Source organism: Panicum virgatum, chromosome 4K, assembly GCF_016808335.1.
Source record: "Panicum virgatum strain AP13 chromosome 4K, P.virgatum_v5, whole genome shotgun sequence".
Taxonomy (NCBI): Eukaryota; Viridiplantae; Streptophyta; class Magnoliopsida; order Poales; family Poaceae; genus Panicum; species Panicum virgatum.
The window spans coordinates 34,267,520-34,339,063 of NC_053139.1; the positions used below are offsets into that span (position 1 = coordinate 34,267,520).

The following is a 71,544-nucleotide window of genomic DNA, read 5'->3' on the forward strand; positions in this document are numbered from 1 at the left end:
CCTACTAGCTGTGCTCGCGCCGCCTCCACCCTCCCATGCTCCCGCGCGCGCCACCGTGTCGACAGATACCACCTCGGCCCCGCCGGACGCGACTTCCTCGCCGGCCATATTGCAAAGTTGAACCGGATCGCTCCTCCGGGTCGAATGCGGTGCTCTCGTCGCCGAGCATCGCGAACTCCAGGTCGAAGAGGGATGCGTCGTCCTCCACGTCCCCACCGCCGCAAGCTCCACCACCTCCTCCACCGCCGTCTTCGCATGCCGACGAGCCCCCTTCATTGCTTCAAGTGCTCACTGACAGGGCTAGACACGGCACTGGTCGTTTCTTCCCCTGCGCCGGGTCATGTCTCGCCGAGGAAATCGAATTCCTTTCTCCGTCATGGTCCAGCTAGGCGCGGCGCCACCTCAGACCATTCTGGTGCCCGCAGATTCGTCACCCCCATCGCCAACTGGTCCATTGTGGCCTGGATGTGGAGTTTGCAGCGGTGAGCCACCGTAGTCCAGTCTCTGGAGAACGTAGATATGCTTGTTAGCTGTGCTCAGTAGCTGTTTTGCGAAAATGCCTCTGTGCACTGGTGGAGCCACGTATCGGCAAAATGTCCGCTAGCACCTGGTAGAAATTCTTAGCACGATCAGGCAACATAGGAGAAGCATTATTTTAGCACTAGCAAGAATCAGTAGCACTTCATTGAACCTTCAGTTCGTGGGCTCTGCCACTGTCCCTGTGAATTTTGTCCATTACATATGGTTAGTTGCATACAAATATGAAGTTAAATGAATCATATTCTAGTGTGTTGTTCTACAAATGGTTACAATGTTCATATGGCACATTTGATCACATAACCATTGTACTATTTAATGCTACAGTCTGTCTATGAAACTGTGTCATGAAACTGTGCACTGAAGATTCTTGGCTTGAGGCCTCGTAGGATCATGCCGTTGGCGCGCTCCACTTGGGCATTCATTTGTGAGTGTGCCACAGCCGACCAATCCACACGTATGTGGTAGTCGTCGCAGAACCTCAAGAACTTCTTCCCTGTGAACTGGGTGCCATTATCCGTGATGATTGAGTTCGGTACCCCGAATCTGTAGATTATGTCGGTGAAGAATTGCACGGCCTGCTCGGACTTGATCTTGGTGATGGGTCGAGCCTCGATCCACTTAGAGAACTTGTCGATTGCCACCAGCAAGTGGGTGTAGCCCCCGGGCACTTTCTGCAACGGCCCGACGAGGTCCAGTCACCACACGGCAAAAGGCCATGTGATTGGGATGGTTTGCAGAGCGTGCGCCGGAAGGTGCGTCTGACGGGCGTAGAACTGGCAGCCCTCGCAAGTCCACACGATCTCCGTGGTGTCGGCGACTGCTGTGGGCCAATAAAAGCCCTGCCTGAACGCGTTGCCCACCAGGGTTCGTGGTGCTGCGTGATGGCCGCAAGCTCCGGCGTGGATGTCCCGAAGTAGCTCCCTACCCTCGGGAATAGGGATGCAACGTTAGAGGATTCCCGAGGGGCTGCGTTTGTACAGCTCCCTGTCGATTAAGACAAAAGACTTGGCCCGCCTGACGACGCGCCGCGCCTGTGCACGATCCGAGGGTAGCACCCCTCGGTTGATCCAGTCGAGGTATTGGTCGCGCCAATCTTGCTGAAGCGGAGCCTCGTCGATTTGCATTGCCTCGGCTTCGTCCGCCGAGGAGGTCTCGGTCTCTGTCTCCATGGCCTCGGGCTCGTCCACCGAGGGATTCCCGTCTGAGGGCTCGGCGGACGAGGTGCCCGACTCCACCAGGTCTTTGAAATCGACGGATGGTTTGGCGAGGTCGCGGGCAAAGACGTTCGGGGGAACGGTAGTCCGCCCAGATGCGATTTTAGCTAGCTCGTCCGCATCCTTGTTGTACTTACGTGGGACCACGTGGGTGAGTTCTAGGCCGTTGAACTTGTCTTCGAGGCGGCGCACCGCATTGCAGTATGCCTCCATCTTCAGGTCGTGGCAACTAGACTACTTCATCACTTGATCGATGACGAGTTCAGAGTCGCCCCGCACGTCGAGGCGCTTGACTCCAAGTTCGGTGGCGATGCGGAGGCCACAGAGGAGGGCCTCGTACTCCGCCATATTGTTGGACGCTGGGAAGTGGAGGCGAATCACATAGCGCATGTGCACACCGAGGGGCGAGATGAAAAGGAGGCCATCGCCTGTGCCGGTTTTCATCATCGACCCATCGAAGTACATGGTCCAACACTCTGCTTAAATTTGTGGTGGGGGCAGCTGAGTGTCGGTCCACTCAGCGACGAAGTCAGCCAAGATCTGGGATTTGATCGCCTTACGAGGCGCATAAGTTAGAGTTTCTCTCATTAGCTCCACTGACCACTTGGCGATCCTACCCGTGGCTTCCTGATTGTGGACTATCTCTCCCAAGGGGAAAGACGAGACCACGGTGACAGGATGGGCCTCAAAGTAGTGGTGAAACTTGTGCCGTGCCAAGACCACTGCATATAGCAGCTTCTGGATCTGTGAATACAGTGTCTTGGTCTCGGACAGTACTTCGCTGATGTAGTACACTAGCCGCTGGACAGGCAGAGCGTGACCTTCCTCTTGTCACTCCACAACAATTGCGGCGCTGACCACTTGGGTCGTCGCCGCAACGTATAGGTAGAGGGACTCGTCGTCTATCGGTGGTGTTAAGATGGGGGCATGAGTGAGTGACGCCTTTAGCCTGTCGAGGGCTTCCTGAGCCTCGGGGGTCCACGAAAAGCGCTTGGTCTTCCTCAAGAGTCGATACAGAGGCAAGCCTTTTTCACCGAGGCGTGAGATGAAACGGCTAAGGGCTACCAGGCAGCCCATGACCCTCTGTACCCCCTTCAAGTCTCGGATCGGCCCCATCCATCTGATGGCCTCGACTTTCTCAAGGTTGGGCTCAATGCCTCGCTGGGAGACAATGAAGCCCTAGAGCATGCCTCGAGGCGCCCTGAACACGCATTTCTCTGGGGTGAGCTTTACCTCCTTAGCCCTTAGGCAGTCAAACGCGATCTTGAGATTGGTTACCAGGTCATCGGCTTTCTTGGATTTTACAACGATGTCATCAACATATGCTTCTACGTTCCGCCCGATATGGTTTCCGAATACGTTGAGCATACATCGCTGGTATGTAGCTCCGGCGTCTCTGAGGCCAAATGGCATCGTGACATAGCAGTACATGCCGAAAGGTGTGATAAAAGAAGTCGCGAGCTGGTCGGACTCTTTCATCTTTATTTGGTGGTAACCGGAATAAGCATCAAGAAAGGATAAAAGTTCACATCCTGCAGTTGAATCAACGATTTGATCAATACGTGGCAAAGGAAAAGGAACCTTCGGACATACTTTATTTAAACTAGTGTAATCTACGCACATCCTCCAATTTCCATTCTTTTTCTTAACTAACACAGGATTAGCTAGCCACTCGGGACGAAATACCTCCTTGATGAATCCAGCCACCAGAAGCTTCTGTACTTCCTCGCCGATTGCCCGGCGTTTGAGTTCGTCGAAGCATCGCAGGCGCTGCTTCACCGGCTTGGAGTTGGGTCGGATGTCAAGGGAGTGCTCTGCTCTCGGTATGCTAGGAATATTCGAGAGGCTCCACACGAAGATGTCTGCGTTGGCGCGGAGGAAGTCGACAAGCACCACTTCCTATTTGCTGTCGAGGGTGGCGCTGACCTGCAACGCCTTGTTGTGAGGGTGGCTCAGGTCGAGGGACACCTTTTTGATACCCTCAGCAGGTTCGAAGCTGCCCGTGTGCCAGTGCGTGGAGTCCATGGCTTCGCTTGCCATCTTATCTAGGCTGGCTGCGAGGGCCTCATCCTTTGCTTGGGCCTCGGCGCGTTCGACGCACTCAACGTCGCACTCGTAGGCGTGCTCGAACGACGGGCCGACGGTAAAGACGCCCTTCGGACCCGGCATCTTCATCTTGAGGTAGGTGTAGTTAGGGACCACCGTGAACTTGGCGTAGCATGGTCGTCCTAGTATGGTGTGGTACGCTCCTCGAAACCCTACTACCTCGAAGGTGAGTACTTCCTTGCGGAAGTTGACTGGCGTGCCAAAGCAGATGGACAAATCGATCTGTCCGAGGGGTTGGACTCGCCGACACCAAAGCAGACTGGCGACACGCTGGGACATAGCTTGTCCAAGCCGATCCCCACGAGCTCCAATGTGTGCGCGTACAGTATGTTGAGGCTGCTGCCCCCGTCCATAAGCACCTTGGAGAACCGGGTGTGGCCGATGATGGGGTCCACGACGAGCGGGTACTAGCCTGGATTCGGGATGTAGTCAGGATGATCCTCGCAGCTGAAGGAGATGGTGTCCTCCGACCAGTTGAGGTAGGATGGTGTAGCCTTGGTAACGGAGAAGACCTCTCAGCACTCTCGCTTGCACTGCCGAGCGGTCATTTTCGCCGTTGGCCCGCCGAAGATGAAGAACACGTTCCCCACCGAGGGGAAACTGTCGCTACCCTTGTCATCCTCATCCTTCTCCTTCTTGGCTTCGTGCTTATGGCCGAGATGGTTGAAGTACTTGCGGAGCATATCACATTCCTCGAGGGTGTGGTTAACCTTGCCCTTATGATAAGGACACGACTTCTTCAGCATGACGTCGAATAGACTGCCGCCTCGAGGGGGTCCCCAGGGACCTTTGTGATCAGGGGTGACGACGAGGGCCTCGTTGGAGTCCTCGTCCTGTCCCTGACCGCGCTGGATCGGCAGGCCCTTCTTCTTTCCCTTCTTTCCCCTCTTGGGCTTCTTCGTGGGGCTCTTGGTCTTGTTGCCCTCCGCGGGCGCCTCCACCTTGCGTATGCCTTTCTCGCCATCGAAGATAGCACTGACTGCCTCCTCACCGGAGGCGAAGTTGGTTGCCACGTCGAACAGATCGTTCGCACTGGAAGGAGGGTTCCGTCCCAGCTCGCGCATGAGATCCCTGCACGTCATACCCAAATGAAAGGCACTAATGACTTCGGAGTCGGTGACGCTGGGGAGCTCGGTGCACTGCATGGAGAAGCATCAGATGTAGTCTCGCAGGGGCTCATTAGGTTGTTGACGGCACCCTCGGAGATCCCAAGAGTTTCCAGGACGCACGTACGTGCTCTGGAAGTTGCCCACGAAGGTTCTGACCAGGTCGGACCAGTCATGGATCTGCTTGGCGGGAAGATGTTCGAGCCACATGCGCGCTGAATCCGCAAGATGCAGAGGAAGGTTGCGAATAATGATGGCATCATCAGTCGCACCGCCCAGCTGGCATGCTAGGCGGTAGTCGTTGAGCCAGAGCCCAGGATCTGTTTTTCCCGAGTACTTGATGAGAGTGGTGGGCTACCAAAAGCGTGGGGGAAACGGAGCAGCGCGGATTTCCCGACTGAACACACGGGTGCTCGGAGGCTCCGGTGATGGGCTCCTATCCTCCTTGCTGTTGTTGCGACCACCACGTCGAGGTTGGTAGCCGTAAACGACACCATCCTTCTTCTTCTAGTTGAGGATGTTACGGGTGTCGCCGTCATGGGCGTTGCCGCGTGTGTCCCAGAGGCGATCCTTTGCAGGAGTCAGCTTGACACATTCGTGTATCGTGAGTGCCTTTGCCCCGCCGGTAGGGTGCGCACTGAGGCCACAAGGTCCTGCTGTGCCGCCCCATCGGCTCTCGCTGAGGCCACCGAGTGCATACGAGATGCAAAGATCTCGGCCTGCTGCACCGCGGCATCCTCGAGGAGGGCTTGTGCTTCCTTGCGCAGGTTGCGACCCTCTGGCGTAGATGGCTCGGGCATAGCACGGCGTAGAAGTACCGCAACAGTGATCTTCTGGCTAGCCCTGTTCAGGGCCAGGGGACTTCCTTCGCGACCTTCCGCCATGATCCGTTCCCAAGCCACGCGTCCAGCCTCTCGAGCCCCCGTACCGTGGCCGGTACGTTCCTCCTCGAGTTTGGTTTCAAGCTCCTGGAGTTGTGCCAGCCGCGCTTGCTGTAGCGCTACGTTTGTCGGGGTAGACGGTCCAGGTGCCGCAGTTGCTCCTGCTGCGGGCGTCGCGGCATGTGCCGCGTCTACGGCGTCATTGTCATCGTGTTCCCCTAGCACGGCGACGAAGCATTCCCGAGTTGGGTCGTAATCCCCCTTGCTGGAGTCGTTGGAACAGGTGAGGCAGTAGTCTGCCGCAGCCTGAAATGACAAGAAGGCTCCGAGATCACAGATTCCAGAGTAGTTTCATTCCAGGTTCACACGATCGTACGCGGGAGCGGGTCCCTCGCCAGCGGAATCGGGGTACGAGCTGTCAGGTGTTGACACGATGAGGTTGCGAGTCGAGAGCAGATGATGCCTGGGCGAATCTTCGTACGCGCTCATGTTGGTGCTGACAGAGGACGTGTAGGTCACGGCATAGGCTCGCATCTAGTACGGGTAGGGCGGTGGCCTAGACGTGTCCCCCTCCGTCAACGTCGCGGTTGCTTTTGGTGATGAAGAGGTGGCGCTTCGCGTCGTGGCGCCAGGTTGTGGCACGCTAGCCTCAACCCACGTGGGGGAGCTGAGGCGTGCCACCCTGTGCCATTCCATGCGCGCTTGTCGCGCGCGCCCCTGGAGCGTCGGGGTTGGTTCTGGGCGAGAGGAGCTCCAGAAGGTAACCGCTGCCGATTGCCCTAAACTCGAGACTCCCGAACCAGATCACCGTGCCTGCCGGGAGCGGGTCCGATCTGCCCGCCATCTATAGAGCAAACGGGAATGGAGGATGATTGTCACGCGGCGTGCCCCTACTTGGCACGCCAACTATCGGTGTCCGGACCTTACGGTCTAGCATCAACTAGTAATAATGCTGCGTGTCCCAGTCTCTAGATGGTTGATGCAAGAGAAAACACAATGGCGCCGGGTTTATTCTGGTTCCGGCCGATGAGGCCGTACATCTAGCAGAGAGGGAGGCACTGTATTATCTTACACCTGAGTGCTTGTAGTAGGGGGTACAAGCTTGAGCGAGAGAGGGAGAGAGGCTCCCAAGTCTCTAGATGCGATAGAGCTGATTGAGGCAAGTGGTAATATGTGGAGTGTTTAGTGTGAGTGACTATCCGCGTATGTCCGCTTGTGTCCGAACGTGTGGCCCTCCCTCCTTTTATAGACTCAAGGAGGGAAGGTTTACATGCGTGCGTGATCTTCTGGAGTTGTCCCTTTCCCCCTGAATCGGGGGAGAACAGTTGAGGGCCTCTAGCGCCGGGCACTATGGAGCATGGCGCCGGGCACTATGGAGCTTGGCGCCGGGTGTGGTCATCGTCCTGGGACACCTTTTGACCGTGCCCGGGCGTGTCCTTGCCCTGTGGCGCCAGTCAGCGGCGTGGCGATTGCTGTGGAGATGCGCTGTGCTCTGCGTTGATGGGGCGGAGCACCGAGGGTGCTTCCGATGGCGGTCTTGCCTCGGTCAAGGGCCGTACTGCGTCCAAGGGTCGCCGCCCATGCCTGTCGAGGGTCCTGCAGAGGAGAAGAGTACAAGGAGTAGACGGCACAGTGGCGAGGCATTGTCAGACCTGTTCGCACAGTGCTCCGCAGATCCACACCGTGCCGGGAATAGCGCACAGTGGTCGGTGCAGGCGGATGGGACGCCAGTCACGTTCGCTGTGCGGTGTGGTGGCTGATGCCGGCTGACGCCGTCTGACTTCCGCCCCATGCCGCGGAGTGGTTGCAATAAATGCGCTTGTCCCGTCGAGTGGTTGTGCCGCAGCTCCAGTCTACCGAGGGGACTCTCGAACGAGGTGGAATTCCCCTCGAGCCGAGGCCCCCGCAGAGAGCTCGGCTGAGTGGGCCTCGGGCGAGGCGGAGATTGCCTGCGCGCCGAGGGGCCTCGGTATGGAGCCCTCGGGCGAGGCGGAGTTTGCTCCACGGCTGGTGAAGCCTCGGAAGGGCCGTACGGTGGTGTTGGGCCGTGGGCCGAGCGTGTTTGTGGGCTTTTTAGACCTGGAGAGGATTTTGGGCATCCAAGTATAGATGAAGGCTCCGCCTCAAGGGCGGATTTGGCTCGAGTGTCTAGTTGTGTTTTGCGTGTTTTGGGGCATTTTTAATCCGTAACTAGGTTGCTCCTAATTACAGTACCCAACAGAAAATGCCTCAATCCGTAACTAGGGTGCTCCTAATTACGGTACCCAACAGAAAATGCCTCTCTGCACTGGTGGAGCCACGTATCGGCAAAATGTCCGCTAGCGCCTGGTAGAAATTCTTAGCACGAGCAGGCAACATTGGAGAAACATTATTTTAGCACTAGCAAGAATCAGGAGCACTTCATTGAACCTTCAGTTCGTGGGCGGCTCTGCCACTGCCCCCTGTGAATTTTGTCCATTACATATGAAGTTAAATGAATTATATTCTAGTGTGTTGTTCTACAAATAGTTACAATGTTCATATGGTATATTTAATCACACCACTATTGTACTATTAATGCTGCAGTCTGTCTATAAAACTGTGTCATGAAACTGTGTACTGAGAGTATTTTATTTCAGTGTTAAATTGATGAGACACTTTTAATAATTGTGCGATGAAACTCTCAAATGAGACTGGTCTAAACTGGTATGGCCAGGACGCCGTCGCCGTGGAGCGAGCGGATAGGCATCGGCGTGCAAATTTAAGGCAAACATTCTCGGGCCGATCACCCGCTCCGCCACCTACAAGTTGATTGCTCCCCTGGATTCCAAGTAGCCACCGCTTTGCTATTCAGTAGTGATTTCCGATACAGTTCGCCGAGGCCAAACTAGCAAACTCCATGTAAAAAAGTTTAAAATTGAGTTATCAAAGTAAAAGTTGGAACTTTTTTTAAAAAAATAGTAAAACTTGCAAATGCATTTGGGCACGCATGTTGCGTTCTACTAGTACTAAACTATGTGTTTTGTACTTCTGAATAATTTTATCCTTTCCGTGAAGGCTTTGTCGCTTTGATCCATTGTTCTCTGTGCCTCTTGGTGAACTCCGAGACAATACCAAATCGTCAAATTGCAGTGGTCACAATCGTCGTTTTCGTTTAAGTCAAACTTCTTTTCTTCATGATGCAGCTTTATCTTATTATTTAGCCAATAAACAGAGTCTTCATGTTCGTTCTTATGATCTAGAAATTCCCACATTAATCGGAGAAAATAAAAATTACCCACCAGTACCATTACGATAAAAATTAACCTAAAATACTCTTGTGCCTAATTAAAAATCACCCACCAATACCATTATGAAAAATTAAATATAAAATACCATTTAGCTATGTATCAGTTACAAATATATACTATTAATAAAAACTAAAGCTAACAACAATCAATCAAAATAAAATGAAAATGAAATAAAATAATTATTTGCATAATATTATTAAAGCTCAACTAATCAAATTGTTATTATAGGTAGATCATAGTTAAATTATTTTAGTAAACAATAAGACATAATTTACGAGATAATGAACATGATGATGTGTGGTAAAAAAATAGTATAACTTTTAAGAATACAACGACATATAAATTTTTAAATTTTTAATACTAGCCGCGCAAATACGCGGGCTATACGTCTAGTTACATATATATATATATATATGTGTGTGTTGGCAACGTGGCTTCTCTCTCTGAAACTGGTAGTATTGTCACTAGGATCTTCGATTCATTGCTCAGCATATACGCGAGATGCTCTTTTTTTTGTGTATATAGAAAAATAGAGTCGCATATGACAATGATGCTGACACGAAACAATTTTTTTTTGCCTGTCGATAAGGCAGTGACATGACATGAGGAGCCGATTGCTTATGGATGCACTGAATTGATGGTGGATGGACGACAGATAGATCATTTGAACTAGATCAGATGTTAAATTACTGAGGACTAAATATGAGTTAACATTAAAAATAATTGCTTAAGCTGGGGCTAATTCACTAGATAAATTTATTAAATCTAATTAATTCACAAGATAAATTATGGACTAATTAGACTTAATAAATTCCTATCGAGGATTAGCCAACATTTATGTAATTAGTTTTATAATTAGCTTATATTTAATACCTTTAATTGGTACCCAAACATGTATATGACGGTGACTAAACTTTATTTACCACATCCAACATCCCCTGGGATGCTCTTGGGATGAAGACGTTTTTTTTTAGATTAAAGATAGAGTGTGTATCCGACTTCATTGTCTCAAGAGACAAAATCAGGCCAACTTATTACAAGACTCGAGTTCTCGTCATGGCACAAGCGCCATAGACTACACGACCACAAGTCGTAGCACCAATCAAACGAACAAACACACTAAAAATCATTTTTTTTTGAAAAAATAAAGCAAGCCGACAAAATCCTAAAAGAAGAAGACAATCCAGTCGACGAGAACAACTAAAGACTCGAAATCTCGAGGAGACGACAAGCGTTCTCTAACACTTGTCTTCGCTCTTCAAGCCGCCGTAGCTGTGCCCACTGGCTCTGCCAGTAGGTTCTCCGAACTAGTACCTACAAAAAAGATTTAGACTGACATTTATCAAACACTATTTCATTCTTTGTTATCCACATAGACCAATATAATGCTGATGTGGCAACCCATAAACTTGACGAAGACTTGATGCACAAATGGATGAACTAGCAGCAAACAACAGTATAGTGTCCTACGAAGCTACGAGCCTCCTCAGTGAAATCCAGACGGCATTATTAAAAAGGAAAAACCGCCAGAATCATTTACACTAGAAATAAAAATTGCCATGTGATGGGTTCAGTTCTCAAGTGACTGCACACTAAAAAGTCATCGACCCTGTCCTAAACTCCTACGGCTTGTTTATAGCAGTAGGCATATGAAGTGCAGTCATAACAAGACAGAACACAAAAATGAAGCACAAAACAAAATGGAAATAGTACATTACTCCTAGTATAACATGTAGGAGCAGTGACTAAGCTAGTGAGATGATTAGCTTGGTCGCCACTATCAGAACAATACTCGATATTTTTTTTTTTTGAGAAAGAACAAGACTCGATTGGGCATCCATCAACTTGTGTCCTTCTAACCCCCACCACCACTAATCTCTGTGCGAAGACCGTTGACCCGTTGACTGAAGACTCCGCCCCCTTTCACACGTAGTATAACAGGCTCCCCCGTTCGTCACTCTCATCCATCACGGTCACGGGCTCACTCCCCTCCTCCCCTGCCCACCTCAGCTGCTCTGCTCGGCAGCTCAGCTCAAGCTCACCTCACCGCCCAGGAAGCTTCCAAGTAAAATAATGTCAGGCTCCACCGCCTGCTGCCGCTTCCCCGTGCTCCTCGTCCTGCTCCTCTTCCTCCTCCTCGCCGGCGACGGCCGCTCCCAGCCCCAGCCCGCTGCCGCCGGCGACCGCGACACCCTGCTCGCCGTCAAGAAGGATTGGGGCAGCCCCCCGCAGCTCGCGTCCTGGGACCCCGCCGCCGCCCCCGACCACTGCACCTGGCCCGGCGTCGCCTGCGCCACCGCCAGCGGCGGCGGCGGCGGCGGGGCCGTCACGGGACTCGCCCTGTCCCGCCTCCACCTCACCGGCTCCGTCCCGGCGTCCGTCTGCGCGCTCAAGAGCCTCGCCCGCCTCGACCTCTCCTACAACAACCTCACCGGCGCCTTCCCCGCCGCCGCGCTCTACGCCTGCGCGGCGCTCCGCTTCCTCGACCTCTCCAACAACCAGCTCTCCGGGCCGCTCCCGCGCGACATCGACGGCCTCTCGCCGGCGATGGAGCACCTCAACCTCTCCACCAACGCCTTCGCCGGCGAGGTGCCGCCCGCGGTGGCGCGGCTCCCGGCGCTCAGGTCCCTGCTGCTCGACACCAACCGCTTCACGGGCGCGTACCCGGCGGCCGGGATAGGCCGGCTCGCCGGGCTCGAGGTCCTCACGCTGGCCGACAACGCGTTCGCGCCGGCGCCCGTGCCCGCGGAGTTCGCCACGCTCACCAACCTCACCTACCTCTGGATGGACAAGATGAACCTCACCGGGGAGATCCCGGAGGCCTTCTCCGGCCTCACGGAGCTCACCGTGTTCTCCCTGGCGTCCAACAAGCTCACCGGCTCGATCCCCGCGTGGGTGCTGCAGCACGGGAAGCTCCAGAACCTCTACCTCTTCGACAACAGCCTCTCCGGCGAGCTGCCGCGCAACGTCACGGCGGTGAACCTGATTGAGCTTGACCTGTCGTCGAATCAGCTCACCGGAGAGATTCCGGAGGATTTCGGGAAGCTCGAGAACCTCGGCTTGCTGCTTCTTTACCAAAACCAGCTCACCGGCGCAATCCCGGAGAGCATTGGGCTGCTAACCCAACTCAAGGACATCCGGTTGTTCAACAACCGGCTCTCCGGTGAGCTCCCGCCGGAGCTAGGAAAGCACTCGCCGCTCGGCAACCTCGAGGTGAACAACAACAACCTCTCCGGCCCGCTGCGGGAGGCGCTCTGCGCCAACGGGAAGCTCTACGACATCGTCGTCTTCAACAACAGCTTCTCCGGCGAGTTCCCTGCGAAGCTCGGGGACTGCGCCACGATAAACAACCTCATGCTCTACAACAACCGCTTCTCCGGCGAGTTCCCGGAGAGGATATGGTCGTTCCCGAAGCTGACCACGGTGATGATCCAGAACAACAGCTTCACCGGCACGCTGCCGTCAGAGATCTCCTTCAACATCTCACGGATCGAGATGGGATACAACATGTTCGCAGGCTCCGTCCCCAAGCTGGCGACGGGGCTCAAGGTGTTCCACGCCGAGAGCAACCGGCTTGCCGGCGAATTGCCGTCCGACATGAGCAAGCTCGCCAACCTCACCGATATGTCGGCGCCCGGCAACCGGATCACCGGCTCCATTCCGGCATCGATCAAGCTGCTGCAGAAGCTCAACACGCTGGACCTGAGCGACAACCGGATATCCGGCGCAATACCGCCGGAGACCCTCGGGACGCTCCCAGCGCTGACGACGCTCGATCTGTCCGACAATCTGCTCACCGGCGGCATCCCGGCGGACATCAGCAACCTGATCAACTCGCTCAACCTATCGTCGAACCAGCTCACCGGCGAGGTGCCGGTCCTTCTCCAGATTGCGGCGTACGACCGCAGCTTCCTCGGCAACCCGGGGCTGTGCGCGAGGCCGGGCGCAGGCACGAACCTCCCGGCGTGCCGGGGCGGCGGCGGCGCCCGCGACGAGCTGTCGAGGGGCCTGGTCATCCTCTTCGCGGCGCTCGCCGGCATCGTCCTCGTCGGCAGCGTCGGCATCGCGTGGCTGCTCTTCCGGCGCCGTAGGGAGAGCCACGAGGTGACGGACTGGAAGATGACGGCCTTCACCCAGCTGGACTTCGCCGAGTCGGACGTGCTGAGCAACATCCGCGAGGAGAGCGTGATCGGCAGCGGCGGGTCCGGGAAGGTGTACCGCATCCACCTCGGCGGCGGCGAGGAGGGCGGCCGGACGGTGGCCGTGAAGAGGATCTGGAACTCGAGGAAGGTGGACGAGAAGCTGGACAGGGAGTTCGAGTCGGAGGTGAAGGTGCTGGGCAGCATCCGGCACACCAACATCGTCAAGCTGCTCTGCTGCATCTCCAGCCAGGAGGCCAAGCTGCTGGTGTACGAGTACATGGAGAACGGCAGCCTCGACCGGTGGCTCCACCACCGGGACCGCGCCGGCGCGCCGGCGCCGCTGGACTGGCCGACGAGGCTGGCCGTTGCCGTCGACGCCGCCCGGGGGCTCAGCTACATGCACCACGACTGCGCCCAGCCCATCGTGCACCGCGACGTCAAGTCCAGCAACATCCTGCTCGACCCGGACTTCCAGGCCAAGATCGCCGACTTCGGCCTCGCCCGGATCCTCGTCAAGTCCGGCGGGCCGGAGTCCGTGTCCGCCATCGGCGGCACGTTCGGGTACATGGCCCCAGGTATACAAACAAGCAACTCGAATTCCATTCGAATTCAATTTGAGAGAATTTGCGAAGCTGATTGGTTGGAGGCGAATTGTTTGCAGAGTATGGGTACAGGCCGAAGGTGAACGAGAAGGTGGACGTGTACAGCTTCGGCGTGGTCCTGCTGGAGCTGACGACCGGCAAGGTGGCCAACGACAGCGGCGCCGACATGTGCCTGGCGGAGTGGGCGTGGCGGCGGTACCAGAAGGGCGCCCCGTTCGACGACGTCGTCGACGAGGCCATCCGGGAGCCGGCGGACATGCAGGACATCCTGTCGGTGTTCACCATGGGCGTCATCTGCACGGGGGAGAACCCGCTGACGCGGCCGTCCATGAAGGAGGTCCTGCACCAGCTCGTCCGGTGCGAGCAGATCGCCGCCGAGGCGGAGGCGTGCCGGGCGGACTACGAGGGCGGCGGCGCGCCGCTGCTCGAGTCGAGGAAGAAGGGCAGCCGGCGGCGGCGGAGCATGTCGGACTCCGGCCGGTGGAACGACGGCGACGAGGACGAGGACAGCGGCAACTTCGTGGTCCACGTCGTGTAGCCAGACGCTAGCCGGCTTTATTACAAGTAGTACAAGAGAAATTCAGGTGGCACCCGAGAGTACATAGCGGCTGCAAGCTCTTCCATGGTGGCAGAATCTCGCCTCTGCTGACCAGGCAGCTGAGGAAGCTCGGTCCGCCATGGTCGTCATGGTGCAAGGACGAACAACGAAGTGCAGTACATATGGAATTATGGATCGTCGAGGAGGCTGTAAATTAGCAGCAAAACCAAAAGGCCAACTCCAATCACACAAGAACGAAGTTATTGGTGGAGATGTTGGATACTTGGATCGGCACAAAGGGCTTGTTTGGTTTCATGACCACACTTAGGCTTTTTCCAACCATTTCCCCCATCCAACTCTCCCCAAACGTACTATTTACTATATTTTACTATCTCCCTCTAAAAGATTCCTCTCCCTATAACTCCTTCTCTCCAACCATTCCCCCAATATCCATTCCCCATATCCATTCCCCCTATACACTGTACCTCACTCTTTAACTATTTATTTATCATTTTTAAATTCTGAAAAAAATAGGACTGTATTTGTACTACTATAATACATATTGTTATCAAGTTACGAAATTCAAATAAATTTTTTATCACAAATAAATGACGTGATTAGAGTATAGAGGGAGTTGTAATCTCCCCCTATATGTGGGGGGAGATTCAACTCCACCCCTACGTAGGGGGAGCTTTAGGGGGTGCCGTTGGAGGCACCCTCCCCTCTAAAGCTCCCCCCACACAGGGGGAGGGGGTTTGGGGGGAGGCGTTGGAGAACGCCTTAGGTGTTGTTTGGCTCCAGGACTTTTTTCAAAAGTCCCTATCACATCAAAAAAAATCTTACTATTTTATAGTATTAAATAAAATCTGTTTATAAATGTTTTTTGACAGCTGAGTGCTTTTTTGCGAGACGAATCTAATGAGCCTAATTAATTCATAATCTGCTAGTGATGCTACAGTAAACATTCGCGAATCATAGATTAAGATACCTCATTAGATTCGTCTCGCAGTTTAGCCCCAGAGTTCTGCAGTTAGTTTTATAATTAACATTTATTTAATACTTCTAAATACTAAAAAGTTTCAGGGACTTAAAAAAATCCCGAGAACCAAACAACCCCTTAACAAGCGCCGATAGCTCCGTGAATAATGTTCATGGTTTGGCTGGGAGTAAGCGAGTTTTTAGCATTAACTGATAGCTAGTTCTAAAGAAGCAAACGGCGTGATGCAGATTGTATATACGATCCTGGCCTGCTTTTCAGTTCTCTGAAGAGCATTCTCTGTGTTTAGATTCGTAAAATAGTGGTAAAAAAAGTCACATCGGATATTATAGAATTTTTTGTTTGTTTTGTTATAATTGTTGTTCTATCATGACCTAACTAGGCTCAAAAAATTCGTCTCGTCGTGTATATCAAAACTATACAATTAATTTTTTTATTTATCTATATTTAATACTCCATGCATGAGGTAAGAGATTTGATGTGATATGTGAATAGTGAAATTTGGAGAAAGAAATTTTGGAACTAAACAGTCTCTTTGAAACTTTGGCCCCTTTGAGGGCTCCGCGCGCCTGCCGGCTCCGGCTTGTATACAGGAAATACTACTGTAGTGTACTGTTCTATAATGTAGCAAGGAGCCGAAACGAAAATCAAAGTCCAAAATGAACTACAAAAAGAGGTGGAGCCGGTGAAGCTGCCAAAACGTAGCTTCACCGGCGCCGGCTCCTGGGTGTTTTTGGGGGCTTTAGAAAACTGGAGGCCGCACAGTCTCTGGAAAAAGATCAATGAGTGGTAGGCTTATCTGCAACTGTACTGCACGCTGAAATAAAGCCATGCTGACACAGGAAGCAAATTTGCCTGTGTTTAGATTCGTAAAAAGATGGTAAAAAAGTTGCATCGGATACTGTAGTATATTATAGCACTTTTCGTTTATTTATGATAAATATTGTCTTATCATAAGCTAACTAGACTCAAAATATTTGTCTCGTAACGTACATCAAAATTATACAATTAGTTTTTTTATTTACCTACATTTAGTACTCCATGCATGAGACAAAAGATTTGATATGATAGATGAATAGTGAAGTTTGGAGAGAGATTTTGCAACTAAACACAGCCAGAGGACTGGACTGTGACGTGACACACTTTTTTCAAAGTGGGGAAGGTTGTGACGCAGAAAGAACAAATCTGGTGTCCGGCATGAAATGGAAAAAAACTGAACAAGGGACAAGAAACAATGGGCGTGAGCTGGAAAATGCAACAGCGACATTTGGCGGATTGCAGTATGCCGGCAGATTTATTTGGGTCTCTACTATTACTCTTCATCCAGTTGCCAAACATTATTAGAAAACGTGGCCTGGATGTGAAAGATCTCTGTCAAAAATATGTCCATAGTTCTGAAATAGGTTGTACTCCTAAGTTGTAACAATAGCAGATGTGTTTAAATCTCAAATGTAAACCTGGCAGTACCAGATACCAGTAATAGGAATGTACTATAGTGAGTTTGATTTCACTTAAATTTCTGAACTTCATGGGTGTTGGGGATTGGACCTTCGGATAGGCTCCCACCCTTAGAATTGCTCCCTAACTCGTTTGCAGGGCTCTAACGAAGAAAGACGAGCATACACGAAGGGCGACGGTCGCTCCCGAGATCGCCCAGGTCAGGGAGCTCACTTTCGGGTGGCCGAAGGTGACGAATGGTCACTCAGAAGCACAAGCTTAAAGACCAAGACCTGCGATAAACGAAGGATCCCACCTTCGAGTGGCCGAAGGTGACGAATGGTCACTCAGAATCATAAGCTCAAAGATCAGGACCAAAGGGACCAAAGGGATCGCCTTCGGGAACGAAGGCGACGGCTGATCGCTCGAAGATGGAACCTTCAGGGCCGTGACCTCCGAAGTATCCCGAAGGACGCGAAGACCTTCCTCGGGTGTAGGCGTGCGTGTAAAATGTGAATACGTGAGAAGGTCGGATTTGTATACCTCTCACCTTGTAATTTTACCCCGAAACCGGCTGTAAGTGAGCTGTAAATGAATTTGAAGGGGGCAATTTAGGAAAACCTGGCTGAGGGCTAGGGGTATAAATAGCCCCCTCTCTCCACAGTGTAGAGGGTTGAATTTTTTAGTTATTATTGGAGAATTAAGTGCCTACTTTCATTGCCATTTTCATACTGTTCATGCTATCTGTTTAGGCATCTAAGAAGCTAAGATCCCAACAACGGCGCCCACCGTTCCAGCTTGAAAAACAACCTTCGATGGCCCCAACGAAGAAGAAAGCCCCCGCCGGCACCACAAGCAACACCACTGAGCCTGGCCATGTCCTCGACGGCTCTACACTGTAGCACGAAGCCAACCCACGAATTGAAGACATCACCAATGAAGCTGTTCTTCATGGAGATCCGGTTGATGACACCGAAAACACCGAAGCTCATCAAACCCAATCTGCGGAGCTCACAGAAGCAGCACTCAAGCTCAAGACCCTTTAAATGAAGAAAAGGAACATCGAAGCTCAGCTCGCCACCAAAAAAAGGCACTGGACTAGGCAAACAAGCTAGCCGAGGCCAGGCGCAAACTAGCAGAAATGGAGGCGGAAGTTGAGAATTTGCAGAGGGCATACCAAGAAATGCCCGAAGATTCTGTCCAACAAGAAAACCGCGTCATCCACCAGACAACCTTCGCTCACAATGAAGACCGAAAGGCCACCACCGGTCAACCTCCCATTTGACCCGACCTCGCCACTCTCAGTCGCTTTGCAGCGAACTTCATGGCCGCTCGGCTACAAGCCCACACAGCTCCCCAAGTATAATGCAACAACTGATCAAACTCAGTTCCTCATGGCCTACGAAGCAACCATCGCTTCGGCCGGAGGTGACGACTCAACCATGGCCAAGTCCTTCGTCATGGCTTGCGAAGGTTCTGTGGCCAACTGGTACTCATACCTTCCCCAACAATCAATCAATAACTGGTACCAGCTGAAAGGAAGGCTCCTCCAGGACTTCCAGGGATTTAGAAGGCTAAATACCAACACTGTGAAAGATTTCAAGTGCCCACAGCACGACCGTGAGCCTCTCTATGACTATTTCCGGAGGTTCATTCAGAAGAAGGCTCAAATCACAAACTTCCTAGAGAAAGATGCGATCAAAAAATGCATCGAAGGTCTCCTGCCTGGCCAGCTTGCTTCTCATCTCACAAGAGAGCCCCCGAGGACCCTGGAGGAGCTCTACACAGAAGCAGAGAAGTACGCGAAATCAGACGCCGACCACCGCAGAAGAGTAGAGCAAAGAAGAATCATGCGTCAGGCAGAAAAATACAATCAGCAAACATGGCAGCAAGAGAAACAGCCAGCTCAGCAACTCATTTTACCTGTGGAACCTTCACAAGATGATGATGAACAGTTAACCTTTGATCCCTTCATGATACCACCAGAGTCGGAACCTCAACACTCAAATGACAGCAACCTTCGTCCGGAGCACGGGACAGAGGTCGCGGCAGAGGAAGGGGCCGAGGTCGTGGACCTTCGCGTGAGCCCAAAAAATTCTTCTGTCACTTCCACGGGTCTGACTCCGACCATAGAACAAACCAGTGCCCGGAGAAGAAGAAGACCCTTGAGAGAATGGAGTCCGAGAGAAAAGCCAAACTAGTTGGGCATACTACATGGCCTCAGACTCCACAAACTCCTCAACAAATACAGTACACACAACCTTCGTTCGTTCCACCCCCCCATTTACCCAAGCATACCGCCCACCCATGTTCAACTACAACTATAACCACAACTGGCAGCCGCAGCCAAACCCTCAAACACAACCCAGTCAACCCACCACCCAAGCTCAACCAACACAAGAGTAGCTACCACCACCCCGAGTCCACCCACCAAAACAAGAAAACCAAACCACAAATAGCCAACCCGCGGCACTACCAACCTTCGGGGTGATCATGCCCATCTCCAGAGGTTCCACCCTGGACTTCGAAAACAAGAGACAGCGCAGAGACTACTTCAGGCAAGTACATTGCATCGTCTCCGAAGGTCCAACCAAGAGAACCCAGTGGTCACACTCTCCGATCACCTTCTCCAAAGAAGATGTCAACCTCATCAGCTACCCACACACAGATGCTCTTGTCATCGTGGCAAACATTCAGGGCTGGAGGATAGTCAAGATACTAGTTGACACTGGCAGTTCTGTAGACATCATCTTTTCCGACACCTTCAACAAGATGGGCATCGACCGAAGCCTGCTTCAGGCTTCGGATATCCCTTTAATGGGATTCGGAGGAATGAGAGTGAACACAATTGGCAAACTGTCACTCACTGTCTCATTCGGAGACACGGCCAATGCAAGAATAGAGCACACCACCTTCGATGTGGTAGAGATGCCCTACCCATACCACACAATCCTAGGAAGGGGGACAATCAACAAGTTCGAAGCTATCATTCATCAACTGTAATTGTGCATGAAGATTCCAGCTCCCACGGGGGTCATCACCATCCGTGGGGACCAGCAGCTTGCATGGGACATAGAGCGGGGATACACCCCAGGCCAGAAAAATATCCACAACCTTCGGATTGAATCCAAATCTGTTACCTTCAAAGAGCAGCAGAGAGACAACGAGAAAGCAACCTTCGAGGAAGACTGCGAAGTCAAGAAGGTCCCCCTTGACGTACATCTACCCGACAAAATAGTAACCATTAATGCAACCCTCGAGCCCATCAAGATGCTTTTGCATGGTCCGCCAGTGACCTACGGGGCGTCAGCAGAGATATCATTGAGTATCGCTTGAATATCAACCCAAACATCAAGCCAAAGAAGCAGAAGCTTCGCAAAATGGCAGATGAAAAAGTCGCAGCAGTCAAGGCCGAATTCCAGAGACTGCTAGATGCAAATGTTATTCGAGAAGTCAAATACCCAACATGGCTGGCAAACACCGTGCCGGTCAAAAAGAAGAATGGCAAGTGGCGCATGTGCATCGATTTCACTGACCTCAATAAAGCCTGCCCGAAGGATGACTTCCCACTACCAAGAATCGACAGAGTCGTCGATGATGTGGCAAACAGTCAACTGATGTCTCTGCTGGACTATTTTTCCGGATACCATCAGATTTGGATGAGGAAAGAAGACGAAGAAAAAACAAGCTTCATAACCCCCTTCGGCACTTACTGCTTCGTAAGGATGCCTGAAGGATTGAAAAATGCAGGACAGTCTTTTTCAAGAATGTCTTCGGTGGTCCTGGAGCACCAACTCAGAAGAAATGTCCTGACTTATGTTGATGATATTGTAGTAACCAGTTCAATAAGAGGTAACCATGTGGCAGACCTGACTGAAACCTTCGCAAGCCTAAGAAAAGCAGGGTTGTCCTTGAACCCCAACAAGTGCATCTTTGGAGTTCACAAAGAAAAGGTGCTAGGATGCCTCGTGTCCACCAAAGGCATCGAAGCAAATCCTGACAAAGTAAAAGCTCTCTGGAACATGGAGGAGCCCAAGTCCATCAGGGACGTACAGAAGCTCACAGGGCGGATAGAAGCCCTAAACAGATTTATCCCTTGCTCTGCTGCCCGAAACATACCATTCTTCAAGGTCCTTCGCAATGCAAACAAATTCGAGTGGGGCCTCGAGCAAAGCGAAGCCCTTTAGGCACTCAAAAACTATCTCCAAAACATGATCAAAATGACCTCACGCGACCCGAAGGATGTGTTGCTCATGTACATCACGACATCCTACTCTGCTGTCAGTGCAGCGCTCGTGCTCGAGAGAGAAATCGAGGGAAAGAAGAAGCAGCTACCTGTTTACTTCGTATCCGAAGCTCTTGCATGCTCGAATCTCTTGTACTCAGAACTAGAGAAAATTGCATATGCAGTAGTCATGTCTGCTCGGAAGCTTCGACACTATTTCGAAGCTCACAAGATAATCGTAGTTACAGATCAACCTCTGCATGACTTGTTCAACAACAGAGAGTCCGCAGTCAGAATTTCTAAATGGGCTTCGGAACTCTCTGAGTTCTACATAGACTTCGAGAGAAGAACAGCCATCAAGTCACAAGTATTGGCAGACTTCATTGCCGATTGGACATCCCCAATCTTCAAGGAGGAACCTTTGGCTGAAACCTGGATGGTGCGCTGCGACGGGGTCTGGTGCAACGAAGGAGCTGGAATTGCTGCAATCATAGAATCTCCTTCGGGTGCGAAAACAAGATACGCAGCATGTCTAAGCTTCGGCAACCTCGAATCATCAACCAACAACACCACAGAGTATGAAGTCTTGCTCCTGGGCCTACGCAAAATGAAAGCTCTTGGCCATCAAAACGTCATAGTCAGAACAGATTTGAAGGTTGTCAAAGACCACATTGAAAAAGATTCAGAAGCAAGAAAACCAGAGCTCATCGAGTACCTCGATGCCGTCAGAATGATGGAGAAATATTTCAAGGGCTTCGATATCGTTCATATCCCAAGGCACATGAACGATGAAGCTGACAAGCTGGCAAAAGGAGCATCAAGAAAGGAGCAATTACCTTCGGATGTATTCTACGAAGAAATCACAAAACCTTCGATCAAGCCGAAGAAAGAAAAATAGGTTTCAGTCATAGCAGCTGAAGACTAGAGAACACCCATAATGGAATACCTTCGGGGAAACAATGAACTGGCAAATGAGAGAGAAGAGAAAAAAATGTTCAAAAGAGCAAGGGGCTACATATTCTCCGAAGGTGAGCTGTTCAAGTCAGGCGTCACCAGCCCATGGATGAAGTGCATCTCCACAGCCGAAGGCATCGAGCTCCTAAAGGAAGTACATTCCGGGTTCTGTGGATCCCACATTGGCTTCAGACAACTCGTCTCCAAAGCCTTCAGGCAAGGATGTTTCTGGCCCACGGCGCTAAAGGACGCCCAGCACATAGTCAAGACAGGCCAAGCATGCCAAATGATGGGCCCGAAGTCCTCAAAACCTTCGGAGCCAACCCAGCTAATACCTCCGACCTGGCCCCTGCAAAGATGGGGAATTGATCTCGTTAGACCCTTACCCACCGCTCAAGGCAATTACAAGTACGCAGTAGTTGCTATCGATTACTTCACAAAGTGGATCGAAGGCAAGCCCCTAATCAACATCACATCAGAAACAATTAGAAAATTTTTCTGGCAGAACATCATCTGCAGGTTTGGGGTCCCACGGGAAATTACCGTCAATAATGGCAAACAGTTTGATTCACAACTCTTCAGAGAGTTCTGTCACAGTGTAGGCACAAAGGCAATCTTTGCTTCGGTTTACCACCCGCAATCAAATGGGGCCGTCGAAATAGCCAACAACATTATCTTCGGCAGCATCAAAAAATGCCTGTTTGATTAGGCGGATGAACTACCAAAGGTCATCTAGTCCCACAACACTTCAGAATTAAGAACAACGAAGTTCACACCATTCAGGCTACTCTATGGTGCCGAAGCAATGACACCAGAGGAGTTTAAAAACCGAAGCCTAAGGGTGACTCACCAAGTTGAGGCCATACCATCGATCGACAAGGATCTTATGGAACTAGATATCCTTCAAACTTCGGAGAACCTTGTGAAGTATCAACACGAAACCACAAAGTGGAGAGACAAAAAGGTCGTGAAAAAAAACATCACAGTCGGGGACTAGGTCCTAAAAAGAAAGCCAAATGCCAAAACCTCCGGCAAGCTCCACTCAAAATGGGAAGGGCCATTCCTAGTAATCAAGAGCAACAGACCAGGGTCATATCACCTGTCCGACGCCGAAGACAATGAGCTGCAGCATCCTTGGAATGCGGACAGCCTTAAAAAGTACTACATATAAACATGTAAAAAGGCCGCATCGTGAAACTATAAGCGATTGCGGACCTTCGCAGATATTTTCAGTTCTTTTTACATTGTAAAAGGGCCGTACTCTTTTCCTCACAGGGGGAAAATCCACACCGGAGGTGAGGTTTTTGACGAGGCGGACCCATTGTAAACTCTCTCAATGCAATGAATTTCCCCCGAACAAAGTGTCACCTTCGCCTGAGCAGCCCAAATGGCAAGCTTCGGCCAGCATCTACATGCTACATAAAACAGTAAGTTAGCAAAGTATGCAGAATCCGCAAACTTTGCATACTTATCAAACGAACGCCAAGGGGCTTCGACCTTTCAGAAGGTCCGAACCAAAAAACCTTCGGCACAAAGGGCACAATAAGTGCAAAACGAACGCCAAGGGGCTTCGACCTTTCAAAAGGTCCGAACCAAAAACCTTCGGCACGAAAGGCACAATAAGTGCAAAATGAACGCCAAAGGGCTTCGACCTTTCAGAAGGTCCGAACCAAAAAAACATTCGGCACAAAGGGCACAATAAGTGCAAAACGAACGCCAAGGGGCTTCGACCTTTCAGAAGGTCCGAACCAAAAAAACATTCGGCACAAAGGGCACAATAAGTGCAAAACGAACGCCAAGGGGCTTCGACCTTTCAAAAGGTCCGAACCAAAAACCTTCGGCACAAAAGGCACAATAAGTGCAAAACGAACGCCAAGGGGCTTCGACCTTTCAAAAGGTCCGAACCAAAAAACCTTCGGCACAAAAAACACAATAAGTGCAAAACGAACGCCAAGGGCCTTCGACCTTTCAAAAGGTCCGAACCAAAAACCTTCGGCACAAAAAGCACAATAAGTGCAAAATGAACACCAAGGGGCTTCGACCTTTCAAAAGGTCCGAACAAAAAACCTTCGGCACAAAAGGCACAATAAGTGCAAAACGAACACCAAGGGGCTTCAACCTTCCAAAAGGTCCGAACCAAAAAAATCTTCGGCACAAAAGGCACAATAAGTACAAAAAGAACGCCAAAGGGCCTCGACCTTTCAAAAGGTCCGAACCAAAAATAACCTCGGAAGAATCGAAAGATGGATGCCAGAAAGGGGGGGGAGACGTTTTTCCATCTAAACCCTCGGCACCCATCATTCGATCTACCCGAAACAAAAAGAACAAAACCCCTCGAAGACAATAGCGTGCAAGAAGGGGGGGACGTTTTTCCCCAAAATAAAAAATTTCCGCGCGTTGCCTCGTCGGTAAAAAAAATTATCTATTGAGGTTCCACAAAGAAAGAAACCCCCTTTTTTCATAAACTGCCTCCGGGCGACGACTGGTTAGGAAGGGGGGAGACGTTTTTCCAAGAAACACAACCCTAACGAGCGTCGCCTCGGATGACAACAACTTACTTCTCGAAGGACACTTCCGGCATTCAACAAAAGCCGACCAAACTTTACCGAAGGGAACTTGCCCCTGCAAAAAGCAATCTTCGAAAAGATCCCCTGGGACAACACGCTGGTAAGGGGGGAGACGTTTTTCTCCAAAAACAAAACCCCCGTGTGTCGCCCAGTCCTACATTACCTAACAAACCTCCGGGAGGAATATACCAGAAAGGGGGGAGACGCTTTTCTTAAGACCCCTCGCACATCCCACAACAAGGCACCTCGAAGGATACACAAAACACAGCACCTCGAAGGATGCACATACTAAGGCACCTCGACGGATGCACATAACAGAGCAACCTGAAGGATGCACACAACAAGGCACCTCGAAGGATGCACAAAACACAGCACTTCGAAGGATGCACATAACAAGGCACCTCGATGGATGCACATATCAGAGCAATCCAAAGGATGCACACAACAAGGCACCTCGAAGAATGCACAAAACACAGCACCTCGAAGGATGCACATAACAAGGCACCTCGATGGATGCACATATCAAAACACCCCGAAGTATGCACATGCGTAAAAGCACCCCGAAGGATGCATTCAAAAAGTCATCTCGAAGGATGCTCGCAGAAAGGCATCTCGAAGGATGCACACAGAGAGGAAGCCCGAAGGATGCGCAATAAGAAGCCCCAGGAAAGGCAATCGCGAGAATAACATACACGTCGAGAAGCGTCGCGAAGGACACATTCGGACGAAAAAGCAAAAGAGATTACAATGAATTACGACCGGACCAGCATAAGTATTCTGCAACGCTGCATCCGGGACGAGCAAGGCTGAAAGTCTCCCAGCACATCAATACCTTAGCGTTGTTCGCGTCCTGCAGCATGGGAATATTTACAAACAAATTCAAAATCCGCCAAAACAAATCCCTATAAGCTAATCTTTTGACCTGAGCCCTCGGCGATCCGTACGCGTCGCGTCCCGAAGGAGACTTGCTGGCCTCGGGCATCCCACCGACCCACGAAGGTTGATCAGGATTTAATTCCTGCACAAATAACAAAGTTTTACCACAAGAAAGAAAAAAACCAAAAAACACAGAGCCAGCTGAAAGAAAGCTTACCCCTGTCACAGCAGCCGTGAGGGTCCGAACAGCGACCTTACCCGAAGGTTCCCAGAAACACTCGAAGTATGCAATCTTGACATCCTGTATCTTGTTAACCTCTTCGGACAAACCCTCGTAGGGGACGTACTGAAAGCCCCTTCGAGCTTAGAGAGGTCGACGGCGCCGGCGCGGAGAAGGTTCCCTACAAGCCCCTCGAAGGAGACAGACGCCGCGTTATCATTCGCAATGCTCATCACCTCCCCGAGCCCCTCAAACTCCGACAGCAACCAGTCCAGAAGCTGAAAGATAACCTGAGAACCCTCGGCTGGCTCAGGCAAGGGCAGAGGCTCTGCCTCGAGAGCAGCAAGAGCCTTCTTGTACTCTTGGTACACTCCCTCGGCTCGCAAAGCAACCTCAGCAAAGACTTGCTCAAGCTCACCCACTTTAGCATGGACCTTCTCCAATTCAGTGATCCTTCCCTTAAGGGCAGCCTTCTCGTTCGCGTCCCTTTCCACAGTCTTCTGAAGGCTCTCTAGAACCTTTTCATTGTCCGAAGCAGTTGTCTCTAGCTTCGAACACTTGGCCTTCATTTGCTTATTTTCGTCCTTTAGAGCGAGAATCTCCGCCTCAACCCGCCGCAGATTGTCCGCCAGACTCAATCTCTCAGTGGCGCTCTTGACCCGAAGGTCCGCATCCGCCTTGGCCTTCTGCATCAAAATACGGCTGGCCAGGGCAAGCTTCTTGCTCAAGTCAGCAACGATGAAGGCAGCATCAGAGGTGGATGTTTCTGCCATGGCTGCATTAAACTCTGAATCAAACACAAAATCACCTTTGGGGACACCAAAAATTGAACAAAAGCTAAACGCAATCAGGCCCCGCCTTACCCTTTTCAGGGGGGAGATCCCGGTCGTGCCAGGCCCGTGCATCACGGCCAAAAGCTGCTGCATCAACGCAGACACAACTGCAAAGACAACAAAAGGGGGCCCTCAGGTCACAAACAAACCAAGTGCCCACGCAAAACAAAGTAACGAAGCTTACCAGGTTCGTCGAAGTTCAACCCCTCCAGCATCTCCAGCTCTTTGTCCGCAGGTGGAGCCGAGGATCCACCCGGGATATCCCCGCCCCTAAGAGAGAGCAGTGTCTCACTAACCAAAACCCCCCTCCTCAATGCCAACCGAAGAGGTAGGAATGGCGACCGCCGACACCGGAGTAGGAGCCATCGGAGCACCGGCCGCAGCCCGGTGGGTCTCGGCTCAGGCGGCTTCGGAAGGTCCGAAGGCTTGGCACCAATCTTAACGAGACTCTGAATCCTCCGGCATTTTGTTATACCTTCGGGGGGACAATAAAGCTTAATCAGTGCCCTCGCCACCTCAACCCGACGGCCGAAACCAAAAAGCATGGTCTCGTACTCATCGCTAAGATCATAACGGGATCTAAAAAGCCTCCCTTCGGGAAACTACAATCTCCCCGCCCACCGTCCCCATGAGCTCTTCCATAAAGGAGGGCGTACCACTATCTCCCAAAGAAACCTCCTCGTCCCGCGCCTTCCTCTTAGCGCTCTCGGCCCTCGCAACCGAAGCCTTCGAGCTCGAAGGCTTCCTCTCCCTCCCGCAACCACGACCCCCCCCCCCCCCCCCCCCGCCACCTTCGCCCGAAGTCCCAGCCTCCTCTTTCTTAGCCTTGCCCTTGGACTTCTTCGACACCACCTCGGAGCCAACATTGCCCGGAGGCATCATCCTCGGAACTGCACCCGCAGGCACCGGCCAAAGGCCGTACTCCATGCCCATCTCCACCAAGCATTTGTTCAAACAAAGATTCCTCTTGCAAACCTCGACCAAGGAAAGATATTCCTTCCTGTTCCAAGGCCCCAAGATGTCCAAGGCCTCCTGCTCCAGCTCGGCAACAATCACCTCGTCACTATAACCTTCGGGTTTCCGAAGACCGAAAACTAGAGAGGTCAAGTCATACGCCATCCCAGAAAAACACTTCCGCTCGAACCCTCGAGAAGCCCAACCAGCGGACAAAGGCCAAATCCCCGCAGCCAAAAACTCTTCCACCATGTCTCTGCCCCCGCAAACTTGATAGGCCGTCATAAAAGCTTCCACACATGGTTTAAAGCCTGGCGCACGCTTGTTGTACGAAGGCTGATAAGTGTGATCGAACGGCTTGATATCCGAAGCTAACAGATACTTCTCCTCATTCGAACCCTTGGGATCCGAAAACCGATTTTGGCATAAAACCAGAACCCCAGCCAGTTCCCCTCCCATTTGTTTTTCTGGGCTGCGGCAAGCACAACCTTCGTCAAGTCTGTCTTCTTGTTGGACTTGCGAGGGACGAAGGTGCAACACCCATTCTGCACCTCACTCTCTTCTTCATCATCATCATCATCATCATCATCATCATCATCATCATCATCATCCATAAAAACCTTCCGAAGCTGACAGTGCAACTGAAACAGCCTACAAAAGGCATCAACGGACACCCCACCTCTGAACGTCCTCGCAACCCATAAAAATTTTGACAACGCTAGTGAAGCTTCACGTTGAATGGCTCCAGTAGCTTTGGAACTACAGGATCCATCGAAATGCGCAACCCAGCGGTAAAAAAATCCTTAAAAACAACCACCTCTCCAGTCTGAGGCATCGGGAAAACCTCCGGGCCAGGAGGGCGACACACCCCCTCGGGAAAATATCCTTTCGAAACATAGAAATTGATCGTAATCTGAGAGACGACAGATGGCTCGAAGAGTAAGGTCTTACGCTTCTCAGGACCCATCGGGTCGGAAACACTCGCTGAAACCCCCGACAGACTTCCGCTGGCCTGTTCTTGTTGGACTGCCAGACGCGAAGCCTCGGATCCTTCGGGGTGTTCAATGGGATCAGAGTCTGCGTGAAGAACCGCCCTCTTAATAAATGCCATATCTACATAAAAACGAAGAAAGACAAATTAGAAAAAAGGAATCAAACGAACCTTCGATCCACCTCACCGTTTGCTTAGTGCGAGCCACGAACCGCTATTCTACTTACACCGAGAAAAATGAGCAGCTTGATCACGCACGAAGCGGAACCTTCGGAAGAAGCGCTTTATAGCAAAAAGCGTCGAAGGTAAGCAAAGCTCAAGAGGGCACAGGTTTTACCCCCCCACCCCTCCGCTTATATAGGTGGGGGAAAGCTGTACCAATAGTAAAATCGAGGAGTCGGCCGTCCAAGCGTTGCAATCGGAGCCTGACACGTGCACAACCAAAACCGACCGTTGCAGCCGACAGTTTGGGAGACGTTTTTTCCTCGGGAGCTTCCCGAAGGTTACGCGCAATTTTCTTCTTCAACGCGGGTTCGAACCGTCGGCTTCGGACCTCGCCCTCGAGGGGCTACTGTTGGGGATTGGACCTTCGGATAGGCTCCCACCCTCGGAAATGCTCCCTAACTCGTTTGCAGGGCTCCAACGAAGGAAGGCGAGCATACCCAAAGGGCGACGGTCGCTCCTGAGATCGCCCAGGCCAGGGAGCTCACCTTCGGGTGGCCGAATGTGACGAATGGTCACTTAGAAGCACAAGCTTAAAGACCAAGACCTGCGATAAACGAAGGATCCCACCTTCGGGTGGCCGAAGGTGACGAATGGTCACTCAGAAGCACAAGCTTAAAGATCAAGACCAGAGATAAACGAAGGATCCCACCTTCGGGTGGCCGAAGATGACGAATGGTCACTCAGAAGCACAAGCTCAAAGATCAGGACCTTCGGGACCAAGGGGATCGCCTTCGAGAACGAAGGCGACGGCTGATCGCTCGATGACGGAACCTTCAGGGCCGTGACCTCCGAAGTATCCCGAAGGACGCGAAGACCTTCGTCGGGTGTAGGCGTGCGTGTAAAACGTGAATACGTGAAAATGTCGGATTTATATATCTCTCACCTTGTAATTTTACCTCGAAACCGGCTGTAAGTGAGCTGTAAATGAGTTGGAAGGGGGTAATTTAGGAAAACCCGGCTGAGGGCTAGGGGTATAAATAGTTCCCTCTCTCCACAGTGTAGAGGGTTGAATTTTCTAATTATTACTGGAGAATTAAGTGTCTACTTTCATTGTCATTTTCATACTGTTCATGCTCCCTGTTTGGGCATCTAAGAAGCTAAGATCCCAACAATGGGATTCTTCAGTTGTTGTGCACCCCATACAACCAAACTTCAATGTCACATACTCCACGCTCCACGGTTTGCAATTACATTCTCAAAACAAGAGGAAAACAGAAAAAAAAAGGTTTGCCAGTACCTCAGTCAGTGACGAATTTGAAGCCAGCCATCCAAATCAAAGTGACAGCTAGCTATTGAGGTGAACCTGCATTATACTTGAGCCATACTCCACTGAATTTCCCAGAAACCAACAGATATGCAAATATTGCTTTTCTAGGTACTTGTACCTAGCTGATCCTTGCTAGCTACAAGCATCTGCAATCCTGGATGAAACAACACACACCAGAAAAATGTTATGACTTAATCTCCTTTATGGCGACTGCATTTCAGGATGTTTTATGCGTTTGAATGTATTTTGTGGGAGTACAGTAGAGGATAGAACGCACTTCTGTTGTGAATTGGTGTAATATTTATTGGCCACCAGACATCTAGGGATCTATTATTAGATTGGAAAACAATTAGGGTTATCCATCCTGCATGTTCATCTTAATTATTTGCCATTTGTAACTCTTAGTTGCAGGTTGTGATGATCAAATCACAGCTTGGAAAAGAAAGACAACTGCTGTTTTGATTGGCTTAAAACCATTGGCAGTAAAGAAGACTTCTGTATACTGAAACTAAGTTCCTGCTATAATGGATACATGCCTTACTACTAGTACTAGATTCAAGCTCCTGGGATAAATACTAATGTAGCATTGGTCTTCCTAACTTCAGGAAATCTTGGAGAACTAGAAAAACTGAATCAAGAGCTCTTTGCTTGCTGGTGCTTCATGAGGCCTGGAATGGAAGAAGCTTGACTGCAGTTCCTGATGGCTACAGGGTACTGTTGTGTGTTCTGTGTGTGTGCCGCGGGCATGCGCGCATGCTTGTGTTTTAGCTAGAATGAAGTGCTGCCTAGTCTCTCACTTAGCCAATTTATAGTGCAATAGCTTTAAACGTTGGAAAATAGAAACATACTTTGATCTTACATACTAGATACAACAAAGAATTGCGTGTGTCCGTTTCATGGGTATATGTAGTTACCTGTATTTTGACATGTGATTCTGTATTTGTACTTTGGTCTTATATTTGGCTAGTGATGCGATGAATGCGACCATCTAATTTTTTGCTTTCTTGGATGCGATTCTATTGTGGCGGGTCGTGCTGAGCTGGAATGTCTTGCTATGGACTGCAGGGCATGTAACACATTGAATGAGCTGTAATGTATGTAAATTGGTTGGGTCCACATGAAAACTAGTACTAGAATGTTTTAGGCACACAAAAAAAATTGGGCCTATTCCAAACGAAATAATGGGCAAGAAAAGGGCTGTCATCTGTAAAAGAAAATGGTCCTGCAACTGGGCTTGGCCCATAATAGATTGCTAGTACATGCACCCCTGTCCATACATGACATTGTCCATAGATGTAGTTGGTTGTCGGCGATTTCGACCTCTTCTTTCGATCTGTTTGGCGACAAGATTCTGTTTCTTCAACCCTCTGTTTTGGTGGTGAAGGATTGCAAGCCTGTGTTGCTTGGGGTGTTCCCCCAGCTGATGTTCTTTCAGCGGTTGCTAGATCTCGTTGCAAGCAGCGACTGATTTTTGCGGTCTTCAAAGCCTTGTGTGGCGATGGCGTTTACATGTGTCTCTTTCCCTTACTACCTTTTCAGTTTGTTTTTCAAACTCCGGTGGACGACGAACAATCGGATGAAGAAGAAGACCAGAGAACTCTTCGGTGTAATTTTATTTTCTTTATGTCGTCTTGTGCCAAGTTGTCCTTCTATTGTACTATCAATTGTTTTCTTTGATATGAATCAGATATGAGACACCTTTACGATGTCTTACTAAAAAAATAATGATGTAAAACGCATTTCATAGATTTGTGACGAAAAAAGGATCATCGCAAAGTTTATGATGAAAAAAATGCATTTTTGTCGCAAAACACCTTCAACTACAGGGCACAGTTAACGAACAAATCAATAATGTCCAATCATTTCGTTGGTGAAAAATTGTTGATTTTGGTACTGTAGCACATTTCATTGTTACTTGACAAATAATGTCTAATCATGGACTAATTAGGCTTAAAAGATTCATCTCGTGCTAATCAGTTAGACTACGTAACTAGTTATTTTTTCAACTGTATTTAATGCTCCATGCATGTGTTCGAATATTTGATGTGACGGGTACTGTAGAAAATTTTTTGAGAACTAAACTGGGCCATATATTGTCACAAAATTGACAAAATCTCCTGTTCCCATGACATACGACATAAATATGAAACCACTGAATGTCACTTGTGTTGTAGTATGAAAAGAATCCGCCGTGATTGCTTCATGGCATTACCTTTTTCAAGTTTCTGCTCTGACAGACCGGTATTATCACCAGTCCTAACGTCCTTCTCGGTCTGTCCCTTGATGCTTGCCTGGTTGAGATCATGGTCATCCACCACCTCCTGTCGTGCGGTGGATGCCCCAATATTGCAGTGCTGTCTTCCTGTGCGGCACCATCGTCGTCATTTTCCAGCGTGTTGCTGTCGTCGATCTCCCCCATCTTCCTTGCATCCCCTCGGCATCCCCTCCTTCGCTCTCCGGTTCCCGCAGTACCTACCTGGGATCCGCTCCGCTCGATCTCGCCGTTCCTTGTTAAACTGCATTGGTTGAGTGCTGGACTGTGGAAAGTTGATGCCTTCTACCATTTCGTCTTTGCTTTCTTTCTTTCTTTTTTTAAAATGCATGGCTTGTAATGGATATGGTCGATCTACGTGTAGTACCTGAAAGTTTTGGAGGGGCGGTGGTCATCCTTCATCAGATTTTTAATTAAAAAGGCTTAGTAGTAGTTGTTGTTGTATACTCCAATGAATACTACCCTAGAACTTTCCACTCCTTTTTCCTGATGATATTTGGTCAATTTTTGATGTATCATACCATAGCGTTGTTTCTTAGTAAAGCAACCATTCTACATGTGAAGGTCGACTCTCCTTCATTCCGGTCTTTGCTTGAGGCGCACCCCTACTATCTCCAGATCTCCTTCAACCTGGCGACCGCCGGCCACCGGCCACCGCCATGGCCGGAAACTGCAGTGCTCACGTGGAGAGCTTTCCCCTCCCACTTCATCGTTGTCAGCAAGAACGTCGCGCTGCGCCCTTTTCGGGAGTTGAGTGATTGGCCGTCCTTTTTGCAATATATAAATCAACATTTATGCTAAAGGGAAGTTTAATTTTTAGTATAAATAGAACTTTTTTAAAAAGATTATAAAAAGTAAGTAGAATCAGATTCAAGATAAAAGGAAAATTTAAGTAAGAAACGTGGATGAATACGTGTTATTTTTTTATTGTAGATTGGACTTTTTGAGGGCATGACCAAGTGCTAAATATAAAGCATGCGACTGCAAACTCTTTACCCCATCTTACTATTACTAATTGAAGGCTTCTTTTGAAGCCTCTATATGAAGCCACCTAAAATCCTAGGTGGACATCCTAGAAAATAAGAGAAATCAAAGAAATTCTTACGTGAAGCCACCTAGTATCCTAGATGGATATTCTAAAAATAAGAGAAATCAATGAAATTCTTTAAAAAAAATCTACCCGTCAATCTATATAATGTAATTATAATAGCATTTGGATCTAAATACATCCACCCGTACGGCACCTAACTGAACGCTGAACGAACGGAAGAAAAGCTCCCCAAGTAACGGATGCAGTTTAATATTGACTGATTTCCTTATATCTCATCGTTATTTGAATCATAGAGAATCTATATCTCCAAGGCTAATCTCTATCTCCAACTAACAAACATAAAAGGATAGCTCCAAAATCAGATCACGTAATCACGTGCGAGTCTCTATCTCCAAGGCTTATCTCTATCTCCAACTAACAAACATAAAAAGGAGATTTCCAAAACCAGATCACGTAATCACGTACAAGCACACCACTGGCCATCCACCGGCAGGAACATAAGTTGGCGTTGTTCATCGACTCCCCACCAGCAGGAAGCCAGAAACATACGCCGGCTGTTCTAACATCGCTTCGATCAACACATAGGTACGCTGGCCGTTCTAACGTCGCTTCGATCAACACAGAGGTAAGCATGTTGAATCAATACCGAATGAAAGACATATGCAATTAGTTTAGTGTCAACTAATGTCGCTTGCAGTTCTAGATTCGTTTCATCATCTCGCAATAATGGTATTACTCTTTGTATAGAAAATAGTTCAATTTTACATTCCTTCTGAATATATCTCGCAAGATCGTTGTTCTTTTCTATTGGTTGTAGTCCCATATTTGTGTATATGATAACTTTTGTATAGAAAAATAGTTGAATTTGATCCGTCACCACCTTGCTGAAGCAGTTGAACAAGTTGCATTAAGTGAAATTAGAACAGAAAAAGAACTTTGGAAAATCAAGGCAAGGGTAACCAGAGTATGGAATGCAATATTGCTGGGTAGTGATGAACAATTAAGTCTTGACATGATCCTTATTGATCAGCAGGTATAATAGTATTTCACTAATGTTGCAATTTTTAAATTTTTTAGTTTATACAAATTATTAATGATGATGATAAATCAGGGAACCATGATGCACAGAGTTATCAATAAGGCCTATATGAAAAAGTTTAAACCACTAATCGAGGAAGGTAATAAACCATCTTATGATGCCATAAAAAAATAACACGTACAACAACCACAGTAAATTCAATCGATTCTTTATCTTGATAAAATTTTTAACAAAATGTAATGTCAAAATCACCATCAAATGCTAACCCGTGTGGTAGCACGGGTTGATGGACTAGTAGTAGTTCAAATCAGTGTGCAGTCTGATCAACAAAATACTTAGGATTACAGTCTGATCAAATTCGACAATTTTTCCCCCACCAGATAATAAAAAATTGGGACCCTTACAGAGGCTCACATATATAGACACTTATGAATGACAGCAGGGAAACCGGTTGAAACATACTATAAAGCTTCAAAACCGTCTGCCTAGTAGTGTTGTGTGGCTCTGACTTTACTCTCACATGTTTGAACTGCAGGAGTGGTGAACATGAGCAACACGAGCTCTCCACATAACTCTGCAAACAAGTCCTGCGAGAGCTACACCCTGTTATGGATCGATCAAAATTTGAAGCCAAGGAGTACAGTGAACTTTGTGGAAGGCTGCGTTACCGTGGCTGCTTTGTTTCTGCTGATCCTTTTGGTCCTGGGTCCCTGGCGCTGCCGTTCCCGCAGCGTGGTCGTCCAGTATTCAGTCATGGCAGCTCACGTGCTGTCGTTCTCGCTCCTCTCGTACTCGATGGGTCTGATGAAGGGTGCCATCAAGAACGAGCGGTACCCGGTGTGGGCTCTTTTTCTTGTGCTCGTCTTCGCAGGCGCCAACTCCGTGTCTGTCCTAAAGCTCGATGAGAACAAGCAGGTGCTCAAGCTTCTGATGGAGAGCTCCCAGTACCTGGTCTACGCCGGCACAATCTGGAACAGCATTGCTACCATCCGATTCCTACATCCCTGTTCACTGATCCTTAAACTACTGATCAATGTTCTGCTGCCCTTAAGGAACTGCGAAATGCTTTGGGCGCGACAGTTAGCCAGTGATCCATGGTGGAATGGTAGCCGGGCGGTCGACCTCAACATGAAGTACTACGAGTTGGCGCTGAGCCCGTGCTACAACCCCCGTAGCATGGAGGGCTACAGCTACTTGGTTTTTCCCCTCAGAGTGGACCTGGCAGCCAGACCCAGCCAAGACGATATCCAGAGGGCACGGAGCGAGCTCGTCACCTTGGAGAAGATCTGGTGCCATGGCGACGGCGTCCTGCAGTCCATGGACAGCCACCCGGCAATCCACCACTTGAAGGACGTGTGCCTCTCCTTCGCGCTGTTCCGCCTCGCGGTGCGGCGGTACCATGGCTACCCTTGCCCTGAATCTGGGCTTGACAAGGCTCGTGATCTTGTCCTCCAGGGGCTTCTGCATGAAGGCTCCTGCGACAGAGCGTTCCGGGTGATTGAAATTGAGCTAGCTTTTCTCTACGAGTTCTTCTTCACCAAGTATGCGATCATCGTGACGTGCCTTGGGGCGATAATGTCCATTGCTTTTTCAGTTGCTACCATCACCATCATTGTATCCCTCGGGATCTATTTCCTCACTCATCTGAAAGGAGGTGGAGACTCCTTGACACCTGGATTTGTGCAGTTGGAGACTCGAGACATCATACTCACCAAACTGATGTTGTGGTCTCTTGGAGTTTTTCAACTGCTGAAAAATACTAATATGGTGGTCTCTAATTGGGCACAAGTGTATCTTCTTTGTAGGTACATCACAAGGCCTTCATGGCAAGGGAATAAATACATTGATCGGCTTCTTCTGTTTGTGGGCAAGTTGTCGATTTTTCTTGAGCAACACAAATTGTTTGGCCCCTGGGGGAATAGGATGGGGCAGTACTCATTCATGGACTCTTTCAACCACCCTAGTCATGGGTTGGAGAAATTTAAAGAGTGGATCATCACCATGTTCCAGGGAGGCAGAAAAGAAGGAACATCCATACCGGTGCCGGCCGAGGTGAAGAAAGCTGTAGCATGGACTCTCAAGGACTCAAATGGCCTTATTTCAAATGGATCAAGGGCGCTGGGGAGATGCGTCATGACTGAGTTGTACTCGTCATGCCAAACAAACAACGAAATCACTCTAGCTCATGTTATAATGATCTGGCACATTGCCACCTGGCACTTTGAGATTTCAGAATCCATCAGAGAAGACACAGTGCAAGAAACCAACCGGCTTGTTGCCACCAGCTTGTCCAAGTATTGTGCATACTTGGTCGCTTTTGCCCCTGAGTTGGTTCCTGGCAGTCCAATACAGACACAGTCCATGCTCGATGAACTGGTAGCTGATGCGAGAAAAGCTTTGAGGGGAGCATCAGACATGTACAAAAGGTTATAGGAACTGCAGAAGGAAGGAACACAGTCATTGATATTTGCCGAGAGTGCCATACTTGGGATGAAATTAGAGAGTATGGAGGACCAGGGGGCCCGGTGGAACCTGCTGGCAGATTTCTGGGCAGAGCTGATGCTGTTCATCGCCCCATCTGACAATGTTGCTGGCCACATAGAACATCTTGCTCAAGGTGGCGAGTTCGTGACACATGTCTGGGCTTTGCTTATGCATGCTGGCATCCTGGACCGTCCTGCTGCTGCTAGTGCCATCTAATCAAACTGGTGAGGTTGTCGAAGCAAGAAGATGCGCAAGTAACTGTCCTCAAAAAAACCTGGGTGATTGCTATTATCTTTCAGTCTGCTTGCATGCATGTATTGAAAAATAGATTTATACCTATTTGAATCTAAAATGAAATGGCTATGCTAACCTATTCTAGTACCAGGGAGTATTCTATGGATGTTTTTTTTTGAAACTATATTCTATGGATGTTGCATCACTAATCTTTGGGTTGTGAAAGGGATGGGGATTGGGTAAAAGGGGGGCGTATGTGGCCCACGGATACTTTTTTGTTTTGGAATCGGCCCACGGATACTCGAATTGCCAAAAGACAGAGTCTTGGCTATTGTATGTGGGTCGGATTAATGAAGTCATTAGAGCATGCATTAAATTATACAAAAAATGTCAGATTTCCTATAACATACATACCTCGCATAAGAGCATCTCCAAGAGTTTCTAAAAAAATATACCCTAAATTTTGTTGTTTGCCAACTCCCAAAATAGGTATGGAGAGACAAAAAAAAAGTCAATCTCCAATAGTTTTCTATTTTTACTTCTAAAAATGAGAAGTTTGTGGCCCCACAAGAAAAATTCGGCGAGAAACGTCGGGGGGGTGCGATCGGGAGCCACGAGGGGTGCGTATTTTTACGTACAAGGGAGCCCAATTTACGAATTATTAGGAGATAGAAAATTAAGATTGAAAACTATTGGAGAGTGTTTTTTTGATTTTTTCAAAAAATAAGGATGGAGAAGAGAAATAGAGAATTCTTGGAGATGATCTAATCAGATTTGGACTGTAATTCCTTGACTAGTTAGATTTTCAAGGCCGAAAATGAAGAAAAGGCCCAACGGCAACAACGGCCTGCTCTTCCCCAACCCGACGGCCCACACAGCTAGCCTCACCGCCTCCCCCAATCCTCCCAAACGGCCAAGCACGAGTCCTAGCAGCCGCCCAGGAATCCTAGGTCGCCGGGCGCCGGCGGACCCCAGCCCGCCGTGGGCGCAAGGCGGACGGCGACAAGCCACCGACGAGAGCGGCACGCAGGCCAGCGGCCTAGTGCAGGCACGGTGGCCCAGGGCTCAGCGCAGGGCGGCGGGCGGCGGCACTGCAGGAGGCCGCGGTACAACAAAGGTAAGAAATCTTTCCATATTTTGTGAATTTGTTCTCGCAATTGCTGAATACTTCTGAATTCGTGGTAAATTGGTTAGTAACGCATTGAGCAAAATGTTCGTGATAAATTAAATTGATAGTGAATTCATGCTAGAGTTTTTTTATTAGCCACAAAAACTTTGAATACACATACCCCAAATCCTGTGCCCGCCCCTGCCGTGGCCATCGCCGTTGCCGGCGGACTAGCCGGGTGCAGCTCCGCGCGTAGGCAGAGGCACAGCGTAAGTCTAAAGTCTGCAGACCTCCGCTCCTCCGGCCTCCAGTTGTACCCCCTCCCCCCTCTCACATCACATGCTTGGATTGGTCAACTGATTCCAGTGCGAGATAGATTTCCCCAATTGAATTTCGCACTCAAGTAGTACTACATCGTTAGCTTGGTTTTTGTTGCCACCTGTGCGAGATCTTGATTTGATTTGAGTTGCCAATATCGTCCCCCCTCTCACTATTGCCTGCCCTTAAATCGTTGCCACCAACCCAACTCTCATGCTGTGTCGTCAGCTTATGGATTTGCCAGGTCCCAGATGGAAGAGGGGCAAGGATGGCAAGGACTTCGCGGCGCTCGCAGCAGCCAATCCCATGTCAATGATAGTTGCCGAGCTCCAAGCTTCTTTGAGAGACTCAAAACCTGTGGCCATTTTATCAGGGGATGGCAAAGACGCGGTTCTTGCTGTTGGAGCACACCAAGCCGCGCTTCTGAACCGTGCAGCCTTTGGCCGGGCTGTGCAAAATTCAGGAGATGAGAAGCAATGGTTCCACCTGGGCCCCGAGGAGATGTTCTTCCTTTGCCATGCCCTCAGGTGCATCACAGTTGAAGCGGAGAACAAGAAGCAGATGGGTGAAGGGGAGCTGTGGGATCTCTTGACCTCCACCTCAGAGCCGTTCCCGGAGATGTACAAGGCGTACGAACACCTTAGGTTGAAAAATTGGGTTGTAAGGTCAGGATTGCAGTACGGTGCAGATTTTGTAGCTTACCGTCACCATCCAGCACTTGTTCACTCAGAGTTTGCAGTAATCGTAGTTCCAGAAGGAAAAATGTTTGGTGCTCGATGTGGCCGCATGAAGGTGTGGCCTGATCTACTCTGCGCACTTCGGGCTTCTGGAAGTGTGGCCAAGACATTACTTTTTCTGACCATTAGCACCCAGAACTGTGAGCTGAGATCGTCTGATTGTTTGGAACAGCTGATTGTTCATGAGAGGATGATCAACAGATGGATACCGCAGCAGTGGCGTGAGCAACAAGACAAACCGCGCAGAGAAGAAGCCAACAGGGATGAGCAAAGACAAAAACAGTGCAGAGAAAAAGCAATTAGGGAAGAACAAGAGGATACAAGGGTTGGTTTATTATTTAGCTATTGGGGTGTAGTACTAGGCTTTACAGTTCTTTCTAGCTTACTTGTCTACAAACTCAAACTTTGACTGAAGAGCTTAATATTTCTGTATACTCATGTTGGTAAACGGGAATTTTCTGCCCTATTGAATCCTATGATCGTACTTTGTGATCCTCCTTGAGGTTTCTAGATATCCAGGCTAATATCATCGTCTGACTGCACTTCACTGCAGATTGCATAATATGTGTATTATTATTTCTGGGTAAGCGTATTAGGCCTTCAAGACTGCTATGACATTTATGCACTCTGGTGGCATAGAAAACTTCTATCTGCATCACCGACACCACTGGAGCATGTTGAAAAAATGAGGTACGCCACACCAGATGCATTTCACAATGCATATGTGCATAGTTTTTTTGTAATGTAGTTGAAGTGTTCTATATTTTCAGTACCTTATATAGTATCTTACAATTGAGTTATGTTGCAAATTAACCTTTAGTACAACAGAACTCAACATACAATAGCTTGCTAAATAAACATGACCAAGAAAATTGATCCGACATGAAGTCTGTAATTTCTTTTAATATAAAATCAACCTTTTGATTGGCATCTTTTTTTTCGTTCAGATGACAAATCTGCTTACAGTATATAGTTTAATTGGCATCATTTTGGGGATTTATATAGTCAAGAAGGTGACTAGGGAAAGACTGACATTCACAATTGCATCTGCTTCATCTCTATTTATTTGAGGCTCCCAGCTTTTTTGTGTATGATGCCTACTCTATCTGGTAATTCACTGTGTGATCCTTCCATATACCGCTGTCGAGGTACTTCTCTTACAAGCTAGCTTAGCCATCATAGCTCACTGATAAAGCTGCTGTGCTTCATGTCCCGTAGAGCCCCTTCACCAACAGAATTTGGTGAAAGAATTTTCATAAGTTCATTTCTGAAGTATTAGTGTACGCTTATGACTACAAATATTTATGAGTGGCCAAATGATATAGTTTTTCAACTAGTTTAACGCTGAATGTAATTGTAACTGGAATCATTTCAAAGTTTTTTTCCTCTTACTTGGTAGAGGAAAAAAAAAACTTTGTCAGTTTTCAGACATGTCCAACGAAGGCCTCCTGAGGCGCCGGTGCGTAATGGGGTTCTTGAGCGGGTCGATAATGTAAAGAGGGGTAGAGGTAGACCTAAACTGACGTGGGATGAGTCGGTTAAGAGAGACCTTAAGGATTGGAATATCTCTAAAGAGATAGCTTTGGATAGGAGCGCTTGGAGACTAGCTATCAATGTGCCTGAACTTTGAACTTATTTCTTTCGGGTTTCATCTCTAGCCTACCCCAACTTGCTTGGGAAAAAAGGCTATGTTGTTGTTGTTGTTGTTGTACTTGGTCAGTTTTCACCTCGATGAAAATGGAACTCAGACCATGCTCCCAGTTGGGATCACAATTCACAACCAGTGTTTGGCAGTCTATCTTTGTTAGCCTTTGTGGTGTCAGTCATTAGCCTCTCAACTATATCCTTCACTTCAACCTCATCATCACCATGCTTCATAAGAAGTTCCCTGAAGTTTTTACCAAGGCGAATTGCCTACAAGTGCATACACAACAATGAAAAGAAAAAAAAACTTTAGGTACCAACACACTGTCTTCATGAACAACAATCACAATCTTGGTACGATGAATGGTCCTGAGCAACAGAGTAGCTTGCAATAATGCATTATCATCTTATCTTACTTCTTGCGCATGCTATGCTATAAACTGAGTTAAATGCATTGTTGCTTATGACTAGGGAGGTACTTTAGATGGTTCAGCTGTAGCTTTCTCGCACTTTTCTCCCAGCTCAATGTTTGCTTTGTGATAGTTTTAGTGCAGCTAAGAACGAAATCATTAGAATGACACTTTATTCTTTCAGTGTTTCTAGTTGTGTACCAATATATCCTACCAGCTATATCAAAAAGAACATTCTATGACATTTTTATTTGCAAGCCATTCTTAGTGTTTTATCTATCTACAAATTGTCAGTTGAACTTGAACATGAATTAGCTCTGCTTATGTTCTGCCAAGGGCTATCTAGCCTTGCATTGGACAGCACATGGAGTCCTGTCGATACGAGTTGAATTGTCGCAGGTTGCCCCTTAGGCCAGTTTGACACATAGACCATAATATTTGTGGTTAGATCTGCTAGTATGAGGTTGAAGCCATTGTATTCATCAGCTTCTTCTGCCACTTCAGTTGCAACCTCAAGTAGGCTCTTGTTGGTCTGCACAGTACAGACTGCAATATGCTTGTTCTTGAGGGAAAATGTTATGCCAAAGTGTTTTCAAAGGTAAAGTTGTAGTTTCTATTGTGAATGGGGTATCAGCTGTGCAGTGTCTACTGTCTACGCCAATCACTGTCAGTAGAAATGAATAGTCAGATAGTGACTGAATCAGCTGCTAAGGTACGATGGTGATAAGAATATAGTGGCAAACACCAAACTTGGATTGCACTCGAAATGGATATATCTTTCTCAGCACCACCTACATTGACTCGGCTGCTGGATAAATACTTCAATCAACTTGAATGATCTAGATGAAGCTTTTGATATGTTTTGCTATATACCTGCAGGTACCGGAGGGGCAGGTCTCCCCTAGTTCGTGCGTCGGGCATGGCATCTGGCTCAAGCACATTGGTCAGGAACGCGAGCCTGCCATTCTTAGTGCACCCCATCCATGTTCCTCCACCAAGCACATCCCTGCCTCCAAGAATCATCTTTGAGCCTTTCTCCCCACCATCCTACTGCCTTTGTAGGCCTACATTAGTTCGTCGGAACAACAGAGAAGCTCTGAGCACTGAACACCCAGCATTGTTGTTTTGCAGTGAGCAACCTGTCTATTGGTTTCTCTAACAGCATTTTCTTTACGAGAACTGATTGAACAATATTAGCATACATGTCAGTGAAGTTTGCATCGCATATGACTTATGGTTCACGTAAATTCTGCCAGTGAGTTTGTAACTCTGGAGGGAAAATTTTACTCAAATTTCAAACCAGATCCTCATACAGCAGAGCTACTACTTCCAGGTTGGGTACTGCAAAGATCAATAAAACCAAACAAGATCTCGGCGAGGGCGGCGGTGCTACTAGTTGTCGTCCTGCTTCTGGTTCACCGGGTCGGCCGCCTCGCTGAGGGTGTGTGTCCACTCGCGGAGCCTGGTAACCCGCTTCAACAGCGCCTTAGCGTCTCTCACGATCCAGCTCAAGGGCTGATGAGCCGACGCGTTGACGTGATGCAACATGTCGTCGCAGAGGGGTCGGCCTCGGCCTGGAAGCTGCCGCCCACCTGGTCGGCGCACCGCCGGAGCTGCTAGGCCGACCCGGAAGCTGCCGCCCACCTGGTCGGCGCACCGCCGGAGCTGCTAGGCCGACCCGGAAGCTGCCGCCCACCTGGCTGCTCCTCGCAGTCGCGTATCCAGGCGAGATTGCCCGCGGCGTATAAGTGATCGTGTGCTCTAGACTAAGAGGGAGAGGAGGTGAATTAGATAATAATAAAAACTTAGACTTATGGCTCCAACTAATTTGCACAAAACTTAAACTAAAACATGCTATTTAGATGTGCAACTAGATAGTTCTAGTGTGAAACCCCTATCCCAAAAGAGTTTAGCAACCTATAGCCTTTCCTATCAAGAAACTATTCTATGAAAGTAAAGGCACACAAATTGCTAGTATGAAATGCGGAAGCTTAATGAGCGGGATATGAGATAGCAAACTCTTGACGCGGGTGTTTATCCAGTGGTTCGGTTAGCCACAAAAGCACACCTATATTCATGTTGTTGTAGCACTCACTAAGAGTATTGCTACTCGGCCACCAAGTCTCTTCCGTGAACACAATCACGGTCACCTTGGCCCCGGGTTCCATTAAGGAGCTTCTCCACAAAGGATGGGGTCTCCACGTCCCCCGCACAAAGATGTCGTCGCCGCTCCACACCAAGTCGGAGGGTCGATGACGTTGCCGACGAGCTCCACGCTCCAAGGTGCCGGCACACCAAGCTCTTGTTTTGGTTCGCTAATGAACCACAGCACAAAGGCTCGAAGTCTTGTGATATCACTCACTAAGAGATAATCCTTTACACAACACTCTCAAAGTGTGCTAAGGGTTAATGATATGATCTTGATGTTTTTGTGTGGCTTGGAGATGTTCTTGGGTGTGTGTGGAATGTCCAACAACTCCAGCAAGCTTCAAATAGCCGGGGTGAGGCATATATATAGGCCACCAAGTCTTGTAGCCGTTGCTCCAACGGTCAGCAGAAAATCTGTGTATCATCGGATGAACCGATGCCTCTGGCAGGGGTAGCGTCGGTTCATCCAGTCACTCACAACCCGAAGTAGCCGTTGAACTCCTGACTGCTGACGTCATTACACCGATGGCATGCACCGATGCATCACCGGTTCAACCGGTGCTGAAGACTTAGCTCTTGCGCGACTTGCATCGTCTCTGGAACACAGTATGCCCAATGCACCGATGCCCCTTTTTGAGTCATCGGTTCATCCGGTGACTATAAACTGACATGACTTCAATTCCCTTCTGCACCAAAATACCATGGCGTCGGTTCTTCCGACAACCATCGGATACACCGATGCTCATGCGTCGGTTCTTCCGGTGCTACCGACCGAAGAGCTTTCAGGGCGCTGCCCTGAGACCCGCGAGGGGCGGCTCCCCCTCGACCCCCATCCGCTAACCGGGTAGCGGAACTCCGTAGGGGCGGCCCTTCGGGCCTAATTTTGCCTATCTTCTCTTTGTCATCACTTGAACCTAAAGCCTAAGAATGATCCTCTTAATAATCATATTAGTCCAAGTGTTGTGTGTATCATCAATCGCCAAAATAATATATCGGAATAGGCCATTTTCGCTACACGGCGTCGTGGGGGTTCTGCACGCGTGCGGGGAGCGCGGCGAGGCTCAGCATGCGCAGCAGTATCCAGGCGAGATTGCCCGCGCGCGTCGTGGGGGTTCTGCACGCGTGCGGGGAGCGCGGCGAGGCTCAGCATGCGCAGCAGCACGTAGGCGTCTAGGTGGCGTCCACCATCCGCCGGATGGCGTTCAGGTTCCGCCCCCGCCATGTGGCGCTTCGCATGGCGATCCGCGCCATCCGGCGCGTCCCGGACGCGGAGGGCGCGGACGAGGATGACGCGCCGCGCGCCGCCCGGCAGGTCCGGCAGCCCGCTCATCTTCTCCATCGCCTCGCGCAGCGAGATGGCGCTGGCATCCAGAGCCATCGGCGCCTGCCGATCTTCTCCTCCTCTTTGCTCTACTGCTTTCTCTCTGTCTACGATAGATCGGAGACGTTCACAGCTAGGCATGGTGGGGAGGAACCAAGGGCGCCCGCTATTTGAAGGGGGGGAGAGGTCGGTTAATCGAGTCCAATCCGACCGTGACTCGTGCGCGCTCGCGGCCTTCGAAACCGAAACCGAGCGGGAGAGGGGATTCGCTTTCCTTCCGTCTTTTCTCTGCTCTCGATCTACTACTAATCCGAGTCGAGGACGCCTCGAGCACATAGGACACCAGCACGCACGGCATGGTGGCTTCTCCGCGCCGCCAAGGACTACTGCTTCCCGCGGACCATATGCACGCACGGCACTGAAGGTTTCCATTGTCATGGTGGTTTAGTGTTCGCTTGGATTACTGACTCTGTTGGGTTTGGCGCGCGCAGGACTACAGTCTGCAGAGGCCGCCTCAGGAGCTCGTCACCAAGGATCTGCACTGCACGGCACCTATGTGTCACTGATATGCGATACGGGTACGGCGATACCGGTACGGCGATACGTCGATACGTGAGTTTGAAAAACGACATAGTGGTAGTATAGGGAGAGTATCGGAGTATCGAAGTATCGGATACGGATACGGCTGGGTTAGTGAAGTAACATATCCATCGAGGTACGGCAGGAGAGTTTCTTCGCTGATTAAGCTTGGCTTCGTGACTGAATATGAGCAGTACCGGTTATCTATGTGCATTCTGCTTCTTTGTTACGATTCTCTTTGGAAACATGGATATCTATCCAGGCTTGACGAGTGAATGAGACTCTGCTTAATGGGATTGCTTCAAATGTGGGCACTGGGCCTGCATTTTCAGACTTCAGTAGTGAGTACTGACCGACTAAATGCCAATTTGGTTTTATTTCGATGATGAACATAATCGAACTACACTAGATTGCAGGTTACTGTATTTGTATTTGCTTCATTCCAGTCCATAAGCTTAAGCACATTTCTGAACGTATGTATCTCAAAGTTAATTTAAACTGTCAGAAAATTGACTAATATTTTAACAAAAGACCATGCAACTTGCATTGCAAACAGCAAAACGGTTTCTGAACATATGAGATTACCTTGATCATCCTATTCGTTCCATAGGTCAACTAGATAGAGGTATAAGAATTCAGAAGCTATTTTTTTTCTGATGGGAACTACGGCGGATCCATTGGATCAGCCTGAATTCAGAAGCTAAATCAAAGTGTTCTATGCTCTAGCAGTTAGATTTGGCCTCCTATTCATGTGTTTTTGTGTCATGCCCTCCTGTAATAATGTTGGCCTCCTGATTTGGTCGGAGAAGTGATGCTGCTCTGCTCGCCTGCTGCTGACTCGAAGCACTTGGAGGTTAGATGAGTCTTTCCATAAGTTAGATCATTTCTTTTTCTTTTGTAATGCTTTTCTTTTTTTCCTAAATGAGATGACTGGATGGTCATCGGCTCATATACAGCACCAAACCATCTCATTATCTATGTAAGAATGAAAACTTTTCAAAACGTTTTTCACCCATATCGGGTCCAACGTACCCCTCATGTTGGACCCACCTATAGGGATCTAGGGATCGAGGAAGGCGGGTGGAAGAGTAGACCTATAAAAATCGTGAGTTCAAGAATGTTTCTGCCTAAAACCAATTATTTTTTGCACCCACCCTGGTCGTACCCACCCGCAACATCCCAAATCACCAGCAACATCCCCAATTATTTTGTCAATGCTCAGGTGAAGTAATAAAGTCAAGGCATCAAGAGTGACAGAACAAGAAGAAAGAAAAATGAAAATAAAGAGGGCAAAGGTAATACAGTATATGGTTCCTTTTGCTGTAAGACTCTATTCTATGCCTGACAAAAATGTTACCGTACTTTGCATCTTCTTGCCCGACATTGTATACATGACTTGCATAAAACTGTCTCAGAACATGTATACATAGCGAAGCACCATTATATTAGGTAAATTCATCTTGCGCGCAGAAATACTTGAGGACTCTTTGTGTACCAGCATTGGCCTTTGATCTCATGATAATAAAATGATATAAGTTTTCGGGCTCACTTAGCTTGCTAATAACTTATGTACTAGAAGCTACAGTAACACTATAACAACGCAAACAAGCTGCAAGTTGAGATATAGGAGTAAGTGATCTTATAGATGTGCCGAGAAGAACAACTCTAGGGCAGTGAGAGCAGCATGGATGGAGAGGAGGTGGCAAACAACATAAGAGCGGGTGCCGCATCATGACCAGGTGTTATTGTTAGATTTATGAGCTTGGCCCATATAAATAATCCTAATAAATCTTAAAGGCCCGTTGGCGCTAAGAGGAGGTACACCATCTATTAGTCCCGTATTGCTAATGGACGAGGGTGTAGGGGGTTTTCTCCCTTTAAATACAGACCACCTCCCTCATGGAAAAAGTGCACCATAGATCGTTATACATGGAGTCCCCAAGGTTTGGGAATTCATAAGAAGATCTAATCTGAGTTAGGGTTTTGCCTCCTCTCGTTGCTGCGCCGCCATCGTAGTCTTCTCCATCCCGAGCGCCGGCGTGCACCGGCGAACGGGAGAGCATGTCTCCGGAACCGCTCGCTCTTGTGATCCTGCACCGGGAGAGGGCGAATAAGGTTTTTGGGAAGCGCTAAGCGCGACTGCTCATCTTCTTCGCCACGGCTCGTCCTCCGTCCAAGTCAGGAGCTGCGGCGTACCGTCGTCTGCAACGCCGGTTGCTGCGCTCCGTTCGAAGGACCGTCTTCGTCTCGTCTGCACCTTTCGTCTTCCCGGTGGCTCCCACATAGTACGTATTTTGTGATCAAATCTGTTTCATAATCATGTTTTCTGAGATCATGTTTATGATATACGTACTGTCTAGTATGTTAGAGTCATGCATGCTAGGTTTAATTCTCGTCATGATAAATCTAGTTCGGAATTTAAACTTACAGTTGTCTATTTTTTCAACAATCCAAAAACCTTATTATAGGCAATCTGTTGATTTAACAATGGCTGGTTTCACTGAGTCACTGAGGCCAGAAAAGTTTACTGGCATGAACTTTAAGATCTGGAAGTCCAAGGTTCGCCTCTGGTTTACTGCTATGCACATCTAGGACATGAGACTTGGCAAGCCTGAGGGCGTACTTACTGCTGAAGAGCAGAAGAAGTACGATGAGGCCAATAATCTCTTTGTCGGATGTATCATTAGCAATCTTTCAGACGGATTAGTCCATGTGTACATTGATGAGACAAAGGCGAAGACGCTGTGGGATGCTCTGGTTGCTAAGTATGATGCAACAGATGCGGGCAATGAACTGTATCTCATGGAGAGTTTCCATGACTACAGGATGGTGAATAACCGTTCTGTGGTGGAACAGGCGCATGAGGTGCAGTGCATTGTCAAGGATCTTGATCTCCTTAAGTGTCCTATTCCTGACAAGTTTGTGGCTGGATGCATTATTGCAAAGTTGACTTCCCAGTGGAGGAACTTCGCTACAACTCTGAAACACAAGAGACAGGAGATATCAGTTGAAAATCTGATAGCTACTCTTGATGTTGAGGAGAAGGCTCGGAAGAAGGACGTGCCTGGGAAAGGAGATCAAGGCCAGTCCAGCAACAACCTGGTCCAAAAGTTCCCACATGGCAAGAACAAAGGGAACAACAAGCCTAACAAGATCACTACCTTCAAGAAGAAGAAGAACAAGACTTTGGAAAAGTGCTATGCATGTGGTAAGCTTGGACACTTCTCCAAGGAGTGCCCAGATCGGGCAGACCACAGGGCCAAGAAAGCAAATGAGTCCAAGGATGTCAACATGGTGACCATAACCAACACTAGAGATGGGTACGGTAATTTTCCTACAGTTCTTTCAGTTTTTCAATCCACGAGTTGCTGGCTTGATACGGGTGCTAATGTTCATGTGTGTGCTGACATCTCTATGTTTTCTTCTTACCAGACCATCCAGGACTTCTCCGTGCTGATGGGGAACGGTTCACATGCTTCTGTTTATGGTGTTGGCACGGTAGATCTGAAGTTTACTTCAGGGAAGATCGTGCAGCTGAGGAACGTGCAGCATGTGCCCACTATCAACAAGAATCTGGTCAGCGGGTCAGTCCTATGCAAGGACGGGTTTAAAGTAGTGTTAGAGTCCAATAAATTTGTCCTGTCGAAACATGGACAATTTGTTGGTAAAGGCTATGATTGTGGAGGCTTGTTCCGCTTTTCTCTTGCTGAATTTTGTAATAAGTCGGTGAACCATATTTGTGGCAACGTTAGCGATGATGCGAGTGTTTGGCATTCACATTTATGTCATGTTAATTTTGGTTTGATGTCTCGGCTTTCCAGCATGTGTTTAATTCCGAAATTCACCATTGCTAAAGGTTCTAAGTGCCATAGTTGTGTGCAATCAAAGCAACCTCGGAAGCCTCACAAGGCTTCTGAGGAGAGACACTTGTCTCCTCTAGAACTCATACATTCTGATCTATGTGAGATGAATGGTGTGTTGACAAAAGGTGGGAAAAGATACTTCATGACGTTAATTGACAATGCGACTAGATTTTGCTATGTTTATTTGTTGTGAACTAAGGATGAACCGTTAGACTACTTTAAAATCTATAAAGCTGAAGTTGAGAATCAACTAGAGAGAAAGATCAAGCGTCTAAGGTCAGATCATGGTGGCGAGTATTTTCCCAAAATATTTGATGAGTTCTGTGAGGAGCATGGAATTATTCATGAGAGGACGCCTTCCTATTCTCCCGAATCAAACGGGATTGCCGAGAGGAAAAACCGCACGGTGACTGACTTGGTTAACTCCATGTTAGACACAGCTAGTCTTTCTGAGGCATGGTGGGGGGGAGGCTGTATTGACTTCGTGTCATGTCTTGAATAAAGTTCCAAACAAGAATCAAGATCAAACTCCATATGAGATGTGGAATGGGAGAAAATCATCACTTTATTGTCTACGCACGTGGGGGTGTTTAGCGAAAGTTAATGTGCCTATTCCAAAGAAGCGCAAGTTGGGACCTAATACAGTGGATTGTGTCTTTCTAGGATATGCTCAGAGGAGCATTGCTTATAGATTCTTTGTGGTTAAATTTGAGATACCAGATGTGCATGTTGATACTATTATGGAATCTCGTGATGCAACATTTTTTGAGAATATTTTTCCTATGAAAGATATTCATAGCAATTCTAGATTTTCGACAGAGATAACTCCTCAACCTGCAGTACCTATCGAGTCTTCTGAACAATCCGATGAACATGAGCATGTCCTAGAGAAGGATGACAGCGAAGCTCCTAGAAGGAGCAAGAGACAAAGGATTGTAAAATCCTTTGGTGACGATTTCGCTGTGTACTTTGTGGACAATACTCCCACGTCCATTGCAGAGGCATATGCATCTTCAGATGCAGATGATTGGAAAGAAGCAATCCAAAGTGAGATGGACTCAATTCTTTCTAATGGAACATGGGAGCTCACTGAACGACCCTATGGTTGCAAGCCAGTAGGATGTAAGTGGACATTCAAGAAGAAGCTTAAGCCTGACGGTACTATTGACAAGTACAAGGCTCGGCTTGTTGCTAAAGGGTACACACAAAAGGAAGGCGAAGACTTCTTTGATACTTATTCACCTGTCGCTAGATTGACCACTATTTGAGCATTAATTACCTTGGCTGCCTCATATGGTCTTATCATTCATCAGATGGATGTTAAGACAGCTTTCCTAAATGGAGAGTTGGATGAGGAGATCTACATGGATCAGCCTGATGGATTTGTAATGAAAGGTCAAAAAAACAAGGTGTGTAAGCTTTTGAAGTCTTTGTATGGGTTGAAACAAGCACCTAAGCAATGGCATGAGAAGTTCGAAAGAATTTTAACTTCTGCGGGCTTTGTCATTAATGAGGCTGATAGATGTGTGTACTATCGCTATGGTGGGGGTGGAGGAGTGATATTATGCTTGTATGTGGACGACATACTGATCTTTGGCACAAACATTGATGTGATCAATGAGGTCAAGTTCTTTCTTTCAAAGAGCTTTGATATGAAGGATCTAGAAGAAGCTGATGTTATCCTTAACATCAAGCTTATTAAGGTTGAGAATGGGATTACTCTTTCACAATCCCATTATGTGGAAAAGGTCTTGAGCCGTTTTGACTATATCGACAGCAAGCCTTCTCCAACACCTTATGACCCTAGTGTGATGTTGAGAAAGAACAGGAAAATTGCCAAAGATCAACTGAGATATTCGCAGATTATTGGTTCACTCATGTACTTAGCTAGCGCAACGAGACCCGACATATCTTTTGCTGTGAGCAAATTGAGCAGGTTCATGTCAAACCCGGGTACTGATCATTGGCATGCACTTGAAAGGGTTATGCGCTATCTAGCAGGTACTATGAGTTATGAGATTCACTATTCTGGGCATCCTGCTGTGCTTGAGGGATATAGTGATTCAAACTGGATATCTGACGCTGATGAGCTATATGCCACGAGTGGGTATGTGTTTACCCTTGGAGGTGGTGCGATATCATGGAGGTCTTGCAAACAGACCATTTTGACGCGGTCAACCATGGAAGCAGAACTTACTGCTTTGGACACAGCCACTATTGAGGCAGAGTGGATGCGTGAGCTCTTGATGGACTTGCCTGTGGTTGAGAAACCAGTGCCGGCCATCCTTATGAACTGTGACAATCAAACGGTGATAGTCAAAGTGAATAGTGCTAAGGATAATGCAAAGTCATCAAGACATGTTAAAAGACGACTGAAGTCTGTCAGGAAGTTGAGAAACTCCGGAGTGATAAGTGTGACTTATATTCAAACAGACAAAAACCTGGCAGATCCCTTTACAAAAGGATTATCACGGAATGTGATAGATAGTGCATCAAGGGAGATGGGTATGAGACCCGTATAAGTTGTCACAGTGGTAACCCAACCTATGTTATCGGAGATCCCATGAATTAGGACTTGTGGAGAACAAGCTGATGGTGAACTGAGGAGAGTAATGGTTAAACCCTCTCTAACAAAAGATGCAATACTCTCAGTTGCTGTAAGGCAGGTTGGCTATTTGTCTTAATGTGTTTCTGTTGGCTCTAATGAGCAAAGGTGCTGTCCTACAGAGCATTCTTGAAAGAACACATCTATATGAGTCTGACTGTCTAACATCGCAATCTGTGAGATTTGGGTGATCTCTAGTAAACTCATGAAGAGACCAGGGAGTACGACGTATATGCTCCACCCGCGGAGAAGGCTACTGGCAGCCATGTACTGGTTATGACTTTGAGTGAAACTTGTTCGCACCAAACTTGCAATTCAAGGCGTAGTCTATTGTTCAAGTTGTGGATAAGTGTAGCTTGGAGCTCTAGGTGAGAGTTCAACTTAACAGTCCTCACTAAAACACTAGTATATCAAACAGTAGTGAGAAATAGGCAAAATCTATAAATGAGTATTTGAGATCTGGTGGGGGATTGTTAGATTTATGGGCTTGTCCCATATAAATAATCCTAATAAATCTCAAATGCCCATTAGCGCTAAGAGGAGGTACACCATCTATTAGTCCCGTATTGCTAATAGACGAGGGTGTAGGGGTTTTTCTCCCTTTAAATACGGACCACCTCCCTCATGGAAAAAGTGCACCATAGATCGTTATACGTGGAGTCCCCAAGGTTTGGGAATTCATAAGAAGATCTAATTTGAGTTAGGGTTTTGCCTCTTCTCGTTGCTGCGCCGCCACCATAGTCTTCTCCATCCCGAGCGCCGGCGTGCACCGGCGAACGGGAGAGCAGGTCTCCGGAACCGTTCGCTCTTGTAATCCTGCACCGGGAGAGGGCGAATAAGGTTTTTGGGAAGTGCTAAGCACGACTGCTCATCTTCTTCGCGACGGCTCGTCCTCCGTCCAAGTTAGGAGCTACGGCGTACCGTCGTCTGCAATGCCGGTTGCTGCGCTCCGTTCGAAGGACCGTCTTCGTCTCGTCTGCACCTTTCGTCTTCCCGGCGGCTCCCACACAGTACGTATTTTGTGATCAGATCTGTTTCATAATCATGTTTTCTGAGATCATATTTATGATATACGTACTGTCTAGTATGTTAGAGTCATGCATGCTAGGTTTAATTCTCGTCATGATAAATCTTGTTCGGAATTTAAACTTACAATTGTCTATTTTTCCAACAGTTATTTCTTCTATAATAAATTGATTGATGAGCTTTTTTATGACCTTTGTATATGAGTTGACTGACCGGAAAGCATTACAAGGAGCTGATGTTCAGCTCCATCAATGTGACATTTATATGACAATCATGGGTTCATGGTTGGGATCGTGGTAACATATGTCTACGCTGATTTTTTTTTTCTTGAGACCAAGATTGGTATCTAGCTCAATTTGGTTCTGTTTACTTAAGTTTAGCTGAAACAAGTTATGTTGCATTTGCTAATCAGCTATGCCTCAAATTGCTTCAAGTGTATTTTGAATCATATTTGTATACTGAATAAAGCACCAAATAGAGGACTTTTGATTTTGTTATTTCCATGAATATGTGAAATTTTAAGGGTGGGATGCAAGAAGCAACTAAATTGCTTCATTTTCTATCCCAAAAGCTTTCAACTACCTTCAATTGGCTATACAAGTTTTCATGAAACTAACAAATTCCTTTAATGTATGATTTTCGTTCTTTTTAGTAGTACAGGAAAAATTGCATGCTCTGTTGTTTACTACTTAGTGCTAACCTTGCTGTGCTCTGTTGTTTACTACTTAGTGCTAACCTTGCTGCATTGCAAATCTGCTAAAAACCCAAAATACTGCTTCTTTAAATTTGCTTCCATGTAAGCTGTCTGATGGTTCTCAATGTACACAACCATGTCTGATGATCACGGGAAAATAGAGCATAGTACTCTTGAACTAAAAATTTTACTCCAACTTTCATGAATATCCTAACTTGGAGTGTTGTCTTCCTCCTGACAAATGGTTGATATACTCTCTGATGAACACACTATAACATAAAGTGGTGAAGGCACCCTCAGAGGTGCTCACTGGGTTGGTGCACTAGACTTGGTTTGTTACCTGATGGTAACAACGACAAGTTGGTTGATTTTGGCAAACTACAAGCAAGTACGCAGTTTAGACTACTTGTTGTCACGAGGTTTAGCTTGTAGGTAGGAGAAAGAATGATGCAGTATTAGTGATGTAGTGTCCTGAATTTACTCTGCATCAACTTTGGCCGCCAAACTCCATGCATGAGAGGCCTTGATGAACACTTTACTCTATAGTTCAGATAATGATCGATTTAACTAGGTGGACATTCCACAATCTCAAAATGTGGCTATCAAAAGAAAGATTTGAAGCATATTGTATCTCCTTGGCCTTTTTTTTCTTTTCTTTCTTCTTCTTTTCTTTTTCGGGGTGGGGAGTCTGTTAACTCATGTAGATCGTAGTGTTTGTTATATTATATATATGAAATGAAGTTATCATGTTTCATTTGTTGTTTTGAAGTTATTAGCCCCGTAGCAGCGTACGGTATTCAACTAGTCACTATATTCAGTTGCAAGAAGCCGCCGGTGCCTGTCTAGTGACTATTCAGTCAAAATCTCGACATTCACCTATACTAAGCTGATGTTGCTGGCCTAGTCTCAGCTGACGATTTTTTGTGTGTTGGTTCCTGCTTACAATTTGGAGCCCGTCACAACACTGGTTGCTATTTTCTATGTGTTGCTATTTGGAGCCCTTCAGTTCAGCTTCAACCCCTAGGGCTCTGATGAAAGCTAATTGTAATCCCCCATCTATAATAGGGCTACCCCTAGAGCTTCAGAGGAGTGTATATGCTATTTTGATGCTGGACAGTAGAAACAGCAGCTACATGGTACCATGCTCTATATTCCTCCTATCCCACATCACCAACGGAAAACAGCCATCCACTTAAATTAGTCTTCCCTGTACGTTTTAGTCCGACAGCCACGCTGTTATATTCAGAGATAACACTGAATCGGGAGCAATCTCCCCCGTCATCACTTTTATATGATCATGATTTGGCCTCAAGAAAAGGTCTCTTGCACAGCTGCTGACCAATCGGGTCAAGTACATCCTTTTCTTTCTTACCTTTGACAATATCTGACTAGTTCCTTTTGCAGGCTCAACTGATCATACCAAAGAGAACATTACCAAAGACTAATAAATACTGAGAACAAAGAAGACCAACCGGAGAAAAGAGCCCAAGGGCCAAAGCTGGTAATTGAAGATTCCAATATATGACAGCACAGTGACAATGCATGATTTCAGTAAATGATTTATGCAAGTGAAGCCACAAATCCTAAATCACCATTCGAGTAAGTGTCACACCATGAATTGTTCCATAAATAATCACAACAGACCATGCCTAGGTAAGCACCAAACACACCACATTCAGTTACTACCAAACACTAATTAACCTGCAGTACTTAACCGAGCACCTGCTCCATGCAGCATAGAACAGCAACATGTTACAAGTACAAGTTACATGATATATGCCAAAAACTAGCACGACAATCATTCAACATAAATAGGTTTTGCATACCATAATTAGCTAACAATGTTTTACCAAGATTACCTAATTGGTTTTGCATTGCATAAACAGAGTGGACCTGAAAGCCCTAGGCTATTTAACTAAGCATGTCTACTCTTGCCCTCATGGAGGGTGCGTCTTCCTTTGGCATTTGATGCAAGAAAGGCATATCGAAAGCATTCCACTCCCGCGATAAAACCAGCAGCCATAGTGAGCAGTACCATCGTCCAGTTCGGTTTTGGCTCATTGTTGTTCTCCCTACCAAAACAATGTGCATAATACGTGAATGTTTAGAATAAATGTCATTTGAGTAAAGATCAAATTTGTTGTAGCGCCTCCAATTACCTTACGGCTTCAGCTTTAATTTTAGCAATTCCATCATCAATAATACTAGCTATCTTGCCATCTATCTTCAATCATGTGACAGAACCGCCAAATTAAAATTCCAAATTAAACGTAATGGCTGTCATTTGAATACATCGGGCGCATTAGCTTAATGGTTTAATTTGACGATCCTTTCTTAACCCACGGTCCGATCGAAATAACACCGGAAGTCCCAAGCGAAGGCGGGCGCAGATGGTACAAGCACGACAAAATACTTGAAAATATACAAGAATGACAACCGATAACGAGAGTTTTACAAATTTAATTCAAAACACAAGCTCACGTAATTTACATAAATTACATAATTTACAAATTTTACAAAGCGTAGCCGAGCTCAAATGGAAAAGAAAACAAACAACTACATTACTTCACTGGTTCAGTTATAACACCACCGGTCAGACCGGTACATCTCACCGGTCAGACCGATGCTACCTGGCCTAAGCAACCACCGGTCAGACCGGTCCACTGACCGATCAAACCGGTCGAAACAAAACTGAGGGCTGCACACCCTGCCCTCAAGTGTGCAACCCGCCAAATCCCTAATCTAAGGGTCTCTATCCACCACTTCCCACCCCTCTGCATCTCTGCGGATAAATTTGACGCAGCACGGGCAGAAATCGACGTCTGGATGCCCTGAAATAAAATATGGTGGCAACAAACCCTGACCAACTAATACTCAGCAAGACTTACCCGATCCGTGGGTATAACTTAGCCCACATATCTAGACATGCAAGGCTTTTGGCTGGTGGTTATTTTATAGAAAAGCAACTAAAGTAATTCCTTACTTTCATTATTTTAGCCCCAAATTCTATATATAAATTAACTCTAATCCAATATTTACACGAACCAACTATAACAAACATGGTGGTGCAATCAAAATAATTCAATATGTTCAACACTATATACAGATAGCTCACATTCTAACATTTTGCTACGATGCAGCAAAGAGATCAAGGCCCTCATAACCGCGAGACACAGCGACTCGATTCGATTTAACCTTGCAAGGTAGACCTAACCAACACGGCACGCGTATGCCCCGTCGGACCACACGCACCAACCCTTCCCCTCCCCGCCTCGAACTACAGAACCACCCCACCTTCGTATAGTCAGCCGAGCTCAACGTGAGACCACCAAAAGTAAACATATGCATCCCGTTTCTCCGCGACTACTCGACTCGCCCTAAGGGGTGGTGATGCAGTTTTGTACTTTCGAAGCGAGGCAGTACTAGGCTTACCGGTTTCGATTACCTCTTACTCCCGGCATGCGGTTAGTACAGTTCAATCCCCGATCAGCACTGCCGACAACGACCGGTCCTTAATCGACACAGACGGGGCTAAGACACCCAGAAACCCTGTCCTGCTGCCATCCCTAAACATCCTCATTATTTCCCCGTCCGGTCTCAATTTTCGTATCAAATTCAATAACTCATGTACTGGAATATAAATATATCTTATATCTCGCGAGTAACCGGAAATCACTCGACTTCTAAACAACCTATATCTCGCGAGTGACAAGAGATCACTCGTCTTTTCTACCGAGAACCATTAAGCATAGCACTCCTATCGTCCTATGCATTCTAGTATAACTCAGGGAAAAACCTAGGGATCATGCAACTAGGGTTTCAAACAATTCCTAAACCTAATGCACAAGTAATAGAGACATATATAGGTGTTATAAGTTGAAATAATAGGATGTGCACCGGGGCTTGCCTTGCGTCTGCTGCTCAGTGCTAGGGTGAATTGGGCCTTGGGCCGGCTCCTCACGATCCTCCTGATGCAGGGCTTGCCCCTGTGGCTCCTGTGGCTCCGCAACCACCTCGTACACAATTTTCTCCGTCGCGGCTACTACACGTATGCATACGCATATGACATGAGAGAATGCATGCATGATTTATAAAAATTACAAGTAACCAATAATCAAATCAATTTCTATCTATTTTCACTAACAAACCCTGATTTAACCCTCTCAGCCCTGCTAGCACCGGTCAGACCGGTCTGGCCTGTGCGCACCTCGATACCAAAAATCCGTAGTATCCGGACGTATTCTCGGAGTATCCGGACTCCCAAGTCCGGAGAATCCGGACCTAACTCTGGAATGTCTAGATCACCACAAACCCGGAGTATCCGATCCAATGGCCGGACTGTCCGGGCCCCTACCGGTCAGACCGGTCCCTCCGACCGGTCAGACCGGTCCTACCCAGACCAAAAACCTAGGATTCCTTGGCACGGCGAAAATCGCCCACAAATTCTTAAACCCTTATAGGCACTAGTCCAGGGATATATTTGGATGTTTTTGACCAGAGGGAACCACCTAAAAACATATAGAACTAGAGATCGACCATCACAAGCTAAAATACCCTAAGTCCCAAATCCTCCCTTTCCACTTGATTCCAAGGCCAAGGAGTGATTAGTGGTACATTTAGGTATAGTTACTGATAATGATTAGTGTTGATATAGTATATTAGCAATCTGATTGCACACTTGTGATTGCTAGTGCTCAACACTATGGCATCCTCAGGATCCACCTACATTCCATGGAATAAGCACACAGAAACAGTCCCCCAAGGAGTCCAGGTGCCTATGTGTTTTTGCGGATCCTTGTGCAAACTAATGAAATCAAGGGTTTTGGGGGACGACTTTGGCAAGAGATTCTTCATGTGCGAGAATTACGAGTATGTCCCGCCCAAGCATTACGGCAAGGACCGAGCAAAGGTACTACAAAACACTATCAGAGTTTGTCACTTTCAGATCTATTAATGACTTCTAACATGATTTGGGGAAAGACTCCACCGCCTCTATGTGATTTTGTGCAGTGGTTAGACACCGAGCAATCTCAGCAGGATAAGGACCACGTGGAGCGTTGTAACATCCCAAAAATCTAACAAAGTTAAATCACGCGCTAATCCTTGTTTTGTCGTTGAGCTCGATCCCCTTCTTGGATAATCTCCCGCCTGATCTCATGATACCCCGAGGAACCAAGCCGACATCCAAATCTCCCGCTGTCCCATCCCTGTTTGGCCCTCGGCCCGCGCGTCGCACGCGGCCACACCACGCGTGGCCGACCGCGGCCGCGATCAGCGCCGACGCGCTCGCCCCCCTCTCTCTCCTTTTCTCTTTATTTCCCTCCCCTCCTTTTTCCTTTTTTTCTCTCTCTTTCTTTTCCCATTTTCTTTTTCTTTTCTTTTTTTCCCTCTCCTCTCCTCTCTCTCTTTCCTCCCTCCTCTGCCGCGCGCTTGACCCGGCCCCTTCTGCCCCCTGCTCACCCAGCCGCGCCCTCCACTCGGACACGCCATCCGTGGACCACGCTCCGGCCACGCAGCACGCCGGCCCGGCCCTGTCCTCCTCCCCGCGCGCGCCCGCCCTACAGCTGCTCGGCGCGCCCCGACCCGCGCCCCGGCCGCCCGCTGCTCGCCGCGCACGCCGCCCCGGGCCGTGCCCACGCGAACGCCCGCGCACGCGCAGGCCCGGGCTCACCTCAACGCCGGCCACGGAGACGAACCACGCCACCGGTCCCGCTCACACCGCTCGCGCACGCACGCCCCTCCTACCCGGCCCGCTCGCCTGCGTACACGCCGCAACGGCGCTCGGGCCGCCACCGACCGCTCCCACGCACGCCGCCCGGCCAGCCCGTGCGCCCGCGCGCGCACGCGCACGCAGTGCTCGGCGCACCGAGCTGCGACTCAAGCCGCTCGCACGCAGCCGTACCGAGCCATCCTCGCACGCTCGCGCCACGCCGCCGACCGTCGTTGACGTGGTACAGTGGCGACGACCCCCGCGCAGTGCCACCAGCGACCCGCCCGTCGAGTCCCATCCCGCTCGCCGGCCCCGCTTGCACCGCCACCGCCTTAGCTCGCCTATAAAAAGGCGCTCAGCACCGCCCCTTCGCCCCACAACCATCCCCACCATCTCCGGCCCCCACACCTAGCTCGCAGCGCCGCCGCCTAACTCCTCCATCGCCGCCGCCTCGTCGATCCGCCCTCACACGCCACTTCAACTCAAGGTGAAGCCGGGGATCGGACCCCGCACCTCTCCATTTCGTTTTCCCCCTTCCCCCATCCACTATCGTGGACTAGGGCCGCCCGCCGAACACCACCGCCACCCGTTGCCACCGCCGCCGTGGCTAGACTAACTCAGGCTGCCTCGGGCCGAGCCGCGGTCGGGAATTAACCCCGCGAGCCTCCCTGGCCCTTTTCCCCTTACCCCGGAGCCGCCTCGAACCCTTGGCCGCCGGGTTTGGCAACACCGGCGAGCCACCGGCCCCTCCCCTGTTTTCCAGCGCGGGGGAGGAAGAAGACCGGCAGTTTTGCCTTGAGCCCCCTCCCCTTTCCTCTATTCATCAAAGAAACCCCACCCCTTTAAGCCCTTTTTCAATTAAAACCCCTTCTTTTGTTATATTCTCAAAACAAACCCCCACCTTATAAACTAAATTACTAATTAAACCCTGACCCTTTTTTAGAATGACCCAAGAAGTTTCTAAAATATAAACCAAGCCCCTGCCTTCTTAAACTTAATTACAATTAGGTCCCTGGACCCCTGTTTGGGCCCTAAGCATTCCTTTGACCTATTATTTCATGCGCCAAACGACCCCGGATTAACCTAAAATTTTACCACGCCTCTCTTAACTTAGTTTTGGCCATACCATTCAGAAACCATTCAAAAATAATATTCTATGCTCTATATTTCGTGTGTTTCCGAACCGAGCTCGACGACAGATCTTTGTTCTGTGTATTGATTGTGTGCTTGTTTGTGTGCGCTGTAGACCACGGAGTGATCGAAGGAGAACCCGTCAACGAGCCGTACTGTGAGCAGGAGAACGAGGACCAGTTCCGCGACCCCGAGCCCGAAGGACAGGACTTCCCCGAAGGCTTTGAAGACGGCAAGTTCAATCCCATCCTTTGATGCATGTTTCTGTCCTAGTTTTTATAAACACAACCCAATGGCCTGTTTTATAAAGTCGCATATGTTTTACTTGCATGAAAACACGGTTGGATAGCCACCCCTTGATTTGTGATGACCATTCCTTGACCACCTAGATTAATGTCTGATTTTGCTTGGACGTTAATCGATATTAGAACGCTTAGAACTTTACTCTTAATATGATTTATTTGATAAAGAAAATGTGTGCGTGTGGGAAGGGATAAAATATGGATTTTCGAAAGATGAGTATGGACGAGATGGACGGCATTTCTGTGTGATTTTGCCGATTGGTGTGCTTGTGCCTGTGTGGCAGAGCAAGGAGGGAGATATCCATCTTGTCGTGTCTAAGGACCGAGTTGGTGTGTCATCTCACCTAACTCCACTTTCGTGCAAACCACTCAACCGTTGTATGGGCAACGGCTTAGCATAAATCCCACTAGTTGGTGTGATAGCCATCAGGAGAGCTGAGAGCAACGGGTGACTAAGGAAAAGGGATAAGCCCCGAGTGACTTATGCCCGGTTATACCTAAGTGAACGGTCAATGACCCCTTGGTGCATCCTGTGATGGCTAGTCAGGCTTAGCTATGGTGGGTAATGTCTATGTTGGGATCTACACCGACACGACGGTGTTTGAGTTGTGGTATCCTACTTGTGGGTAAAGTTGCACACCTCTGCAGAGTTAAGAATCTATTCGAATAGTCCGTGCCCACGGTATTGGGCGAGTTACGGTGTGGTCACATAACTAGTGTTTCTTTGGGATGGGCTGGTGTGAGTTGTTTTGGAATTGTGTCCGGCAGTTGTGCCGTGTGCTACGACGGACGGGGAGTCCGGTAGCAGTTTTAAAACCTGAACTCTGTGTTACTGCAAAAACTGATTTCTAAAAGGTTTTCCGTAAAATAAACTCCTGCATAAAATATCGTTTTTCCGCAAATTAAACCGTAACCTTATCCTTGATTTACCTATGCATATTATTCTGATATAACCCCCCTCCGTGGGTGTGGTTGGACTTGCTGAGTACGTTTGTACTCACCCCACTCTTACTTTTTACAGAAGAAGATCCAGACTTCGTGCCAGACGACGCCGAGTAGGGTTATCGTTCTACACCCAACCTTGCCTGTGGAACCGGCCCTGTCGAGATGCCTCCGCTGTCGCAGTACTCTGAGCCCGTGGTAGACCCTATGTGGTTCGCGGTCTGGTGTTATGTCGTAGCCTGGTTAATTATTATTATCATCTGTATCGAGTGTCCTCCAAGGTTTGTACGGTTTTGAACCATCTGATGTAATAAATGTGGCATCAGCCTCCTGGGACTGGTGCTTTGTATCACATTTAAGTCTTCTCTTATGAGGGGATGCTTCAGGTGGTATCAGAGCCATAGGTTGGCCGTAGGACGCGACCCTAGGAGCGAAACCCGTTTTCAGGACCTTTCACCTTAGGACTTTTCTATCCTTAATCCTTTCCTCACACAAACACTTACCTTTGGTTCTTGCCCTGTTCCAGATGGCTGACAATGGATGGATCGGCAGAATCTGTTTCGCAGAGCCCGACCTTCCTAAGTTGTTGATACTCAGCCTGGAACGCATTGGAGTTGTGGATCCGCCAGAGTTTCTTTACCGGGAATACGACTCCAAGGGCACTCTTCGGTGTGACCTGATGATCTTCATAGCAAGAAGCACCCGCTATCCTGATGTGGACCCTTGGTTCATCTCCACCACTGGATTCCGTTTCCCGGATACCTATCGGAAAGCCGCCCGCAAAGCCCTACGACGTCTGCGTGTGATCTACAGGCATCACCTCCAGCGGACTCCTATGGGATTTTTCCCGCCGACTGAAGGAAGAGGACGCACATGGATTGCCAGGATGAGAGGACTTGGAAGAGAAGAAGAAGACCTAGAAGACACGGTCTCTCACCTATCCATCTATCTCACCGGCCTGGATGAGCTCTACCGCGAGCAAGCAGCACAACTGAAGCAGCAAGTCCACAGAGCAGAAAAGGCAACCCAGGAGCTGGATGAACAACGGTCGAGGACCGTACATGCCGAGTATTCCCTAGCCGCCCTCCAAGTCCAAATGGATGAGAAAGAGGAAGAACTGGAAGAACAGCGGGCAAGAGCCACACGCGCCGAGGACTCGCTAGCCGCTCTCCAAGTTCGGATGCGGAGGTACGAGGCTCACTGGGGAATAGGTGGATGGATAGAAGAAGACGAAGAAGAAGAACCCGAAGAGGCTCAATGGGATGTAGGCATTCAGGCCGAAGAGGAAGAGCCCATGGAAACCCATTGGGATGTTGGAACTCAAACTGAAGAAGAAGAACCCGAGGAAACCCATTGGGACAAAGGTACTCAGACCGAGGATGACTTGACGGATCAGTATCTGCCCCTAAAGAAGCGCTCTCTTAGGATTGAGGAGGAATCCCCATGATAGGAGTTGTCTCCAAACTAGAACCTTTGCTCTAATAATAATCATGTACCCATGAAGTTGTACCCCACCATGATGCCATAAATAAAAATCATCTACCCCTTTGTGTACCTCAAATAATTGTGCAAGTTTTTCACCATATCTTCGTTTTCAGATGGCTGAGGAAGGATGGACCCAGGGCGACTGCCAAGCTGCACCTGGCTTCCCCAGCCTCTTGATCAACGCCCTGGAAAGCCTTGGAGTCACGGAACGCCCAAGGTACTACAGCAGAGAGTACGAGCATCATGGCACTCTCCGCTGCAGGGTGATCCTAGTCGTCGCCAAAAGTGACCGCTACCCCCGACATCCTGTCATGGCGAGTGACTGCTACAGGGTTTAGGCACCAGGACACCTATCCCCTAGCCATCAGGAAAGCACTCCGTTATCTGTGCCAGATTTTCGAAGGACACCTCGCCCCCACACCAATGAGGTTCTTCCCACCAGCCATCAGAACACCAGTTTGGGAAGCTCGAATGAGAAGCCTGGAACGGCGCCGCCATGAAGAAGTCCTCCTGTACCAAATAGCTACCTACCTAGCCTCCTTGGATCAGCTCTTTGACGAGCAAGCCAACTTGCTGAGGGAACAGACCCATCGAGCCGAGCAAGCAGAGCTCGCGCTAAGACTACAGCAGATCCGAGCAGTCCAAGCCGAGGCAAGAGCCGCAGCCGCGGTCAGCAGTGAAGCAGTTGCTCAGGAGAACCTCAGGCAAGCCCGAGACCGGCGTATGCAAGAATGGACTAGTAGTGGAACCCCAGTTCCGGCAATAGGAGAAGACCATGTTCTGCTCGGAACGCCTGTCTTAGGATGGGGACCACTCGTTGGAAACCCACTAGCCCCACCTGGGAACCCTGGAAGGTCTACGGCCGCCGCCGCCAGAGAAGCCACAACGCAACCCCGGGAAAATGGAGATCTAGAGGACGGAGAGCCAGGACCACTCCTTTCCCCGGAGGACGTGAGTTCCTTTCCGAGGGAGGAACCCACACAAGCCAATGAGTCTGCCTGAAGCGCGAGCAACCGACAAGGAATGAAGCCATGTGGTCCGAAGAAGTTCTGTGCCCCTTTTCTTTTGAAGTTATGTACCCGGACGTGTAGTGCGCGTTCTAGTTGTGTTCCCATGTTGTACCCTGCCTTGTTTTAGTAAGAGTTGCTTGTTTGCCTTGTTGTGTGCTTGTTGTGTGTGTGCCTTTTTGGCAGAAGGTTAATTCTGCCTTGTTACGCGAATTAAATAACTTAAACATCACCTAATCCCAATCTCACAAAAACCCTACCCAATCTGCAGATGGTTTCTCGAAGCATCACGAGGGCCTCCCGCGTCAGGGACCCTGCAGCCGCTGATGCAGGAGCACACCCCGACGGGCAGAACCATCCGCAGGAGGAACAAGAAGTGAGTCAGGGCAGAGGAGAAAATCTTGGTGCACAGCGGCCACCACCACCACCACCACCCTTCGTGGACCTGGCGCAAGTAATCCATAACCAGACTCTCATACTGGAGACACTGGCCAATGCTCTAGTAAACAGGCAACCACGAGAGCAGACCTTTAATGACAAGCTAACAGCTTTTCTGAGGGCCAAGCCACCCACTTTTGCCGGATCCAGCAACCCTTTGGATGCAGACGACTGGCTCCGCGTGATCCAAAGGAAGCTTGAGCCATTTGGGTGCCAGGATCGGGATAAAGTTCTTTTGGCAGCACATCAACTCACCGGGACCCGCCCTAGCCTGGTGGGAGAATTACTGCGCTGCTGCCCGAGATGCCTCCACCATCACCTGGAATGAATTCGTGAGGGAATTCCGCCGTTATCACATCCCCTCGGCTACCATGAAACGCAAGGCGGATGAATTCCGCGCACTTCAGCAAGGGAGTATGACGGTAGAAGAGTATACACACCAGTTTATGGAGCTGGCTCGTTATGCACCAGAAGAAGTGAACGACGACGAAAAGAAGCAGGATATGTTTAAGAAGGGACTGAACCCAGAACTCAGGACCCTGCTCACCCCTCAGATCTATCCAGATTTCAACACATTGATGAACAAGGCAATCCTCACCGAGAAGGCTAAGATTGATGAAAGGAAAGAGAACAAGCGCAAGTTCCTGGAGAGTAGGTCACGCCAGCAGGATCGTTTCCAGAAGCCCAGAAGCTTCAGCTACAACACACCGAGGTCCCAAGCCCCAATGCAGTACAGGACTCAGTCTCAAGTGACAGGACCACGGGCCCCTAACACCCAGCCCAGAAGCCAGAACACCATGAGGGCCCCTCAGAGTAATGCAAGCCAGGTCACCAATAACAACAGCAATATTAGGGCCTGCTTCAACTGCCGTGAGACGGGTCACTTCATTGCCGACTGCCCCTATGCCAAGAACAAGCCAGCTACTTCAGCTTTCTCCAACACAGTGAACGGACCCAAGCCAGTGCTGACCGGTGCCAACCGAGTGCCCCTCCGCGGCAACAGCAACAACAACAACCAGCAGAGGCAACCCCAGCAGTCTTTTGGACGAGCCCGCGTCAACCACATCGACGCACAGGAAGCTCAAGGAGCCCAGGGCGTTGTACTCGGTGAGTACCTTGTCAGCTCAACTCTTGCAACAATACTGTTTGACTCTGGAGCATCACACTCATTTATATCCTCGAGTTTTGTGGAGAAACATAAAATACCTACAGTACTACTAAAAACACCCCTATTAACCCGGACGCCCGGAGGCGACATCAGGTGTCAACTGGGTTGTCTACGGGTAAGGATCAATTTAAGTGGGGTAGAGTTTTTAGCAGATCTAGTAGTACTTAAGTCAGAAGGGATACATGTGATCCTTGGAATGGATTGGCTGAGCAAACACAATGGCCTCATAGGTTGTACGGATAAGGTAGTACATCTAACAAACCCAGAGGGAGTCCGAGTGACCTGTCATACCCGGGAAAGTGGAGCAAACCCGATGGTGTTTAGTATGGAAGCCAAGTCCTTGGAAGAAGTCCCAGTAGTGAATGAGTACCCCGATGTCTTTCCCGAAGAACTTCCCGGTATGCCACCAGATAGGGACATAGAATTTGTCATTGATCTTGTTCCTGGAACCGCCCCCATAGCCAAAAGACCCTATAGGATGGCAGCCTCTGAGTTGGCAGAGTTAAAGAAACAACTAGAGGAGTTACAACGGATTGGCTTCATCAGGCCAAGTTCGTCTCCTTGGGGAGCCCCGGTTCTATTCGTCAAGAAGAAGGACGGAAGTATGAGGTTGTGTGTAGACTACCGGGCACTAAACGAAGTCACTATCAAAAATAAGTACCCCCCTTCCCAGGATCGATGATCTCTTTGATCAGTTAAAAGGAGCCAAGTACTTCTCCAAGATTGATCTCAGGTCCGGATATTTTCAGCTCAAGATCAGGGAAAGCGACATCCCGAAAACAGCTTTCGTCACCCGGTATGGACAGTTTGTGTTTACAGTGATGTCTTTTGGACTGACAAATGCACCTGCTTATTTCATGAACCTCATGAACAAAGTGTTTATGGACGAGTTAGATAAGTTTGTCGTAGTCTTCATTGACGACATACTTATTTACTCGAAAAGTATTCAGGAGCACGAGCAGCACCTGAGGGTAGTTTTGGAAAAGCTGAGAGTGCATAGGCTATACGCCAAATTCAGCAAGTGTGAGTTTTGGCTAGAGAAGGTAGCCTTCCTTGGTCATATTCTGACCGCAGAAGGAGTAGCAGTGGACCCCGAGAAGGTCGAAGCAGTCTCCAACTGGCAACCGCCGACCAATGTCAGTGAGATCAGAAGCTTTCTTGGATTGGCTGGGTATTATCGGAGATTCATTGAAGGATTTTCTAAAATAGCCCGACCCATGACGGAGCTGCTTAAGAAGGAGAAGAAATTCACCTGGACAGAGTCGTGTGAGAGGAGTTTCCAGGAATTGAAGCGAAGATTGACTACCGCTCCAGTACTGACCCTAACAGATATTCATCAGGATTTTGTCATCTATTGTGATGCATCCCGACAAGGATTGGGTTGTGTACTGATGCAAGACGGGAAAGTCGTTGCATATGCTTCCCGCCAGCTCAGGTCCCATGAGCAGAACTATCCGACTCATGATTTGGAACTTGCAGCCGTAGTGCACGCACTTAAGATTTGGAGGCATTATCTGATCAGAAATAAGTGCAAAATTTTTACCGACCATAAAAGTCTGAAGTATATCTTCACCCAGCCAGACTTGAACCTGAGACAAAGAAGATGGCTGGAATTAGTCAAAGATTATAATTTGGAAATTCATTATCACCCAGGTAAAGCCAATGTGGTAGCCGATGCCCTAAGTCGGAAATCCTACGGGCCCAAGAATGACCATTTACAAGAGGAAATGGCACGATTAAATGTGCACATTGTCCCTCGAGGTTCCAGCCAAGTGCTAAACGTTCAATCTACTCTAGAAGGAAGAATCAGAAAAGCCCAAAGAACAGACAAAGGACTGATGGAAATCCGGAGGCAGACCGGAGAAAATAAGGCACCAGACTTTAGGGTGGATAATAAGGGAACGTTATGGTATAAAGATAGGATTTGTGTACCCCGGAAGGGAGACTTCAAACAGATAATCATGGACGAAGCCCATAACTCGGCCTACTCCATCCACCCAGGATCCACCAAAATGTATATGGACTTAAAATAGAAATATTGGTGGAATGGGATGAAGGCAGATATTGCACGATTCGTCGCCCATTGCGATACTTGCCAGAGAATCAAAGCTGAACACCAGAAGCCGGCAGGATTGTTGCAACCCCTACCCATTCCGGTTTGGAAATGGGATGAAGTAGGAATGGATTTTGTAGTGGGCTTGCCCAGAACCCAGAAAGGACATGACTCCATATGGGTAATAGTGGATCGCCTTACTAAATCAGCTAACTTCATACCCGTACGGACCAACTATGACGGGGAGAAGCTAGCTAAGCTCTATATAGAGAACATAGTGAAATTGCATGGTGTGCCCAGCCGAATCGTTTCAAATAGAGGGACCCAGTTCACCTCAAGATTTTGGAAGAGTTTGCATAAAGCCATGGGCACTAAGCTAGACTTTAGTTCCGCTTATCATCCGCAGACGGATGGTCAAACAGAAAGGGTGAATCAGATTATGGAAGATATGCTGAGAGCGTGTGTCCTCACTTATGGCAAAGATTGGGAACAAAGCTTACCCTATGCCGAGTTCTCATACAACAACGGGTACCAAGCAAGCTTGGGCATATCACCATTTGAAGCTCTCTACGGAAGAAAATGCAGAACCCCTCTGATGTGGTCAGAAGTTGGAGAACGTGCCCTAGTCGGCCCCGCACTCATAAAGGAAGCAGAGGAAAGAGTCGCCGAGATTCGAGAAAAGCTAAAAGTAGCCCAGTCCCGACAGAAGAGCTATGCGGACAAGAAAAGACGGGAAATAAGTTTCAACCCAGGAGATTTCGCGTATCTCAAGGTATCACCCACTCGAGGAACCCGAAGATTTCAGGTACAAGGAAAATTGGCCCCTCGGTATATTGGACCATACCGAGTTCTGAAGAAAGTTGGAGCAGTAGCATACCGTCTGGAGCTACCTGAAGAAATGTCGGATATACACCCAGTATTCCATGTCTCGCAGTTGAGAAGGTGTTTGAGGATGCCCGAAGTGGAGCATGTGCCGGTTGAAACAATAGATTTGCAGCCAGACCTGCGATATCAGGAAATACTGGTCAAGATTCTAGACACTGTCACAAGGAGAACCAGAAACTCCGAAGTACGAATTTGCAGAGTTCAGTGGAGCAGACATGGAGTAAAAGAAGCTACGTGGGAACGCGAAGATGCTCTGAAGAAGGAATTTCCCCACCTATTTAGGAATCAGTCGAATCTCGAGGACGAGATTCATTTTAAGTGGGGTAGGTTTGTAACATCCCAAAAATCTAACAAAGTTAAATCACGCGCTAATCCTTGTTTTGTCGTTGAGCTCGATCTCCTTCTTGGATCATCTCCCGCCTGATCTCCTGATACCACGAGGAACCAAGCCGACATCCAAATCTCCCGCTGTACCATCCCTGTTTGGCCCTCGGCCCGCGCGTCGCACGCGGCCGACACCACGCGTGGCCGACCGCGGCCGCGATCAGCGCCGACGCGCTCGCCCCCCCTCTCTCTCCTTTTCTCTTTATTTCCCTCCCCTCCTTTTTCCTTTTTTTTCTCTCTCTTTCTTTTCCCATTTTCTTTTTCTTTTCTTTTTTTCCCTCTCCTCTCCTCTCTCTCTTTCCTCCCTCCTCTGCCGCGCGCTTGACCCGGCCCCTTCTGCCCCCTGCTCACCCGGCCGCGCCCTCCACCCGGACACGCCATCCGTGGACCACGCTCCGGCCACGCAGCACGCCGGCCCGGCCCTGTCCTCCTCCCCGCGCGCGCCCGCCCTACAGCTGCTCGGCGCGCCCCGACCCGGCCCCGGCCGCCCGCTGCTCGCCGCGCACACCGCCCCGGGCCGTGCCCACGCGAACGCCCGCGCACGCGCAGGCCCGGGCTCACCTCAACGCCGGCCACGGAAACGAACCATGCCACCGGTCCCGCTCACACCGCTCACGCACGCACGCCCCTCCTACCCGGCCCGCTCGCCTGCGTGCACGCCGCAACGGCACTCGGGCCGCCACCGACCGCTCCCATGCACGCCGCCCGGCCAGCCCGTGCGCCTGCGCGCGCACGCGCACGCAGCGCTCGGCGCACCGAGCTGCGACTCAAGCCGCTCGCGCGCAGCCGTACCGAGCCATCCTCGCACGCTCGCGCCACGCCGCCGACCGTCGTTGACGTGGTACAGCGGCGACGACCCCCGCACAGCGCCACCAGCGACCCGCCCGTCGAGTCCCATCCCGCTCGCCGGCCCCGCTTGCACCGCCACCGCCTTAGCTCGCCTATAAAAAGGCGCTCAGCACCGCCCCTTCGCCCCACAACCATCCCCACCATCTCCGGCCCCCACACCTAGCTCGCAGCGCCGCCGCCTAACTCCTCCATCGCCGCCGCCTCTTCGATCCGCCCTCACACGCCACTTCAACTCAAGGTGAAGCCGGGGATCGGACCCCGCACCTCTCCATTTCGTTTTCCCCCTTCCCCCATCCACTATCGTGGCCTAGGGCCGCCCGCCGAACACCACCGCCACCCGTTGCCACCGCCGCCATGGCTAGACTAACTCTGGCTGCCTCGGGCCGAGCCGCGGTCGGGAATCAACCCCGCGAGCCTCCCTGGCCCTTTTCCCCTTACCCCGGAGCCGCCTCGAACCCTTGCCCGCCGGGTTTGGCAACACCGGCGAGCCACCGGCCCCTCCCCTGTTTTCCAGCGCGGGGGAGGAAGAAGACAGGCAGTTTTGCCTTGAGCCCCCTCCCCTTTCCTCTATTCATCAAAGAAACCCCACCCCTTTAAGCCCTTTTTCAATTAAAACCCCTTCTTTTGTTATATTCTCAAAACAAACCCCCACCTTATAAACTAAATTACTAATTAAACCCTGACCCTTTTTTAGAATGACCCAAGAAGTTTCTAAAATATAAACCGAGCCCCTGCCTTCTTAAACTTAATTAAAAAAGGTCCCTGGACCCCTGTTTGGGCCCTAAGCATTCCTTTGACCTATTATTTCATGCGCCAAACGACCCCGGATTAACCTAAAATTTTACCACGCCTCTCTTAACTCAGTTTTGGCCATACCATTCAGAAACCATTCAAAAATAATATTCTATGCTCTATATTTCGTGTGTTTCCGAACCGAGCTCGACGACAGATCTTTGTTCTGTGTATTGATTGTGTGCTTGTTTGTGTGCGCTGTAGACCACGGAGTGAACGAAGGAGAACCCGTCAACGAGCCGTACTGTGAGCAGGAGAACGAGGACCAGTTCCGCGACCCCGAGCCCGAAGGACAGGACTTCCCCGAAGGCTTTGAAGACGGCAAGTTCAATCCCATCTTTTGATGCATGTTTCTGTCCTAGTTTTTATAAACACAACCCAATGGCCTGTTTTATAAAGTCGCATATGTTTTACTTGCATGAAAACACGGTTGGATAGCCACCCCTTGATTTGTGATGACCATTCCTTGACCACCTAGATTAATGTCTGATTTTGCTTGGACGTTAATCGATATTAGAACGCTTAGAACTTTACTCTTAATATGATTTATTTGATAAAGAAAATGTGTGCGTGTGGGAAGGGATAAAATATGGATTTTCGAAAGATGAGTATGGACGAGATGGACGGCATTTCTGTGTGATTTTGCCGATTGGTGTGCTTGTGCCTGTGTGGCAGAGCAAGGAGGGAGATATCCATCTTGTCGTGTCTAAGGACCGAGTTGGTGTGTCATCTCACCTAACTCCACTTTCGTGCAAACCACTCGACCGTTGTATGGGCAACGGCTTAGCATAAATCCCACTAGTTGGTGTATACCTAAGTGAACGGTCAATGACCCCTTGGTGCATCCTGTGATGGCTAGTCAGGCTTAGCTATGGTGGGTAATGTCTATGTTGGGATCTACACCGACACGACGGTGTTTGA

The 71,544-nt window shown here is 48.8% G+C and overlaps 3 protein-coding genes and 1 long non-coding RNA gene across 5 annotated transcripts; 3 read left to right on the forward strand and 1 right to left on the reverse strand.

Moving 5' to 3' along the window:
- The first annotated feature begins 11,092 nt into the window (after nt 1-11,092).
- LOC120704842 (receptor-like protein kinase 5) lies at nt 11,093-14,725 on the forward strand. Its single transcript, XM_039989374.1, has 2 exons — nt 11,093-13,833; nt 13,920-14,725. The coding sequence occupies exons 1-2, from the start codon at nt 11,190-11,192 to the stop codon at nt 14,396-14,398; spliced, it is 3,123 nt and encodes a 1,040-aa protein (XP_039845308.1). The 5' UTR covers nt 11,093-11,189; the 3' UTR covers nt 14,399-14,725.
- A 19,659-nt stretch (nt 14,726-34,384) lies between these two features.
- LOC120702161 lies at nt 34,385-36,739 on the forward strand. Its single transcript, XM_039985910.1, has 2 exons — nt 34,385-34,445; nt 34,842-36,739. The coding sequence occupies exons 1-2, from the start codon at nt 34,385-34,387 to the stop codon at nt 36,737-36,739; spliced, it is 1,959 nt and encodes a 652-aa protein (XP_039841844.1).
- Nucleotides 36,740-37,901: 1,162 nt separating this feature from the next.
- LOC120704843 (probable tRNA-splicing endonuclease subunit Sen2) lies at nt 37,902-42,466 on the forward strand. Of its 2 annotated transcripts, XM_039989376.1 has the most exons (4): nt 37,902-38,141; nt 38,679-39,877; nt 40,135-40,296; nt 42,121-42,466. In XM_039989376.1, the coding sequence occupies exon 2, from the start codon at nt 38,682-38,684 to the stop codon at nt 39,594-39,596; it is 915 nt and encodes a 304-aa protein (XP_039845310.1). In that variant the 5' UTR covers nt 37,902-38,141; nt 38,679-38,681; the 3' UTR covers nt 39,597-39,877; nt 40,135-40,296; nt 42,121-42,466. The 2 variants fall into 2 exon arrangements, with proteins under 2 accessions (XP_039845310.1, XP_039845309.1); XM_039989375.1 differs by lacking the exon at nt 40,135-40,296.
- A 12,611-nt stretch (nt 42,467-55,077) lies between these two features.
- On the reverse strand, nt 55,078-55,709 carry LOC120704844. Its single transcript, XR_005687699.1, has 2 exons — nt 55,637-55,709; nt 55,078-55,549 (listed from the first exon to the last, which is right to left on the reverse strand). It is a non-coding gene; the product is annotated as an uncharacterized LOC120704844 (long non-coding RNA).
- Between the last annotated feature and the right edge of the window lie 15,835 nt (nt 55,710-71,544).

What these genes read in the sequence shown, in the direction of transcription:
- LOC120704842 (XM_039989374.1), top strand. Translation starts at nt 11,190, where the DNA reads ATGTCAGGCTCCACCGCCTGCTGCCGCTTCCCCGTGCTCCTCGTCCTG. An exon ending in GTTCGGGTACATGGCCCCAG is followed by an intron (nt 13,834 to 13,919) that starts GTATACAAACAA and finishes AATTGTTTGCAG; the next exon opens with AGTATGGGTACAGGCCGAAG.
- LOC120702161 (XM_039985910.1), top strand. Translation starts at nt 34,385, where the DNA reads ATGATGCACAGAGTTATCAATAAGGCCTATATGAAAAAGTTTAAACCA. An exon ending in TAAACCACTAATCGAGGAAG is followed by an intron (nt 34,446 to 34,841) that starts GTAATAAACCAT and finishes TTTGAACTGCAG; the next exon opens with GAGTGGTGAACATGAGCAAC.
- LOC120704843 (XM_039989376.1), top strand. Translation starts at nt 38,682, where the DNA reads ATGGATTTGCCAGGTCCCAGATGGAAGAGGGGCAAGGATGGCAAGGAC.